The following is a 71,148-nucleotide window of genomic DNA, read 5'->3' on the forward strand; positions in this document are numbered from 1 at the left end:
ATCAGGGAGCCTTGACCTAATTGACAGCCTGATTATTCATTAACTTTATTTATCCACAGAGGGTGAGACAACAAACAGCAAAGCACATATAAGACAACGTAATACAGTAAGTAATTAAAACACGTAAAACATTAGAAACACATACCTTCTCATGAAAGAACTATAGATGAAACCAATCACCAGACACTCACTTTTACTGCATGCAACTAATGGAGGGATTTCTTTCTTGATTTTGTACCCATTTAATTGCTGGCATAAAATTTAAATTGGATTTAAACTGGGCTGATGTGAGTTGCTAAAATGTTAGTTTAAAATGCGGCATTTGTGTGGTTCGAGGTCGAATAGGTGCGTGAACAAAGAGAGACCCATCATCTTGGCCAGTGAGCCAATTATTTCCTCCCACCCATCAACCTTCCCAGTGGAGAGAAGCAGACAATACAGGACAGCCTATGTACCTTTCATTCTGAACTTGGTGGGTCATTGACTTGTTTTTAAATTCTTTGAGCTCATGCAACATCGTGAGCAAGGACATACTAACAGACACCCTGAAGCAGTGATATCACCATTACAGGATTGCTTATTTATTCATGAGGTCACCTTACTAGACGTGTTAAATAGGACTTTTTATTTTTATTTCGAGGTCTTGTAAAGATCCAAATGGGAAGAAAGAGTGTGATTCAAAATGAGATGGTGTTATTTGAAAAAAAAAGTGGCATTGACTCAAAATGTTGGGTCAAACTAAACTAAACTAAATTGTATGATTTAAAAAGAAACCTTAAATTCCTTGTTCACAAAATTTAACACAAACTGAAGAACTAAAAGTAATTGTATACTGAGGAAGAGATTAGAGCTCTGTAAAAAAAATACATATGCAGTATGAATTAATTTCAACAAAACCAAAATCAGGTTGAAGCACCCAAAATCAGGTTGAAGCACCTCAGCCCGAGTATCTGCTCAGGTGAAGACAAGTTCACAGTGATTTGTAAAATACAAAGTGATTCATGCATTGCAAATTTTTTTACCAAGTGATTAGAGGATCAAATGAGAAATAGGAACAACCTAACAATAAATGAATAACAACCCCCTGATAAGGACTAAGGTCACCGTTCTGCCCACAGAACAGCTTCAATCCTACTTGGAATGCTTTAATTCAAGTCATGAACCGTGTGTAGTTGGACATTGGACCTTTCTCCTTGAAGAAAAGCCTCCCGGTCTTTGGGAATAAAGTAAACTGAAGTCATATTGTTACTTTCCAAAAAGGGTAAGGTCTGGTGACTGCGGAGGCCATGGATGATGTTTAACTTCTTCCTGGTGTGCAATGACCCAGTCCTGCTTATGTATGGCAGCATGTTGGAAGGCCAGATAATCTTGGACTGTGGCAACAACATGTCCTGTAAAATGGCTCCATACTGTGTCATGACCATACAGAAATCATCTTACCTGAGGGCCTCTTTTGGCTCCCTGCAGATATAACCCGGGAACCTTGGGATAAAATGATGTCAGAGAACTAATCAGATCATGTTCCTTTATTTTCAGTGAGAGCAAAGGTTGTGTTTCAGGTTGTAAATCCTTGTGGCCTTGGATTCAAGTTGTTTCCATATAGCTCATACCACACGGTTTTGATACTGAGACACAGAGGTGGTAGGGCAGTGCTGTGGTTAATCTTTTGAGTACAGTCCATTGACTGTAGCTGTGTCTGTCAAATTACGACTTGTGATCATGCAGTTAGTTTGAGGAAGGTCATACACTGCAAAGAATCTACACTTTATAGACAAAATTTTAGTTGTCCTGCCAGAATGTCTTGTTTTTTTCTATTAAACAAATGAAAGAATCTGCCAGCTCTTCAACATTATCTAGAAATATATCATGTCAGTAGTTGACATGACAAAATAAAGCAGTTTGCTGCACTTGAATCAAGAGAAACGACACTTGGTCTTGTAAAATTCCTGAAACAAGTAGATTTTATTTAAAACGTGTTGAAAGTCACGCTGGCAGATCACGTGTCAAACACGTGTACACACATATACACATAGCACACACTTGACTTATGCAGAAGAGAAGAACGTCTTTCCAAGATTGACTTCATTACACATACAAAGTTCATCTTGAAACTGCTCCTCACCTCCACCCAGAGCTGTGACTCCCGCTTTCTGCGGACCATCAAACTTTCATAAGGGTAATCGAGATAAACCTGAAACTGCTCCTTCCATATAATCCCGGAGGAAAGGTGAAAAAAATGTTTTCAAGGTGTAACAAGGTGCCAGACAGCTTTTTGAATTAGCTTTTCCACCCAAATATGCAGCTTTGACGCCCATTGACTGGTATCAGGTGTAAGTGTTTTCCAATAGAATATTCTACGGGTGCTTGATGGAGCGTGTGGTGTGTGTGTGTGTGTTTCCTGTTGGGGTTTGTGGTTAAGTCTATCCGGCATAAACTTGAACATTTTGTACCAAAACATTGTGGAAGTTGTTCTTTTGTTATTTGTTGAGATTAAGAAAGTAAGTAGTTCAGATAAAGCAAAATTTCTCTTGCAGCAGTTGACATAAGAGAGAGAAAGAGAATGTGTGTGCGTGCGTAATAAGTTTGTACAGCCATGTAATTCCCTGCTAGTCTGTCGTACGAAAAAATTTTTCTCAGTCTTATATAATGTAGCTCAGATAAGGTGAATGGGTCACTCAAGGATCTGCCAGATTGGGATCCCTGTGTGTGTGTGTGTGTGTGTGTGTGTGTGTGTGTGTGTGTGTGTGTGTCAGTATACAAGATGAGACAGCATAAAGAGCAGAAAACAAGTAAACATCACTGCATGATGCAAGTACACAAAATTCAACATTGCCCACGGGTGTATATTCATGCATGCGTGCGTCTGTACAGTGTGTATACATCTGCATGCATTAAATAATGAGCAAACACGGCAGACACAGTGTACAGATGGGACACCATGTTTACCAACTAGAGAGCGCTCATCTTCAGTGAACCTTTGACCCCTGCTGCTGGGCATTCAGACAACATCACATCTGTTATTAGGTGATCTAGTTTTGATTAATTAGGCAGATACACTATATATACACTGTATACACTGGATCTATGACCGTCCCAGTGGGGACAGAGCCCAGGCCGGACGATTAAAGGGGAAAAGCAAACAGAGAGCGTGAAGTGATGCAAATTGACAAACTATGAAACAAGGGAGAACGAGTGAGATGGGAACGTCGTAGGTGGAGGAAGAGAGGAGCTGACAGCAGTGGTCATAGATGCAAGTGTGTTTTGCTCGTTGCAGTTCAACACTCAAAGACATGTTGCTCCGACTGTGTGGGTTAAAATACACAGCAGCTTTCAGTCTCTCACAGCAGACCCCAGTGTCCTGTACTACGAAGGGAGTTCAACCTACTCAGATTAAACTCAGGGTTATCAAGCAAACTCAGGGTTGATAAACTCTGACCGCCTACGCTGGTGTTAAACAGTACTACGATGGTGGATGAGATGTTAGTTAGCTGAGTCTGTGTTAATTTAATTGGAGTTGGTGCGAGTTCACCTAAAAAGGGTATTTTGTGATATGAGGACTTTAAAGACACATTAATGGCCAAATCTAATATCATGGCGGCCGACAAAGCCAGGGAGGCTCGTTGGCATCGCATTGAATAAATTTGTAAATATCTTCACAGTGTTCTTGTTGTAGGCTATTTTTTTATAATGTATTTAATGGACTCTTGTTTTATCTGTAATATTTGTAGCCAGGCCAGGAATGATGAGGCCAAACACACAATAAATTTTATGGGTTTTTATTCCCTGTTAGCGATGTAATGTCAAGGTTTTAAGGCAGTTGGAGGTTATACAAAACACAGGAATAGCTTTCTTCCTTGTCCTTTGCTTATTGCATCTGATCTCAACTATTTAGTTTAACAGTACATTATGGTACACATTAACCATACCACAATATGTGAACAGCTGCCATAAACTTGTTTACACTCACTCTGGGATACGTCAACAACAAAGTCTGCACAACACCAAAATCTAGTCATTAAATCTTGACAACAAAATCTAGTCAAGTCTAGACAACAGTCCATTCTAGATAACAGTAGTGGCCTTTTCTAAATATAGAAAATAAAAACCAATATAAATAAATACTTTCATTTAACCACACAACGCACAAGTTCTTAAACTCTAGGTAAAATATTTAAAATTTACCAGAAAACATGAAATACTCCATACACAAAAAACAATTAGCCCAACACTTTGTACAGGAACTCAGAATTAATATTTTATTAAAGAAATCAGTAAATCACTGTCTTCTGATGTGCAGTGTGCACCCTCAGGACACGTCCACAGACACAGACACACACACACACACCAGGAACTCCCCTCTAAGTCAGCAGAAAAGTACGAAATACACATTGTCAGTATACACTAATATAATGTGATTTTGTGTGTTAATACACTTTGTTGTCACTCACGCTGTTGCCGCTGGTCAGTCTCTTCCCCTTGTGGCAAAGATACACACACACACACACTCACTCGGCTATCAATTGTCAGAAATCAGCTGGGACATCCAGGTCTTCATGCGTCTACCTTAGTCCGCTAGTTAGTTCACTCGTTCGTCTGCCGATCGAAGTATTAGTACTTTATCATTGTTTATGGAGATATCCTCCATATAGATATAACCAAAATACATCCCTTTCTGTTTCTCTACTCCGCGGGGCCGACACTTGTTTTTTACCGTGTCCCGTCGGACACTCTACCCTCTCTAGTACTCTTAAAGTGACAGTGCCAATAAATAGAGAGGAACGTCATCGCTGAAATAATCCCACCTGCAATTGCATAACATTATAACCCACATAACTCTATTAAACTCTGTACCCCTGGTTGTTCACATTGCTACATATGATTAAGATTTAAAGATACAACTGTATATCATATCCATTGTAAAAAAAAAAGCGTGGAGCCGGGGGAGAGGGCAAAAGAATTGATGAATGTGGTAGATTTACGAGAAGTAAAAAATCACAAATCTACAAGTTAAAAACTTGAATATTCATATAGTCATACATTTATGAGAGAAACTCTCTGAAAAGATTTTTGTTCAAGGAACCACATCGCTTCACTTTGCAAGGCTGCAATATCACACATATTAGACTTCACAAACGGATTTAGCTGTGAGGAAATACTCGTGAGTTTAGCCCACAGTCACTATACTATCATGCACCTTAGACACTTTATAGCCTACAGATGGGCTACATCTCAGAAACTGTGCCGTTATTTAGCCTAATTAATATATCCTCCCTAAAATCCCAGAGGCTTCAGGGCTCGCTGTATGAACGTAATGCTGTTGTGTTAAGAAGAACTTACTTTCAGCTGCAACTGCTGTGGATCAAATCAGGATGAAATCTAAACATACTTTATCAAATGGTGTGTATTAATATCCTACTTCTCATCATTAACACTGAGTACAGATGTGGTGTGTAGTCAGCCTACAGGGTAACGTCGAGTTAACCACGAACAAAACCTGCTCGGAGCAGTTTAGAGATGCAGCGTATACAAAACAACCACAAAGATGCAAAACAGCCACAAACAGACGAAAAACAACGACAGACACAAAACAACTACAAACGATACAGCCATGTTATTTGTTGTTGTCTTTTCGTGTCTCTTTCAGTCTGGGCGTCTTTCTCCCATGTAGGAGGGCTCGCAGGCCTTTTACATGTCTGTGCCTTGGGACCAGTTGTCTCAATCTATCCATGCTTTCTACCCCACATTCTTCCCTGCCAGCCTGAAATCACATCTTTGATTTCCTCTTTTCCTCTCTTTGCCTCTTGGATGGAGCCATACCCTTTTCCTCCTCCTGCTGCTGCGCTCTTTTTCCTTCCGTTCTTCAGCCTTCAGGCATCTGCCACCATGAGCTGATCGAGGGAAGCTCACTTATGACCAGAGATGTTCATCATCCCCCCTTCTTGCATCCTGACCTTCAACTGAACTCGCTCCTCACAGCTCCTAGGAGGCCACTGAGACAGAGAAGCAAAATGTCAAAGATGGAGTGAAAAAGCAGCAGATTAGACTTTTTCACAACCTTTGCTGGACTGTAGTACTTTTCTAATATCTTGAACTTGTCCTGCCCTTTTTATCTTGTTGTCCTTTAGGCACTGAAAATGTGTATTTTGCAGACATAGTTTCCCTACTACGTATATACTTTCAGATATCCTTATTGGGTTTAGGCCGGCTTATCCCAGTCAAAGTGCAATAAAAAATATTTGTAGGACATTCCAGATGAGAGGTTCTCTCTTTTGCACATAGTAAAAAATACAATATTTTATTCATGTTGCATGACAAACAGCATGTCGCTTTCATTGTCAGAAGCCCTCCTCAGATATCTCACTGAATAAATAAAATCTATATGAATATATATTTTAGTGGAAGTAAGCCATCATACCTGGATGATTTCTTGCATTGTCTTGGTGTGTTTCAGTTCAACGGGAGCTTAAAACAGTAAATTACAGCCCTGAAAACAATTGTTTTAAAAATGTAAAAAAATAGAGAAATAAACCATTTTACCTCAGATACATAATCTGAAAAAATGTAAAGCAATCCTTCATCATCTGCACATATTGTCAAATCAAATTTCTGTTAAAGAGGTTCAAGAAGAAAGACAATTTGTCCACCTCCATCTTTTTCAACTCTTTGAAATGTTAGTTTGAGTGTACATTTCACTCCACTCATTTAGCTTCTTTACTGTGTGCCATGCTGAATATGAATACTGTGAGTTTGATTTGCAACACGCTCTGACAGCAGCTTGCACAGGACTCAGCCAATCGTCTCAGTCGCCGGCAGCCTCTCTACCAATAGGACGACACGGGGCCCTTCCGGGGGAGGTATGTCTCATTAGCTAGATTCCAGGACCTGGCTCTGGCCCACTGTATGCACTCAGCCAGAAAGGATGCAGTCCAGAGGGGGATTCATCATCTGCAGCATTGTCTCCTCTTCCTCGCTCTTTCTCCCCTCCCCTTTCAGGAAAGTAAAGTAGAAAGTAAAACACATACATGAAACTGCAAGAATCAGGCAACAAATCGTTGGTTTTGTTCCCATGGTTATTAAAAAAAATATGATTTCCTCATTTCACACATTACTGTAATAGTTGACGCCACTTTCAAGAGCAGCTGAAGTTTAAGTCTTTGTTCTGCTTTTAAGGATATATTAATTTTTGTTTTTTCAAAATACAGACTTAATATTTTTTCTTAGGATTTTTGCCTCATATGTAAACTCATCATTCTTTTCCACCGCTATCCACTTCAAGTCACACATTACCAGTTGATGTTTGTTTCAAGATCAGCATCTGGCCACCTCTTTACCCCAGCAGGAACATTTTGTGCTTTTGTGGCCCTCCTTTGCGCCACAACTATTTTGGATTTAAACTCCAGAGGGCCTCTGCGGGACCATTGGTGGTTTATGTAACTGTTCGGATCGGCCATTTCATTCGGAAAGGCTAACGTTATCTAAATGTACTGGGAGGTGGGGAAAGAGGGTTGGGGGTTTTAGAACTTTTCATGGCCCATCAGGTCCAATTTAAATCCTCGCCCTCAAGGGACCTGCATTGACCTTTATAGACACAAACAAGCAAATACCTACCTGTCCACCACACTGGACGCTATTTCGCCCTTTGCCACCAACTCTGACCAGTGACTTCTGCAAAACCACAAATATTTTGGGATGTCTAAATAACACGCATCAATAAAACAAAGAAGTTCTATTTTCTAATAAGGCACCTTTTATTAACTGTAACTAATGGCTTTATTAATTGTTAATGGACCATTTACTCAGACTTTATGATCAGTTATAAGGTTTTAATAAGAACACATTTGTTGACAGTTTGTGGAAAATCCTCCTCCAACACGACACTTGTTTTAACTTTTTAGTTAGCACTTTAATTCATCAAGACTTCTTAAATAGACTGTTAGACCACGTCTGAACGAAAATCCATTTATTGACACTGTCTTAACATTAACTTAAAAAGTGGTTGAATTAGTCCATTTGAGGGTACTTCCTGATAATGAAATGTCATGCTGAAAAAGTGTATGATTAACCTTTAATAAAGACATTAATTACAACTTCTAAACAGATTTTAAATAGTGCCGAACGCGTTAACAACACAGGAATTTATGGAGTTCAAGGCAAACTTGACAGAGTAGATTGGTATTTTGTCAAAAGCCATAAAAGACAAAAGAAAAAAAAATTCACAGCAACAGTAATGCAATAATGTATTAATAAAACATTTCATTCAAAGCGAGATACATTTTCATGGACACTCTAAACCATGCAAGAACATCTGATTTCATGTTACAGTGACTCAGACTTAAACGCAGAGAACAAAATAATTATGTATTTGATGACAAAATCATTTTGTTGGTCAAAATATTGACTGCTAAGTATTTTTCCCACACTATAGCTATGTATTTTTTTTTTATAATAAAACCCATAGTTTTTTCCACCACCATCCAAACGCACAATCAGAATATGATTTATCATCAACTACCACCAGACTGCCATGCTAATTACGGTAAGTCAGAAATAAACCTGGAGTATTAAAGCCACTTGAATATTAATGGAGGTGCTAAAGCGGAATCACATTTATTTCCCTCCTGGGTCAAGTACTGAAAAGAACAAACATTGTTGGAAAGACCATTATTCAAATGAGAGTGCACAGACCTTAATAGAAATCAGCCCAACCATTAACTTCTGTTTTAACACAGCCCAGTAATTTTGTATCCAACATTTGTAGACATGATTGACTGTGCTGTTCCTGTCTATTGTAGAGCATGTAAATGTGGCCCCATCCATATTTCCCAAAAAGCCTCATTCAGGACCTTAAAAGGCTCCAAATAAAGATAAATTAGGGTTACCATGTTGCCTTAATCTGAACTAATGCTAGCTAAAACCGAAATGAGTGCCCAAAAGTGGTTTCATCATTCACTGTTTGCACCATTCAGCGTGACAATGCTGATATGGAGCAAGGATTCACCTTTGAACTCACAGATATAGTGGTGATTTTTGTTTCCTGAATGGCCTTGAATGGACAAAAGAAATAGCGCAATGGCTGTTGGGATGAAAGTTCACTTAAAAAACACATTTTTACATGCTTGTAATTTTTAAATCCTCACGCCTAAACCTCTCCGACCTTGGTGTTAATAAACGTTTAGATCATCAGTTAATTTCTCTGAGGTTAAGGAATGTGCTTTTATAAAAAGAGATGTGGCAAACAACTTTTTCAATGTTCTGTAGCTTAAAAGCCTTAAAAACATCCACACAACCTGTAACTTCTTGTTCCAACACTTCACTGGAGCTACAAACTGCCGACACTGAGGAATATTCAAAGATTACGATCCTATGGATCTTTAGGCTACCTCAAATGAAATATACTGTATCATTTCAAAGCAATAATAGTTTGAGAAATATCTCAGCTTTCTTCCTGAGAGTTAGATGAAAACATTGATACGACTTGCATGTCTGTGCGTTAACTAAATATGAAGCCACAGCCAGTTTCTTAGCTTAACAACCTGAAAACCACAACATGACATTTTGTTCACTTATATAACGTGTCAATTAGTGTGTCTTAGAAGTTGCTGGTAGGGGGATTTTGTTGCTTTAAACAGAGTCAGGCTTGCTGTTTCCCGTTATCTAGCTAAATCTATAACTTAAGTCTGTGCGTTAGCTAAATATCAAGCTACTGCCAGCAGATGGTTATCTTAGCTAAGCACAAAGACTGGAAATTGACAGTCTGGCTCTGCTCAAAGGTTACAAAATCCGAGAGCAGTATTGTTGTTCTCATCTATCTATCTATCTATCTGTGTTTGGCTGTGCAACGTACATTTTTAATGATCTACTTTAAAGTTTTTGTCTTGCAGGGCAGACAAGGAGAAAACTTTAATCAGCCTAAAAGCATTTAAACTAAACCACTAATAACCATTTCTTTCAGTTTTGCAGAAAACCGTCTTGCACTCTGTAATCAATCCAAGCTTATAATCAATAAATCAAGTGTTGTGATACTATAAATGAGATGTGATGAAAAATCTGAGGATTAAAAAAATTAAAAAGGGCGTTGCCTATGACATATTTTGGCTGACTTTGTGTTGGATACCTGATATCTTTAAAACATTATGCTTAAATGTATGAAAATTATGTCTCCATTAACTGCAAGATGACAACTTTTTTCTCTTAATTTCTCCCCAGACGCTTTGAAAACAGTCACACCCTGCAGAGATGATCAAAGAAGCAGAGATCCATCTTGACACAACACCCTCTCATCTTCCCTCTAAAGGCAGCTCACATTGAATGGACAGATTAAAATACATTGCTGCCATGTTAGATACAGACCAGCACTCACACTCCATAATTTTTAGCCTGATGATTGCACACGAGTGTTGCATCTGGCTCTGCGGATGATGGAAGTTGTTGTATGTATCCACCCGCATTTTCCTGGCTGTCAAAAATTGCATTCTGAGAAAGCCGTACTCCTCTCATCAAGAGTCATAATTTACTTGTCAAAGCAGGAGTCCTCTCAGCGTGCGGGAGGCTCCCTGGGGTTATAATTGCGAGACGGTTTGGTTCTCCTGAAATGCCTCCAGTCAAGGAGCACATGCCTGCTAGTCAGCCTTTGTGTACTCTTCCTTTTAAAAGTAGCCATTTACACAGAAAATTGTAAAACACGGTTAAAAAATATATATTTGACTAGCTTCACTATACTTTCACCATCAACTCCTTGTCATGAGTGACTTTCATCACTGGTTACTTTAGTGCTCAGAGAGTAATCTCTACACTGACACAAGGTCCCCATCTTGTGGAGAGAAGTCTTTACTTCATAGGTGGTGACAGTTCGGGTCAACCAAAGGTCGCTCCAAAAATCAATTTGGATTTGCAGCTCCTTCAGAATTTGATATAATTGATGAGCTAATGAAGATTTATATGAATCATTCAGTAAGCAGAATATTAAATTCAGTGGTGCTGTAAAGTACAAATCTGAGGTACTTATACTCTGAGTACTCAGTATTTAATGCTGCCTTATGTGTCTACTCCATTACATTTCATTGTACATTTATTTGACAGCTATAATATCTAAATATTTCACATAAAAACACATGATACACCTATAAAATACAGTGCATTGTTCAAGATTAAAAAAGATTCTTCTCAATATTTTAAGTTTATGACCTTTAACAAAAACAGCAGTGTCTATTTGGGGCCTTTTGTTTGCATGTAGCAGTTCCTCTCTCGACTTGAGGCCCAAAGAGGCAACAATTATCAAATTCTTATTCTAAGATTAGAGAAAAGTCCCAAAAATTTACACATGTGCATTCTACATTGTACGTGTTTGTTTTTTCTTCTTGCTTCTGCCCCATTAATCATCTCACAAGTCCTCAGATTTGTCTTATGACCCTTTGGAGGGGGCCCTACCCCCAAGCTGGGAACTGATGGACTAAAATTCTTGCACTTTTACTTAAAATTCAGTATTTTACTTTGAACTACTGGTACTTTGACTTCAAAGTAAATAAAGGATCGGAGTACTTTTGCAACTATTGGTTAAATTTATTAAAAATATTCACATTACAAAATGAAAAACACTGTTTTTACATGATACATTTATACAGTTCTACTCCCAAAACTGCTCTTCGATGTTCAAAGCCACCATATCCTCCATTTTCTCAAATAATCCCTCTATCATACAGTTGCCTTTCTTGCTGCTCACTACATGATACCTGCCCCCACATCTCTCTACGAGCCCCATTAGCTCCCCGTTCCTCAGGATGTGCTGCTCTGTGCTCTCCCCTAAAATTTCCCCCCATGTGAACAGCACCAGTGTGCGTTGCCAAATTCCTTCCCCGAGCAATCGCATGTGCTCCTCTATCGCTCTCCTGTACTTCTGTGTGCAGTTCATGAAGGCCGGCATGAGCAGGAGGACGACGTGAGGCCCTGGATGACACCAGGAGATACTGTCAAGAATGCTTTTCCTTTGCACCGTGTTGTTTGGATCTGGGCCGTCTCGCCACCTCAGACCTAGCGGTTCCACGACGGCAAGGCGACGTCCAGCTATCTGACCTCTCCATGGCCTGAAGGTAGACCCGTCCAGTTTGGCTTCCTCTCCACACAGGATGGTGACTCCAGCTGGGGAGCGAGACGACCAGGTCTCCCCTAACACCACCACCCTCAAATCCGATCCAGGAGACTCTTTGTCATTTGAGCTTCTGTGAGCCCGACTCGCAGATAAAAACTCTAAATCTGGAACGACCGTTGCCCTTTCCAGGTCCTTGCTGCCGTGTTTCATCCTCATCTGTACTCCTCTTCCTCTCACCCCTTCCTTTTCCTCAGCCATATCTATCTCTTTTAGTGTTTCAAGGTGACAGTTATTGCTCTCTGCAGCTGACGGTGCTGTTTTCATCCTCTGAACCTCCCTATCCCTTTCTCCTCTATGTGACTCTCTTCCCTTGACCCTTCTCTCACTGACCTCTCGGTACATTAAATGCAAGTCATCTTCTGAGCACTCAACTGCAGCTGTCAGATCGAGAGAATCCCCCTCACAGACTCTCACATTATCATCAACCTCATGTTGTCCGTTCTCCAAATTTCTTTTTTGCAACCCTTCCTCGCGTTCCTTAAGATTCCGTTCCCATTTGCTCAATTTCTTAAATGACACCTTTAAAATTTTCTCTTTGTTGTTAAGTTCTTCCTTCAGCAAAGCCAAGTCTCTCCCCATCTCGTCTAGCTCCTGCGTTGTAGAGTTAACTTGCTCATTTCGCATCTGCAGCTCTGCCTTCCAGCTGAGCAACTCCTGCTCTTCATTTCTTAAGTAATGCTCCCTATCTTTCAGCTCTTTCCCTTGATCTTTCAGCCCTTTAACCTTCGTCTGTAGATCTTGACCGTGACATTTTAGCTCTTTCTGTTTGCCTTCCAGAGCTCTGAGTAAGTTTTCTAGCTCCCTCTCCTTTTTCTCCATAGTTTGTGCTCTCATGCTCACATCTTGCTCACATTTATCTCCCTGATCTTTTTGTTGTTTTTCTAGACTTGCTGCCCATTCACTAAGTTCTTGTTCCTTACTTTCTAACTTTGCCTCTTTTTCAACGAGCTCTTCCTCCTTTGCGTCAAGTTCACGTCCCCTTTTGTTCAGCTCTTCTTTGTTTCTACTCAGAACCTGTTCCCTTTCCCTTACTTCTTTTTCCCTTTTCAAGAATTCCTCTTCAATCTCCTCACCCTTCATTCTGAACTCACTTTGTTTCTCCTTCATCTCTTTCTGGAAATGCTCTTTCATTTCACTCATCAGTCTTTCTGCCTCACCTTCTCTCTCTTTCATCCTGTCCATCTCTACTTGCAGTTTGTCATTTGCCTCCTTTAACACCTTGACCTCAGCATCTTTCTCTTCAAGAATGCTTTGGATTTCTGCTTCTTTGCTCTTTACCTGCTGTTCATATCCACTGAGATGTTTTCTAACTTCTTCTTCACTCTCCTTCTTCAGCTCCTCACACTTTATTTTGAGATTGTCCGTCTCTTTTCTCATCTTCTCGTTCTGCTCTTGCAGCTCCTCAGCTCTCCTCCGACTTTCCGCGTATTTCTCTGTGATGTCCAAAATGCTTTGCTGACTCTCTTCCTCCAAACGACTTATAGTGCAATCCTTCTCCTTGGCAATGGATTCTATGTTCCCATTTTTTCTTGCAATCTCCTTTTCATATTCCTGAATCATGTTTGTCATCTCCTTTTCCATCTTGTTGTTGAGCTCCTTCAGCTCGGACTTTGTTTGCTCGATTGTTAGCCTCAGTTGGGTGATCTCTTTCTTGTTTTCTCTGTCTCTCTGCCTCAATTGGTCAAGTTCTTCTTCTTTCTCCTGAAGTTTTTCCATCATTTCAGCATCTTTTTTCTTTCCCTGCTCTGTGTGACACCGCTGTATCTCTATGATACTGGAGGTTTGGTTTTTACTGCTTTCTTTTAGCTTTTCAATTTCTTCCAAGTACTTTGCACATGTTATTTTTGCCTCATCGATCTCACGGTCTCTCTCCGCAAGATGACACTGTGCTTGTGTTAATTCTTTTGTTTTCTTCTCAATGATTTCTATCAGTTGGTTCATCTCGTTTTCTGCTTTCTCGTCCTTCTTCCTCTGCTCTTCCCTCCATCTCATCTCCCTGGAGTCGGCCTGTTGTTTAAAACTTTCAATCTCACTTTCCTTTTCTTTTAGTTTTCGCTCCATGTCGTTTAAAAGCTGTAGTTTCATCTCCTCCATCTCTCGTTCTCTGTCTTGCAGTCGTTGCTCTGCCTCTCTCTTTTGATTTAGGATAATTTCGCCTCTCTCTTCCTCGTTTTTCTGCAGGATTTCGTCAGTATCCTTTATGTGCTGATTCAGTTTCTCTATCATACTTTGTTTTTCTCCTAGTTTTTGCTCCATCTGTTTCTTGTGATTTAAATGATCTCTTTCTCTTTCCTCTTTGATCTGCTGCAGTTGTCGCTCAAGTTCTTTTAAACATCCTTTCACAGCTTCTATTTCTCTTTCTCTTTCCTCCAGTCTTTGCTCCATCTCTTTCTTATAATTCAAATAATAAATTTCTTTCTCTTCCTTTTGTTGCAGCTCTTCCTTCATTTTGTTGACATTCTGTTTTATCTCCTCTATCTCTTTTTCTTTTTCCTCCAATCTTTGCTCCATCTCTTTCTTGTGATTTAAATGAGCATTTTCTTTCTCTTCCTTTTGTTGCAGCTTTTCCTTCATTTCAGTGACATTCAGTTTTATCCCCTCTATCTCCTTTTCCTTTTCTTCTAGTCTTTGTTCCATCTCTTTCTTATAATTCAAATAATAAATTTCTTTCTCTTCCTTTTGTTGCAGCTCTTCCTTCATTTTGTTGACATTCTGTTTTATCTCCTCTATCTCTTTTTCTTTTTCCTCCAATCTTTGCTCCATCTCTTTCTTGTGATTTAAATGAGCATTTTCTTTCTCTTCCTTTTGTTGCAGCTTTTCCTTCACATCTTTGAAATTTAATTGCATCTCCTCAATTTCCCTTTCCTTTTCTTCCAGTCTTTGATCCATGTCTTTCATGTAATTCAAATGATCAATTTCTTTCTCTTCCTTTTGTTGCAGCTCTTCCTTCATTTCTTTGACATTCTGTTTTATCTCCTCTATCTCTTTTTCTTTTTGCTCCATCTCTGTCTTGAGATTTCTAACAAGCCTTTCTTTTTCCATGTCACTTTCTCGCATTTTTTCTTTGATTTCATTGGTGTGTTGATATTTTAACTCCTCTATTAGTCTGTCTTTCTCTTGCATTTTTTGCAAAATGTAATTTTCATGATTTTCATTCATTAATTCCTTCTCTTTTTCATTTCCTAGCACCTTTTCTTTTACTTGGGCGGCATACCTTTGCTCTAACTCTCTTATCTCTGTTTGTCTTTCCTGCAGTTGTTTCTCATTTTCTTCTGCAAACTGTTGTTTCAGCTCTTTAATCTCTCTTTGTCTTTCTTGCTCAATGTCCCTTATTTTATCATTGTACTGTTTGTGGACCCTTTCCACATCTTCCTCCTTTTCATTCACTTTTCGGTCCATTTCTTCTTGCTGTTCAACTCTCTTCTCTTCCATTAGTTTTTCAATTTTGTTAATTTTTCTTGACATTTCTTCCAGATGCTGCAATTTTAACACTTCTATCTCTATTTCATTCTCTTGCATTTTTTGTGCCATGTCTTTCTTGTGATTTAGATGAATCATTTCCTTCTCCTTTTCATTTTCTTGTATGTTTTCCTCTATTTGGATGAAAAACTTTTGTTCTAAGTCAGCTATCTCCCTCTTTTTTACTTGCATTTGTTCCTCTGTCTCTTTTGCAAACTTCTCTTTCAGCTCTGCAATCTCTCTTTGTTTTTCTTGATGCATGTCCCACATCTCTTTGTTATGCTGTTGTTTCAACCTTTGTAAATATTCTGTATTGTCTTTCAACTTCTGATCAATTTCTTCTTGGTGTTGAACCTTCATTGTCTCCATAATTTTTTCCATGTCACCGATTTTTCTGGCCATCTCGTCCTGATGCTGCAGTTTTATGCTGTGTATCTCTGTCTCTTTCTCGTGCATTTTTCTCTCTATCTCTTTCTTATGTTGTGATTTCATTTCTTCAACTTTCTTCTCCATAAGTTTTTCATTATCTAGAGTCATCTGCTTTTCCTGTACAGCTTTTTTTCTCAGTTCTTCCTGTTCTTTGTCTTTTTCAAGAAGTTTTCTTTCCATCTCGTTCTTTAGTTTTTCTTCCATCTCTGCCATCTCCCTGTCTTTTTCTTGTGCTTTTAACTCGAGCACATTATCATAGTGTCTTTTAGTCTCGTCAACTTCTTTTTTTAAAGAATCAACCTTTTCCATCCATTCTGCTTTCTCTTTCTTTTGCAGCTCTATGTTTTCTTCCATTTTCTTCACCTCACTCATCCACTCTTGTGTCTTTACTTTTATGGCATCCTCCCTCTGCTTCCTCTCATGTTCATTTTCTACACTGGCACGTTCAAGGTCGAGCAGCTTCAGTTGTTGCTCGTCAATTCTTTCTTTTAGCTCCTCAATCTCTCTCTCTTTTTGCTCCAAGTTGTGCATTGCATTGTCTTTTTCTTTCCTACTCTGGTTTAGTGCTATGCAGATCCTCTCCTTTTCTATGCTCAGATCCTGAATTTCTCTCTCTTTATCCTCTGTCAGCCATCGCATCCTCTCCTCTAGATCCCCAATATCATTCTTCCTTTCTACGCCAATCTTCCTGTCCTCATCCTCCTCTTCTTCCCTTTGAATGTCGGCCTTTCCGGGTGATTTCACCTTTTTCTTCCTGTCAAAAAACCACCTGATGCTTTTCATCTCCCTCTCCCTCATATTTTTCAACTCTGTCTCCTGACGAAGCATTTTATCTCCCATCTCCTTCAGACGCTGGTTGAACTTCTCGTTCCTTTGCCGGCTCAGATCCCTGACATCCTGAACCAGGCCAGAGAAAGCCTCACACCTGTTCATTGCGGCCATCTTTTCCACCTTCTGCAGGAGCTCCGTCACCTTGCTGGAGCCTCCATTTCCTCTTCCTCCTCCATCTACGCTGCTGATGACATGGTACCTGCCCCTGCACTTCTCCAGCAGCCACTGGAGGTCCCTGCCTCCACCTTGGATGTGCTGCTCAATATCCACCCCCTCTCGAAGCTGATCCCCATGGGTAAACAGCAATATCGTGTGCCTCCACACACCCTCGCCCAGGAGCTCCAGATGTTCCCTCACATGTCCCGCCCTCACAAGTGTATCCACCCTCAGAGTCAGCAGGAGCGCATGGGGCCCTGGTGGACACAAGGCCACACTGTTGGTAATCTCCCTCTTCACCCTCTCAGGTGTGGCACCTGCTACACCTGCCTCCCAGCCTGGAGTGTCCACCACCGTCACCAACCGAATGGCCACCTCTGCTTGCTGACGGATGCACTCTTCTGTTACCACCCCGGCCTCAAAGAAGCCCATTTTTCCCAGGATGGTGTTCCCAGCTGAACTCTTTCCTGTTTCACGCTCGCCCAGGAGAACCAGTCTGACCTCAGGTAAACGCCGGGGAGCCTTGGAGAATGACTGGTGGGCGTCTAGCTCGGAACCCTGAAGACCATCGCCTGGATGAAGAAAAGTAAATGAAGTTCATGTTAAAACTGCATAAATCCATTTCAGACACACAGCCACAACTAGCTTGTTTCATTTTTGTTGCTAATGTGTTAGCAAACAAGTTACCTACACATTCATTTCAATAAATTCATAGCCATCTGAATATTCACTCCACTGTTAGCTTTGTTTTGGACTCCACTAAATCCTGAGGGAAATATCTGGCTCTTTAGTTTCGTAAATGTTCAACGTTCATTATCCAACGAAAGTTAAAGTCAAGGGCAACTGGACTTGGTTGAAGATACTGGAACGTTCATTAGCATAAAGCATATGAGCTGGTAGCATACAGTGGGTTTATCACCTAGAAATTTTTGGCTAATGTTGACTGAATCATAGTAAGTGCATTAAACAGTAAATGTTTACACCATAAGACCAAAGCATTGCAAGGGGCTAAATGTGTGCTGTAGTAGTACTGCAGAGTTTGGTGTAAAAACATTAACAGTAAAACAAATCTAAACAAACAAATAAAAAGCCATTGCCTACAGTTTCAGCTAATTTTAGTGTTTGTGGCCAGTATTTACTCTCCTTTTAGCTCTGTTTTGGTCTCCACCAGCTCCACCACCTGAGGGAAATATCTGGCAAATATCTTCAGTAGTTTAATGTTTGACTTTCTTCACCATTTGTTAACTTGTTCTAACTGCCATTTGGTACTGGCCAGGTGGCATTCAGAGGGTTTTTCAAAGCTTGTTACTGGAAATGCCTAGACAACCCTCCAGGAAAAACCAAAACAGTGCACTACAAGAGGCTAAAAAGCTCTGTCAGCTGTGCAGTTAATACATCATGATTTTTAGCTCCATCAGCATTAGAGAGCCGTCATTCAGTGTAAAATATAAAAAAATATTGATTCATATATATATATACAGTTGGTTTTCTTTTGGACACTTGGAGGAAACGGAACAAGCTAAGACAACAGCATTGACATATTTAAGGTGAATGTGTTAGCAAACCATTGCCTATTAACAATACATAGAGCAGACATGCAAGGCCAATATTCACTAATTTAGCTCTCTGTTCTGGTCTTGACCAACTTCTGAAGAAAATATCTGGGTCTTTAAATGATAAATGCTTCACTATTTCACCAGCTAGTTTCTAACTTTGCTTGTCTTTTGATGGTGCTGGACAAGTTGTCTGGGTGTATCAGAGTTTGTTGGCTGCCTGCTGCGTCTGGAAATTACACTGACAGTGGTTTGCTTACCAGAAAACCAAAACAGTGAGGCAGTGTTAAAACAGCTTAACATGCTTTTGTGGAGCTCAGGGAACTTAAGAGTTGGATTTGACACTATGGGATACACATTTCACATTAAACAGTTATACAATACAAAAATATTGATTGGTGCAGCTTTAAGCATTAATTTGTATTTTCCAATGAGAACTCATTCAACGTGTTTTCTGTGCTGATTGTGATATTTCATATATTTGAGAGGACTTGTTTTACAAATTGAACAGACTGAAGGACTCACTCATTAAAGCAGCTTTGATGGTCCCTCTCTGCATCTGTGCCTCCATCTCCCTCTGTTTCTTCCTCCTCTCCCTCGCTCTCCTCTTCCCGTCTGCTTCCAGGCCCAACAGAACCGTACTGTCCATCTCTAAATGACTGCTTCCATCCTTCTTCCCCTCCACCATCTCCTCCACCTTCCTTATCAGCTCTTTAACCTGCATCCCATCCCCTTTGTTCCGGTTATCCACGACATGGTATCTGTTCCCGCACTTCTGGAGGAGTCTCTGGAGTGCTGGGCCACTCGTCAGAATTCGTTGCTCCATGGACACCATGCCTAGTTCGTCTCCCCTGGTGAACAGCAGCATGGTATGCTCCCAAACTCCTTTTCCCAGCGGCTCCAGGTGCTCCTCTATCTCACTGATGTACTTCTCTGTTACTGAGGCGCAGGATCGCACAACCAGAAGCACAGCGTGGGGTCCAGAAGGACAAAGTGACACACTCCGTAAAGTTTCTCTCCTCACCCAGTTGGGAGTGCTGTTCAGTGGGTAGTACCACTCCCACCCTGGAGTGTCCACCACCGTTACTTTTCTCCCTGCCACATCAGCTCGCCTTTTCACACACTCCTCTGTGGGCTTCCCGCTCTCAAACCCCCCTACTCCTCCCAGGATGGTGTTGCCTGCTGCGCTCTTCCCTGCTCCTTTTCTGCCCAGGAGGACCAGCCTAAGCTCTGGGAGAACAGGAGGGACGCTGTGGGAGGCAGGAGGGTGTTGTGAGTACATGGCGACCTGCAGACTCTCATCTGTGAAGAAAGGGAGAAGTGCTTCCTCAGTGCACCGTACCGGATAAGCTGAATGACACAAAACACAAAAATGAGACATTAATCAGTCATTTGGTCTTTGCATTACACTTAAAACTGCACTTGAAACCTTCTTTTTCATTGTTTTACCTCGAGAACCGTAATCAGATTGTACTTGCAAATTGATCTAATTATCATGATATACCTAAAAATGAAACTGCATTTACAATCAGAAAGTGCACACATATGTTTTTCACTTCACTCCCACACTGAAGTACCTCTGTACGAGCTTATTTTAAATGAATAATACCTGAGTAAACAAAGAATGTAAGAGCGCTACAATTAACTCACCACTGTTCGCGACGATGACTGGACTACAGTTCTCATCTGAGGTGTCCATCAGCTCTCTGTCCTCTTTCTTCCTTTTGTCCTTCCTCTTCCTCTTTTCGGTTCCGGTGTGTCTTTTACAGGAAGTGTTTCGTCAGCGTCGTTGTGAAAGCAATAGAAACACCCTGGTAGTTGATTGATCCAAAATGATTGAATTTGTGCTGCACAAACTGAACACAGACAGTGGAAACTTTGTGTGTCACATTACCTGTGGGTTTCTAACGTGCTTCATTCAAGATGACAGGAAGTGAGGAGATGGCATGGTGAGCTGTGGCGATACATTAACATGCACATGCTTGCAAAACACACGTACTGAACACACAGCAATGCACATATGCATGCTGCACACAATTGCAAGGGTTCAGTCATGTATGCACATTTTGTACATACAGAACATGCACTAGCCTATGTGTGCTGAGACACACATGCAGGCTTTAGGTTTAGGCAGCCTGTCAGATGCTGTCCTGTGGCAAATGTGTGGCACTTCTGTTTCCTTTACCCACAAGCAAAACGGAGCTAACTCTGCCTTGTGGTAACAAGTTCCTGCCTCGAACTATGTTGTCACAGTAAGTTGACAACAGTGAGTGAAAAGCAGAAGTTAATTTTATACAAAGTGCAAGTTATGAAATATTGCAGTAATCTAAAAGTTTTTTGACTATACATTTTTAATGCAGAGTTTCAACATGTAAAACTCACTTTGGGATCAAAATCTCAATCTCAAAGTTTACAAACTGAAAGTAACAGCAACAAATGAGGAATGAGTTTATCAGAGCATCAAAATATCTTCTGTATATTCCTCAAGTTATTCACTGTTTCATTTTAAAATAAAGCCAGTAACAAGTAATTCTATAAGCTATAACTATAAGCAAAGTTGTGGGATGCCATGACAGTTCATTATGTTTTGTGCTCAAGAATGAACTCAACGAAATTCAACTTTTAAGGCAACATGGATATCTGAATATCTACATTTCTATGACAGCCGGTCAAACTCCATCTACTAATTAAGATAAAGATGTGTCCAGTAACATGTTACTTTACCCCCCGAAATAGAGCCAATATAAATGGTTTATAACACACAGCAGATATAAGAATGTATTATTATAGATGTTAATATCTATAACTCCTTCTGCGGGAACTCACTGGAGGCTGCTTTATAAACAGACACTAAATGATAGTATAGCAACAAAGGGAAGGGAAGCAAGGGAAAAAATATTCAATATTTGCATGAAAACCCAAAGTCTGAGGGAGATAAAGAACTGAAACCAAAGGTGATTGGTAGAACTTTACTTTAAACCTAAATCAACAGAGGTGCAAATAAGAACAGAACAGCTAACGACTCAGCTGCATTTCATCATAATCTGAAAAAGTGATACATTTCCATCCATTACAGCGATTGTATTGTGTGAGGAGCCAGTATCCCTTCATTATGCCTGCCTGCTGTCACTGCACCCTGGCTACATGGCGTCCCTGGCTGCATACATGGTACAACATGTTCTTGTGTCCAGTCCAGTCAATCCTATGAAAACACACGAACACACACATTAGATCATGTCCTCTATGATTCACCCTTTCCTTCTGCACCAGTCAGGGTTAATGAAAACAAACCCTGTTTATGGAAATAACTGAATCAGCCGTATTGATTTGGCACAATTAACCCAGGCAGAGTTGTTTTGAGGTCTGTTAAGTGTTCTGTGAATATTAACATGATGGATGCCTTTTCACATGTGTGCTGCTTTTCGTAAATGTCAAATGAATTACTTTTTATTGGACTCCCTGCATCAGCCGCTCTTCCCTCCAAATATGACGCTGCCTGGCATCTGAAAGACTCCATATAATGAATAAAAAACAGCCCAAAAAATTATACCGTCAACACTGAAGCTCACAGTTGTTTCTTTTTAATGTAACATATAAATTTGCATTGGCATTTGCTGATTAGTTTGCCGCTGAAATTAACTGGTCAATCAAGAAGATAATTGCTAGTGGTGGAAATGGGAAACACAGAAACATACAGTACAATGTTTCCTCTGTAATTTATTTGCCGCTGGAGCTTGTGGGTATTTTAAGCTTTGCTTCCACATCTGCCGCTGACTTGGAATCAGTTTTAAATCAAAGGTTTTCCATCCAATAATGTTTCTTTTCTCAAACGTTTCAAAACATTGGAAGCTACCATGTTTTTGCTTTAAATGGAAATTCAACAATTTTTTATGTTCATGTTTTGGGTTGTACTGATGGAAATTCTTTCTCATGGTGGCAGCAGATGATTAACGAATGCATCAAAAGTATCTTGTGCACAAGCAATGTGGTGGCTCCACTGGCTCCTCAGTAGTTATGTCTTTTATTGTGTTTGGACTCATTTCTTGCACTTTATTATCCTTGAACACATAGTATCAGTTCCAATATGGAAAAGAGAACTGCATAAATACCGCAATGAATGCAGGAAGCGGTCTTAGTAGCAAACTATTAGTGTCAGAGGAAGTACTAGCACTTGTAGTAGTAAGACTAATAATAGCAACAGTGAAGGAGTAGCAGGAATAGTAGTAGCAACAGTGAGACGAATGACGGCGGTAATAGTAGTATTATTGGTTGTGTAAAAGCAGTATTATATGTAGTGATAATAGTAGTAATAGAAGTATTAACAAAAAGTAACAGCAACAGGAAGCAGTAGTTGTTGTAGTTTAACAACGTCAGCCATATTTGAGCTGATTGCCCATTCGCCTTTGTTCTGGCACCAGAAGACCAACTATGAGCCAACCGCCCCAAAATCCAAACATTTTGCTAGATTAGTTGGGTACCTTGCACAGCTTGTGAGCACTAGTACTGCTATTAAATCACTTAAATTTTTCATGGATGGGTTCACATTTTTTTAACACTGTTCCACTTATCAACAGTTGGCGACCAAGAAATGTAACAATGCGCAAACAAGGCCTGATCAACATGGATGTAAACTAAAAATTCTTTCACAAAATTAGCCATGCAAATGCTATGAGGGAGGAAATGTGTTCAACACCTTTATCAGGCCTCAATTAATGTGTTTCACCTGTTTGGTGAAGTGGAAACATTTGAAATTCAAAATATTGCAAAAATACTGTACACTAAGGTGAGTAAGGTAGTGAATTGATGAAAACAAATTGCAAGAAAATACAATGGAAACAGACTGACTAATAAATAAATAAATAATGACGTGCATGAAGCATGTCACTTAAAAGTCTCTCAAACGTCTTTGTTTATTAATGCATGCATACATTTGGATGAAAACTTGTCTGATGATGCACAGTGTGTGGGTGTGCATCATCCACTGAGTGGGCCAATTTCATTTGACAATCTTCAGTCTAGTTTGCCACATGCCAACTTTGGTCGATTCCAGTCATTCGTCACAAATTGGGCATGCGTCCAGTACTTATTCATGAAACTCCTGTAGTAAATAGCCTACCAGAAATTGCCAACTGAACTTAGACACAGTGGTTCAATAAAGAAATCACAACAGTCGATGTGGCTTAACTTCCATAACTCCTTATTTAGAACATGGACCAAAACCCAGAAAGAGAGGAAGAGGAGAGGACATACCACGCCTGGGAAGCCACTGGCGGAACAGTGGGATTAGCCTACCTGTGTAAAGATAACACAAACCAAAACCAACACGTCAAATAAGCATCACACTAGTAAACGTGCCGCCAAAAACCACACCCCCATCAAAAGTGAGTGGACTCCCAGCATATCGACCACAACCATGACTGGAGGCCACATAAATTATTATTCAGTTGTGGTGATACGTCCTCTGGACAATTAATGTCATGGCAATTCATCCAATACCTGTTGAGATATTTCAGTCTGGACCAAAGTGATTCATCTCTAGCATGGCTGATAAAAATACAGACAAACAGTGAAACAAAATAAAGATGTGTGTTGCTGCTCCTAAGTTGGACGGACCAGTTACACAACACTATTTCCAAGCAAAGGTCTCACACACACACACACACACACACATAGCTCTTCCTCTCCCCTGAAGGGTATATAAGCAGAAGCAGAAGTCTCCCAAGACGGAGCAGCAGCAGCAGCAGACCGACTCCAACCAACAGCAGCTTCTCTTTCCAACTTCTTCTGAGGTGCGTCCACTCTGCATCCAAACTTAAGATTACCGATAGTTGCATTTGTAAGTATGCGCTCTGCTACGGTGCAACACTTTTACTGCACCAAAATTCCTCAGCAGCTTGGCAGCTTTGTTTCATTTATACTTTCCAGATGTTAAGATGGAAATGAATTTGATGACACATCTGAGTGTCTTTAAAACATTCTGAGGTTGTTGAGTAATCTTTTAAGCTCTTAAGCTTTAGTGAAACAAACAGGCTCTGAAAACCCTATACCAATCCTGTTGTACATCACCATATGTCATATACATTTTCACTCATCCTAATAATGCAGGGGCTGCTACCTGAGTATTAGTAACAGTACCAGTGGACTTAAAAATGCAGGGGTTTTTCTTGAATATAGTTGCTGTAAATGCAACAATACCAACAGAACAAATAATTGTGGATTCTACTCTTAAAAATGGAGTAGTTGTGCAGCAGATGCTGCTTCAGTTAAGGTTTTCTAAACTATATAAATGTCATTTAACTTTTTACTGGGAAGTATATGGCCATGGCAGAAAGTTTTATTGGGAGCACAAAACCTCCCCCGAACACAAAAAGGCTCAGTTCTGCTGGTAAACCTGTGTGGAGGTTTTTCTCCTGTGTCAGCATTTGGCAAAGTTGTGAAATGCTTTAGGTCAGCAATATGCAGGAGTGTGAAGGAAATGCATTTACTTAAACCCTGGACATAAGTAGAGGTTTAACATACTTTTTCTTTTGTATTTCCATTTAATCCGTCTCAGTACTTCTACTGCTCAAGATTTCAGGGAAATATTGTCTCCACTGTATTTATCTTACAGTTACAGTTACCAGTTACTTTGGTGAATTAATATATTACAAAAATATGACCTCACATTAGCTCAATCTTGACCAGGTGATCTGGTTTAATCTTTAACAGTATATTATGTTTTAGTGTAAACTTATATTTTTATATATTTTTGATCTTAGTCTGAAAAGTACCTAGATGTCAAATAAATGCAGTGTAGTTAAAACCACAGTATTTTCCACTGAAATGTGGCCTAGTGGAGTTAAAGAGGTGGTATTATGGTTTTTGGCTTTTCCCCTCTCCTTTATTGAGTTATATATCTTTTTTGTGCACGTAATAGGTTGGCAAAGTGAAAAAGCCCAAAGTCCAGCCCAAAGGGAGTTCCCATCTCCCACAGAAAATACTGCTCTGAACTGCCTGAAAACAGCTCGTTTGTAGTCCAGCCTTTACTTCCCTTTCTTGTGACATCACAATGAAAATATGTGTCATAATGCTCGTGACTAGTCCGACATCCCCTCAAAAATCACTGGTGGAAAAACACTGAGCTGTAGCACACATCTCCTCTCCCTTCCAAACACTACCTACCCTCCAAGCAGTCTTTAACTTCCTTTTTGTTGTTAGAGCAAGAGATCAGATTAATATAATGTACAACTTCATGGATAAAAAGTACAAAATTAGTTTTTTTTAGCGCTGAATTTACATTTTTGATTGAGAGATTTTAAAGAATTAATAAATTTAAGTAAATTAGGTAAATCTTTTGTTTACTTTGACTTCTATAAAAGCAAAATACAACATTCTTCCACAATAAGGCAAAGTCTTTATAAAGATGGTCAATGATGAATCTGCTGAGATTTTGCCAAAATGTTCTGGTGTGTGAGCAATACAAAAAGAGGTGCAAAACAGTTTCTGGGTGGTCTTCGATCCCCCAAGCAGTCAATGGACATGAAGTTGTTACTGTGATGTAGAGACAGAGCTCAGTTAAAACTTTATGGATGAAAGATACTTTTGTTACAGATTAATAACTCACCACTCTGAAACTCTTGCTCCAGTCCATGTTGCCAACCTGGTCGGCAACATGTAACCTACAGCTGAATTGAAGCTGTACCGTGTTTTTGCTGACCTGCCTTTCTCTGCTTCTGATTGGCTAGTAGTCCTTAACTAGGAACTGTGCACGTGCAACTCCCAACAAAGATCACGTAGAGGCTAGATGTATCACTCCAGAGCTAAAACGAAGCCTTCAACACAGGGTGAAAAGAGGAGCTGCAGCAATGTGAAGTATGACAAATAATATGGTGTTTTTTTTAAAACCATGTAAACCTGTTCTGGTACAACCCCTAAATAAGATTTTGAACCTGAAAATGAGCATAATACCACCTCTTTAAGGTAAAATAGAACAGAAATATTCAGGCAAAGTAGCTAAAAATTGTACTTAAGTACAGTGCTTGAGTAAATTGTTACTTTCCACCACTGTGCTCCCACCCGTCTGTCTGCCAGTCTGCAGGAGGTAATCATGTCTATCTGTGCCACCAGTGGTTAAGATGAAAACAGAGCTTTCACTGTACTAAATGATGACTCATGCAGCCAAACATCGTCTCAAACCGCTCTCCTCATCCAGCATACACCCATATTATGCAACACACCTGTTGTACCACAAACCTGCATCTTATGAAAACAACTGCTGTGTATTTAATGGTTAAGTCAGCCTTACCACATACTTATGTAATCATAATGGCAGTAACTTCACACACCCCCTTAAACTAGAGCGGCAGTCTGCTCTGTGTCTTGGCAACAGGTTTTAGGTAGACCCCATGTGGGCTGCGGGGTTGTTGTAATATCTCATGTTGCCATTCTGAGTACACTGAGGGTCTTTGTTTACATCAGTTTGATGTATTCACACACGGGGCTAAGTTTGAACATGCTAGTGGTGAGTTGTGCTTTTTTGGGTTTATTGTTTTTAAGAGTATTTTTAATTACTTTGGTTAGAATGGAAATAACTTGTTTGGGAGACTTAAACAAAGTCTTATTCTTCTATAAGGACAACTCCAAGAAGTATTGCAGAAGTACTATTAGTATGCTCACCACCACCTGCACTACCATGCTTCTGTAATTTTAATTATTATTACATTATCACATCTAATGCTGCACATAACATTTATTTTCTTTATTAATCAGTTTGTTTCTCAACTTATTGATGCATTGTTTGGTCTATTAAATGTCAGAAAATTATGAAATGTTTGAGGTGAAGTCTTTGATTTCCTTGTTTTGTAATTTTTCTTTTCATACTATAAATATTAAACTTTTAGTACTTTTTCTACTGATAGTTATACTATATCAATAATTTTATTCCAAAAGTGTCATTATTAATTCTTCAATAGGCTGGTCTTAATTTGACTGTATACGAAATGATGTAATACATGAATAAGTAATAATGGATATTTGTATTTTATGTTTTTAAGTAAATTGAATCTGTAAATTGGCTGTTATTTCTCCATCTCACGCGAAAGAAGACCACAGTAAGACTCAGTGTGGTTTCCCTCCATGACCAGGAATTACTTAATTATTTGCCAATTCTAACTGCAGTCAATTCGTCTTTGAATAGACTTGATTAATGTTCAGTGTTAAAGCTTATATTTGTCTCTCTGTGACCACAGAAACGCAATATTTGTGAAGTGAAAATAAATCACCAGACACTAAAAGTGTCTTTCTTTATCCTAATCTTACAGGAAGGGGAGTGGCTGTAAACTCCCCTCCACCCCACCCTTAAGCACACATGGAAACCACTTCTTTGTGTGTGTGCTTCAAAAGCTATTCCAATTTGAAAATCTTTCCCTCATGAATAAAATGGACAAGGACACACTCCCTGACATACACACAAACACTCACACCAGATGTTTCCATTTTTTTCACAGCTGTGAAGCAGATGGGTTTGAAAACAACTTGCCCACTATGCAGGAATGAAGGGAGCATGATGGGAATTCAGCCTTAAGAAACGGCACAAATTTTAAATATCCAAAGTCAGATTTGTAGAGATTGCTGCTACCTCTACTGAAAATGCACCAGTTTAATTCACTTTTGTGTTTGCTGTACAAAATATCTGAGATATTTTAACTGTATTATGCTAATGCAGAAATAAACAACTGAAATGAAACAAATAAACAATAACTGTTTAACATCTACTTTGCTCTTCCAGTCCTCATCCACCCTGAACTATCACCACCATGTCTGATCAAGACGCCACACCGACTCCCTCCCCTGCGCCCCCTATTCCCACTGGACCCCCTCCGAAGGTGACGAACCGTGGCCGCAGCGCAGTTCCCATCGCCAGCTCCAACTCTGACACAACAGAGATACCTGAGTTTGAGCCCTTTGTTGCACCGGGCCCGAGAGGATTTCCACCTCTGACTGGTGAGGGATTAAACGGTGGAACATCATAAAGGAATTTAGTGGAGTCAGATAATCAAGTTTTAATAATTTCAACTTAATATTGACTTAAAATTTCTAGTTTGTATTTTTAGACCACTTCAGAGCTCGAGCTTCCTCTGACATGAAGTCTCTTGATTTGAGTTCACTCAACTTACCATTAACTTAAGTTTAAAAGAAACATTAGCAGACTTCCCAGCATGCATTACTTTAAACTTAAAACTACCCAGAGCCCTTGAGGAAAATTTAAATGATGGAACCTTGCATTCTTCTTGTTGTAATGAAAGCAATCTTAATTAAACATAGTCCCTACCACCGCATGCATCACCATAATACCTTATGTTTATTGAACTTGTTATCTTGTGTTCAGTGAGCTTAAATCATTTGGTTTTACAGTACCAAACTAACTAATTTACCACTAACTAATTTAAATTATCTTAACTTACATTTTTAAGGCAGCAGATGTGAGATTTTTAAGTTCAACAAAAATGTTTAGTGTATTGTGTAAAAAGGTCATGAATGAAATCACATGCAATCAAATGTGAAGTGGAAAGTCACCATGTGGAAAAGTAATTTTTAAAGTTCAAGCATAAAGGTGGAAGCCTGTTAAACCAGCCAAACAGTAGTCTACACTTTATACACTGTTTTCTATTTATACAGAAAGGGGGGAAAGCTCTGTGACATCTGCCACAGTGCTTTGAGAAGATAAAGTATTTTTCTCGACAATGACACATATTCCAGGAAATTTTGGACATGACTGACACATGAATGATAAACAGGGTAGATTCTGCTGACTTCCTGCAGCTTGTCACTACACTTCACCCTATATTATTGTCAAAGAGCTGCACAGTGAGAGATACCCACATGTGACAGGAATTTATGAATGTAGTGACCGCAATCATTGTGGTACATTAGAGTAGAAGATCAAACAGCCAATGAGTGGTTGTAGGAGTGACTTACTGCACATACACAAAACTGTTGACACATTCAGAGACGACTGAATAATTCTTCGACTCAGTTTTTCATATAATTAGCTTTTTGATTGCCGACACCTGATAGGATTTAATGTCGTGTCTTAATCTACTGGAAAACTAAAAATTTATTAATAAGGAGGTGGTGTGCACAGATTCTAGAGGTTCAAATGTGCACAGGGTTAGGGTTTGTTTTTGCCTTACAGGTCAAAACAGAATAGCTCTTGAACTAACCAGAGGGGTATTTCATCTACTTATGTGCCCCTTCAATGTAACATATGCCAGTTAATGATTAAAATGAGCCTAAGTTACTTTTTGCAACAGTTACAAGATTGTGAGTGAATGCTAAAAGTTAGTGTAACAGTGGCACAATTCATAGGTCATAAAGTCAGCAACCTGTCTCAGTTATTTCTGTCCAATCGTATGGTTCCACTGACGTAAGGGTCTGTTTTACTTCTACTGCGCATGCGTGGTAGTAGTGACGCGTGCGTAGTAGAGGTATAACCGGTCGGGAAAAACACTTTTAAAATCTTATTTTGGGACAAAATTGTCAATTTTTCTGCTGATTCTGTTCCTGTAGTTTTTATGTCCCGGTTACCAGTAAAAGTGCAGTTCTGGCTCTCTCCCCATTCATTCAGATAGGAGCCTGGTCTCGTTAGTCCGAAATAGGTGTCCGGAGGCGTTGCCAAGATGGCTGCCGAGTGGCAGGACTTGCCTATAACGACTTTGTTATTAGCCACCCTAGCCAGTGTTCATTCCCACTGTAGCAGAAAAACCTCTAAGTGTACTGAATTGATCAACCGTGTTTTTTTAATTGCCATTGAAGTCAAGTTTTCATTTGTAGGCGGATGATTGTGTTATTTAAGGTTTCAAACAAATGGATGTTTACGCACACAAAGTCAGATCACCGCCAAAATCATGTCATTTGTTCTGGTGCTCAGGTTTTTGAGACGTCCTGCTCTCTGTCTCTCTTTCTTCATTTCTCTTTCCATTCAGAGTATCTTGACATCTATAATGTGGACATGATGAGTGGTCCAGATGAGATCAACAAGCAGCAACACCACACCACGTTGTACTTCACTAATTATCTTGTGGTCCGTCGAGGACAAGAGTTCCAGGTCAAGATCACTTTCAGTCGTCCCTACAAACCTGCTGAAGACAAGTTCGCTGTGGAGTTTACTATTGGTGAGCTGAGCATACTGTGGTCTTAATGGTCTTAAGCTAATAAACCTTTTAAAATCTTCCTCTTATAAAATAATTCAATTTGTTGAATACAAATAATCTAATACACCACACTTGTATACACGTAATTTGTTGTTATATATTTACAATATAATGTTTATAATGTACAGTTCTATTTCCCCATCTGTCTCACTTTTAGGGTTATCCTCTTATATCCACTAATTTGCTATTGCAGTGATTGCTTATCAATTATCCCTGATGCTATGTGTTGCCATTTGCATAAATGTGCCTCCCTGTTCACCCAGGCTCCAGCCCTCAGTACAGCAAGGGCACCTATGTTCCTGTCTTTCCCACCAAGGGTCGTCAGAGCTCCTGGGAAGGCCGCATCACAGAAACCTCTGACAAAACCGTCACCATGGGCATCACTCCTGCGGCAAACTGCATTGTGGGGAAGTACAACTTATACGTCGCTGTGCAGACGCCCTACGGCCTCCGCAGGACAAGACGGGACGACAGCCGTGACCTCTACGTCCTCTTCAATCCCTGGGCGGCAGGTCGGTTCAGGCTTCTTAACCACAACTTCTTTTTTGTTGTTTTATTGAACCACCGAGCTGGAACATGATGTTTTGGCTTTTGTGTTATTTTCATGTCCATAAACATCCACATGACCTTTTCTTTGCTCAGCTGATGCTGTATTTCTGGATGATGAGAAAGAGAGGGAGGAGTGCGTGATGAATGAGAACGGGATCATCTACCACGGTGCATTCGATGACATTAGTGAGAGAAACTGGAACTATGGGCAGGTAGTAGCAAAACCCACTCAGGAGGACTTCAAGACTGATTTCCCTAATCATTGTTTTGACTTCAGCTTTTTTCCCCCTTAGTTTAACAATGGAATCCTGGATGCCTGTCTGTACATCATGGACAGGTCTGAGATGCCAATCACCAACAGAGGAGACCCCATCAAGGTGACCAGGAAGGCCTCTGCTATGGTGAGAAGATATTTATCTTACTTTTAGGATTCTACTGAATTTCAGAGATAATGATAGCTGCACCCCCACCCTGATATATTGCATCAGAACAATAAATGTCTAAAATCTGCTCTTTGTCGTACTCAGCTGAACTCTCATGATGATGAAGGTGTGCTGGTGGGGAACTGGAGCGGCGACTACACCTACGGAGTGGCGCCCACCTCCTGGACTGGCAGCACAGACATCCTACTCATGTACACCAAGAGCAAGATGCCCGTATGCTACGCTCAGTGCTGGGTCTATGCCGCTGTCTTCAACACCTGTGAGCTCTTGACTGGATTCAAGTAGAAGAAAAAAAGGATTTTTCCTATCAAAAGCCCTTGTTGTCTTGACCTCAGTGGAACAGGTCATAATTTTAAGAAAAGCTTAGCAAGAGAAGTCATTAGGTGATGGGAAAAGGCAATAGCCGCTCTAACTAAACTTACAAATTTAGGCATCCCCCACTTCCTTTCATTCCTAGGATCAAGGAGATAGGAAAGGAAGCATAGAGGCAGCTTTTCTCTGCTTTCAACTCTTATCATGCCTGATACTACTACTTTAGGTCAGTTCTTTCAGTTGAGAACCGTCTATTCTTCGTCTAGTCACGCCTTGATTTCTGTGTTTGCTTGTCTGTTTAGTCCTGCGCTGTCTGGGCATCCCATCCCGGGTCGTCACCAATTACTACTCCGCTCATGACAACGATGGAAACCTGAAGACTGATATCATCCTGGACGAGAACGGCAGGGTCGACCGCAGTCGCACCAGAGACTCTATCTGGTAACACATCTTCTATGTAGCTTATCATTAAACAGAGATCTTGACATTTTAATTTTTGGCTTGTTGGTGGGGTGGCCTAGAAACTGATACACAGAAAAATATCTCGGCTACTAGTGGTGAGATTGCCATCGTGTTTGGTATAAACATTAATGGTCCCCATCGGACTCCTCCTAATGAATTTTTGGTGACTCCCAGACCTTTTCTTTAGCGTCACCATCAGACCACCATTACCACCAGTTTACAGGAATTATAGAAATATGGACATCTACTCGGCAGTTCGCCATGACATTTATTGAGCACTTTCATGCTCTTCAGAGGATGAAACATTTTGATTTTGAACCCTCCAGAATACTAGACACTTCAGATATCTCATAATCAATCAAATTTGGTGGACACTTTCAGGCTTCCATAGAACAGCCTTTTTGATTTTAATGACCTCATGGCCTTTACTACAGAGCACCACACCTAAGGACAAACTTATGACATTTAACGCCCAAACCACACAAGTTTGAAGAAATAACAAAAAGGTCGCTAATGATATTTAAAAGAATGTTTGTCATTGTCAGGAACTATCACTGCTGGAATGAGTGCTACATGTCCAGACCAGACCTGCCAGCTGGCTTTGGAGGCTGGCAGGTTGTGGATGCAACACCACAGGAGACCAGTGATGGTAAATTATAATTATATGGAATAACTGGTGCTTTTATAATAGCAGGTTCTTGAAAATAAACAAATGTAAATAAAATAACTTTCTCATTGGGTTGTACTAAATATCCTTTAAATAAATGCATAGCAATGAATGGATCATATAATAGGGTCTCATGGCCCATCACCCATCTCTTCCTCCATTATCCATAAAGGCATGTACAGATGTGGTCCTGCATCAGTCCAAGCCATTAAACATGGGGAGATATGCTTCCCATTTGATGCAGCCTTTGTGTTTGCTGAGGTGAGTCTTTAAACAACATTATTTCAGTGTAATCTTCTGTAAAAAGTCTTGTGTAACTCACTTGTTACTCATTTCTCAGTCAGGACAATCATTTTTTGTATTAATATAATTTAAAATGATTATTTATGCACTATTTAATCATTTCTGTTGAAGCTGATCACTTCAGTTTACCCAGTGTTTTATTTTTGGATATCTCTGTCTACAGGTCAACAGTGATGTGGTGTTTTATTCCCGGAGAAAAGATGGGACCCTGGAGCCCGTCAGAGTGAACCGGGCTCATGTAGGCCGCATGGTTTTGACCAAAGCTGCAGGAGACATGACCCGCCGGGACATAACCAGTCACTACAAGTTTCCTGAAGGTCAGTGACTGCTTCCAACACAAATCACAGTGATTTAAAAGGCGGCAGAGCCATTGTCTCCATGACTATAGGTTTAAATGTGTGTTCACTTACATGAATATGTTTATCCTGAACACAGGGTCATAATGAAAACAAAACACTTTGTTAGAAGCACAGTCTTTAAGCTTACTGAGCAGTCTCTAAGTTAGTGCTAAGTCATTTTGTTCCTGATACAGGTACCAAGTTAATTCAGGATGATGATGGCTGAGTGTTGGCACCAAAGGACCAGCCATGTGCCCCTATGTGGCTGCCAGATTTGACAAGGTTTATGGGGTGTGGTCTGGAAATCAGCTCTAGCTGGCATCATTCTGGCTTGGTGTGAGCCAGAGTTGGCACAAAAAAAAGGCCAGAGTACTGCATAGGCTGATTTTGGTGCTGTGTTGCAAATATGGCATGAATTTGGCAACAATGATTTGGACGTCTTTACGACAAAGTCATTTTGTTACTGGGGGCCTGAAATTAGTTTACTCTCAAGCTAAGAAAAGTCCTGATATTTGCAAATATACTGACTTTATGCAGAAAACCTTCAGTACCTTCTGACTAAAACAAATATTAACATTATACTTTTAAATGAAATGTACAAACAAACTAATATATTTTAAGCAAATCCCTTGTATATGTAACCTACCTAAAGCTGTTTTTGATTCTGATCATCCAATCCAGGCAGTACAGAGGAGAGGACTGTCCTGGAAAAAGCAGAGGAGTACGGCTGTAAACAAGAGAAGTCTAATCCTCCGCTGGCTGACGTGGAGCTGGTCCTGCCCACCCTGGAGATCAGCATGGGTGACAACTTCGAGCTAAACCTGGAACTTATAAACCGCAGTGACGAGAACCGCATCGTGAACACCTACATCAGCGGGACTGTGGTGTATTACACCGGAGTCACCAGCACCGAGTTCCTGTTCAGGAATCCCACAGTGACGATTGACCCCAACAAAAGTGAGTAAGGTGTTTATAAATTTATTTTTGTCATAATGAAATAAAACCCAAATGACCTACAAAAACACACTAATACTCGGAAGTATTTCTGACACTTGTATCCATTCAGCAACCATCAATATCAATTATATGATCAAGAACATGTAAGCACAGTTAGAAATCATTAGACATCAGTAAAACATCATTATCATTTAATCATAATACTATCATTTAGCACAAGACAACACTCAATAAAGTTCAGTCCTCTACCTTAGTAGTTTTACATCTCAGAAACATTTGTGCTTTGAATCATAGATATTGTTGCTCTAAAAGAAAAAACACAAAGTAATGTGTAAAGGTCAATGCAGAGAGAGCAGTGTTGTATTTTTGTTCTGCAGGTGTGAAGGAGTTGGTGATGGTTGAGTCAAAGAACTACATGAAGCATCTGGTGGAACAGGCCAACCTCCACTTTATTGCTACTGGGAAGGTCAAGGAGACCGGCCAGATCATCACCGCCATGAAAGTCGTCACCCTGCACACTCCCAAACTCAACATCATGGTCTGTAATGCTTTTATTCTGGCCATACTTAAAACTTTCTACACTGGTTGGCATCAACGTTTTGTTACACATCCTGCATTGTGTACGATGCAAAAATGTATTTCTACTACTTTCTTTTTCCAAAATTACTTTTTCTAGAATTTAATAACAATGGTTCTGCCAATTGAATTAAAAACTTGACTTTAATTCACTATCAAATCCTGTTTTGTTGAATAACTTTTTCCAAGTGGATTATCAAGTATTCTTTTTATGATGTATGTTTGTTGTGTATTTCAGCTGTCTGGAGTGCAGAAAGTGAATGAAGAGATGACGGTGACTGTGGAGTTCACAAACCCCTTCAGTTTCAGCCTGGAGGGTGTCTACATTCGCATGGAAGGACTTGGGATCATGCAGACCAAGTCCAAATATTACAGGTGAGCTCAGCACAGAAGAAATAGGTGTGTGGGTGTCATCTTTTACTCAACTATGTTAGTGTTTCAGTTGGATGTTGGGCTGTTCGTAAAATCTGTCAGCAAATTAAAAGCAAATCTAGATTTCAGTTCAACCACCAGATATTCCATCTGTACAGGTTAGAAATGAATTTATAAACGAGCTGGTGCCCTTTTCATAACCACACAAACCTTCAGCTGAAAATATCTCAAGTTATTACAAAAAACAAATTTCATATCTCACTTCATATCTGTGCGTAGGTTGTGTAGCACAAAATTGTCATGATAGGCTGCAGAGATCTTTACAAATTTGCAATTTAAAAGAAATCCACTCTGAATTTTAAATTTCAGAGTGAGGCATGCCATTACTGTTCTGATATCCAAATTACATAAACCTCTAATACTGTATTTTCAATACTTAACTATTTTCTGTACAAAATTTAACCATGCCGGGTGCTTTTTATTCCTAACCAACCATGTCCATTTGATATCTGACAAAAGCCCCAAAGAAGAAAAGTTAGGTTATTGGGTAATACTTTATAATAATGGTACAAAAGACATGCTCAACCAGTACATACCTTTCGCCTGACTCTTGATGATTTAATGCATCAATTAACAAAGTATGGTCAGAAATTCCTGTTGTTTAATACATTTACATTTACTGTTGTTTTTTATTAAGAAATGTTCTGTTGCATGTGTCTGAAATGCTCTTTTCTATGTCCAGCTAATATTAGTTAAAGCAGCTACAATCCAACTATTAATAAAAGAATATGTCAAATGACAATGTAAAAACAACTTTGTGTTAACAACTTCTTCCTGCTGCCCCCAAAAATGCCGGAAGCACATTTAAGTATGTGTTTTGCAGCTTATTATAAACTGTTACCTCTTCTTGACACACATTTGAAATCACACCAAAAATCAGCCCAGTCCTTCTGGCATGTAACTCTAACTCTGCTGGTTTCAGTCTGATCACAGGAGGCTCCTCCCTGACCTGGACCGAGTTTTTCACCCCGCAGAGGGCCGGCAGTACCCGGGTGTTCGCTACTCTGGACTGTCCTGCTCTCAGGCAGGTCTCCGGCCAGGTGTTTGTCACCATCGAGCCCTGAGGATGACAGGGATGAGGATCCCTGAGCCCCAACGTCATTCATCTAATTTACACTTCAGCCCAAATATAGGTCGATAGCATTTAACTGTAGGTTTATAATAAACAGTTGTGGCTTCAGCATGTATGATAACAATGGTGATAGTTTTAGTCACAAGCAAATAGAGAAAAGATCTGTTAGATCTAAAAAATACAGTGCTTAAAAGTTGTCAATGCAAGTTTTAAAAGAGGCTTATAAATACGTTCTGCCATATGAAATATTTTGACAGTTAAAGGGCAACTTTTTTACAAGAGCAATCGATCCAAGTCGAAAATCTTCTGTGGATATGAGCTATGACCGACCCATTTCATGCTGTTTCATTTGATTAATGCAGCTTAAACTTACTATGCAACAATTAAACTAAAGATCAATATTTCTGCTTGAGCACTGTAGCACTCTTTCCACCTCTTTATATCTGTAAAATCTGTTTCTTCGCGTTTTTTCATTGTACCAGAACAAATGCAAATATCAACCAAAATAAAAGATTCCCTATGTGTATGTAAGTGTGCATTCATGTGAGTCAGTGGTGATTAGTAGTTGTCTTATCTTTACTTTATGAGCAACAATGTCTAAAACCTCACAAGACACCATCAATGATTCAACACATTTTATTACAGTTTTTCTTGATTACTTAAACACATTTCTTGAAATGATGCCTCCTTTTCTCAAAACTCTAAACACAAATCCATAACTTCTCCCCCAATTCACCAAACTTCCTGTTTGCAGGTCAAAATTAAGCTCTTAACCCCTAGTTGCTCCAGATGCATGCGACCTCTGACATAGCAATTGTAAGTTGCTTTGGATAAAAGCATTAAATGAAATGAGTAAAAGTAGATTTTTGGCTAACAGCTGACTTGAACAACATAAGGTCTGGTGACACTGACCTTCAGCGCAGTTGCAGTAACACAGTAACACAGTAACACATAGTTACTTGGATAAGTAACTGTAATAATATTACTGTATTGGAAATAGTGATCTGTTACACTACTAGTTGCTGGGAAAAGTAATATTATTACAGCAACAATGGACATAACACACAAGCCCTCAAAAACACACACACACTACAACACAGTCTTACACAATGGTGAGATCATTTCAAAACAATACTACAAACAAACGGTTATAAGTAATGTTGCTTGTGGTTCTTTCCCTCAGACACCCTTTCATATGCTGAACACAACAATGGAAACAAGAAATGTATAAATTTACACATTTTTTATTCCTTAATATACTGTTCAGTACAATACACCAAACAACAACAAAAAATCTTTCTGCCCCAGCATCCCGTCTTTGGTCTGGGACAAGCCAGTCAGAAAATGAAGCATTAACGGTCTGAAAATCCAGAAACAGTACATGGTTTAATCTAAATAACAAACATGCAACAATAAAACATCCTAGAGGAATTACCCAAGCAGCTAAAGTTATGTTTGTGCAGAAAACTTTCTGGACCCAGTACATTCATACAGTGAACAACAACTCAGCAAGTAATGTAACTAACATTAGCTAAGTTGTTGGTTAGCAAACTGTCACTACAGTTGATGCTGCAAAGCTAACATGCAGAGAGACTGTCCCAGAGCCAGCACACCAGCTCCAGACAACGATGCTCACAACCCTCCGGCTACTTTAGCTAACATCCCAACAAACGGCATGTTTAGGTGAACTAGAAAGTCAACTGAATGTCTGTTGGCAAGTCATTTAATGTTACCTGACACAGAACTCGTGGCTGGAATAGTGTTTGGCAGAGTGTGGGCCACTTTGTTTGTTTCCTATTTACAGAGCCCGGGCAGAGTACACACAGAACCAACAGTTAGCGCACCATGAGGAGATATTTGCTGAATTTGACAAAAAGACCTGTATTGGATCAGAATTGCTTACTCCACCTTGAAACAGTAAACACTAAAGATTTACATGTATATTTATTTGCAACTTTCACAGATTTTATTTTGATTTTACATATTGCTAAATGCAACTACAGAGTAATGTAAATACATACCCGAAAATAGCTACATACCCCAAAAACATATCTAAGAAGAAAGAAAAGCTTATCTTTTACTTTATTCTTAAGACCAGCGGTGGAACTGGTGGGTTACATTTACTCTCACTAATGGAACAAAGTTGTTTTTTGTGTACTTGTTTTTTTTTTTAAATTATACTTGATTACATTATGCATTACAAAGAAAAATTTACAAGAAAACATCCTGAAAAAACCATTAGAGAGGATGAGAAAAAAAGAAAGGAGCCAAATTAGCAACTGCAGCAGACAGGTTGCTGGTGTGTCTGCGGCATCACTGCTGGCTAACGTGCTGAATGCTAAGCCTCTAGCAGTGACTTCTCAGTTAGATGTGTGACGTCTTGTGACAATATCCCTGATGTGACTGCAGAGATCTTTCAGTACAAAGCCTACGTTCAGACTGCAGGCCATAAGTAACTCAGATCTGATCTTTTTATGACAGTGTGAACAGGCCAAGTCACATGGAATCTGATCTTTTCCAGTTCGGACTTTGGCCACTTTCATATGTGGTCCAAATCGATTGGATCTTTTTAAATGCGACCTGAGTCGGGACACTCAGGTGACACCGTGAGCTCTCTTCTAAGTTATGTGCATGCTACTTACAGAGAGAGAGAGAGAGAGAGAGAGAGAGAGAGAGAGAGAGAGAGTTGTGGGGCAGATGCGTATAGTGCCAGTGACAAAAAAATCAGATCTGGGAGACAAAAATCGGAATCGAGTATTAAGGCCTGCAGTCTGAACGTAGCCAAAGAGGATGAGTTGGTTTAGTTGTATGAAAATGAAACTGAGGAGAAGTTGTCTTCATGGTTCTCAAGACTCACAAAATGACAACAAACTCGTTGATGTTAGTCACTCTCCAGAGGAGAATGTGTGTGTGTGCACACCACAAATTGTGCAACAACTGCCCTCATTTTGCTTTAATACGTGTGTTTGTGGCTGCTGCAGGATATTTAATGTGTTTATTCAATTTACTGTTGGTTTGGAGATCAGAGAAACTGTGGAGAGTATACAATGACATGTTCATGCAGTTAATTTTATAGCCTTAATGTGTTTCATTATATACTATGATTACCATGTACAACATTTTCTGCACCCACCTTGTATTACATCACTTTTCCCTCACTTGAAGGTGATGAGGTAGTCTGGGTACGCTTGGTTATCATGGAACACAACATACATGCTGGGATTGACTATGTTATCCACCACACTGTCGTAGAGGTCATGGGGCCGCTGGTCACTGCGAGGTGGAAGAACCTTCATGTTGCTTTGGCCCTGCGTGTAGATCCCAGTCAGGACTCGAGCCACAAACATTAACTGAGAAACATCAGCAGCTGGCTTGGAGTAGGTAGGGTGGGCTGAGTAGCTGGCGTTTACAGCAAAGTAGGTTCCATGACCGTATGCAGTTGCTGAGAAAAAGAGAAAATAGGGAATTAACAAGTCCTCATACCTTAATAACAGTGCCTTTCAAAATTATCCAATATAGTTGTTGTAAAAACAATTCCTCTTATCTCATCTGCTACTTCTGTAGTTAAAGGTTTGTTTAAGTTTAGGCAGCTAAAACTACTACTAAAGGAAACAATGTTTTTGTCCTTTAAAAGTAATAATCTACAAGTTTTTTCACTGAAATAAATATCGGTACAGTTGCTTTGAATCAGGACTCAGTATTAGAAATAATGAGGTCAAGATCCCATCAGTGCAACCACACCCCCCTTAGAAACTTTTGACCAAAAGGAAAGTCTGGAAAGCTTTCTAATTAAATGTTCAGTCACAGGATGGGATGCTTTCTAAAAGAGAGGCAACAACAATGATTCATTCTGAATAAATATAAGTATGTGGATGAAATCAGTTGCATTAGTTTGGGCAGAACTACGAGGGAGCCCGGGGGAGCTTGGCTCTTCTAACGTGCTCCCCTGAAAACACGATATGTTAAATTTTGAGGGGTCTCTAAAATATTGACAATATGCTATTTTTGCCATTGATTTCTATTTTTCTGTATCATCATGGATGATGAGTAAACTGACTTAGAACTGAAAAATGTATTTTCTAAAAAAGAAAAAGGATTAGGATAAGGATTAGGCTGGAAACCGGAGGGTTGCGGGGTGTGGACTGGTAGCTGGAGAGGTGGCAGTGGGTGGAAAAGCATAGTCTGTATGGGAGACGCCCTGGGGCGACCGGAAACGCAAGTAGCGCTTTCAGTCAGCTAGCATAGTTTGTGTTAAAAGCATTGACAGCACCCCGAAGCCTCTTACTCTAACCCAGGGCTTTATGCTTAAACCAAAGGCCTAGTCCACACAGACAAGGATATTTTTATAACCGGAGTTTTTCCTCCTTTGTTTTAAAAAAAAATCTCTGTCTACATGAAAACGCAAAAACACACTATTGATCTCTGTCAAGAGCATGCCAAACCACCAGGCGGCGATATGACCTTAACCGTAAAGCCATATTGGCCAGTTGGAGTTTAATAAAATCGTAAACAAAGCAGGCAGTGGCACACAATCTGACATCAAACACAGCAGATAACTACGCGCACTCTGACGACACAAGGCAAAAACTCCGGTTTCATTGTCTACACAACAACACTGCAACCGGAGTTTCTTAAAATCTTTACCCTGGCAGGAGTTTCAGTGACCTGATACTGCGTTTCCGTGTGTACGAACGGCCAAACCGCGTAGAAAAAGTCACGGTTTAGAAAATACCCATGTTCGTGTAGACAGGGCCTAAGTCATTGAATGTATGCGTGACGGCCGGCTCACCCTACAGCTGTGCTAGCTGGTAGGGTGAGCCTCCTTTGTGTTGCAACGCACTAGCAAACTGCTGCGTTTCATTCGGACGCGGATGAGTACCATCTGCATAAGTATGCTTTGTCACGCTGTCTCAAAGCTTCCGTAATTGACACACTGAGATGAGAATGTGACGTGTTGCTTGTTGCTATTGGTCCTGTTTGTGCATGTGTGTATTTCAGACCTATGTGTGTCTAATACTAACATTAATAAAAGAGTGAAAAAACATTGAATTTCCCCTTCCAGTATGAATAAAGTATGTCTTCTTCTAAAATCAGGAGCATTGGGGTTCATCATTCATTAGCTATTTCTCAGCAAGAACAGGTGCTCTGTGGAACTCATTAGGAGTGAGCTTTTTCTGTTCATAGTTTTACTGTGGCAGTGTGAAAGACAAACAGATACTCAGTGCTGCATGAGTACTGTGCTTCTGACAAGAAAACATTTATAAAAGGAAGTAGGCCTACCATGCTCCATAACTGCCCACAATGACTGCTACATCTGGTCCACCTATGTTCATGATGTTCATGGAAAATCCTTTGCTTTTCAATCGAATAATATCAAGGCATTTGTTTTAGCCTGTTTATAGTTATGAGTGATTTAATAAGTTAATAAAATACAGTTCACATCCAATTTTTTTGTGGTCTCACTGTCACACATCGTTGGCCTATGTCTATTATTGTCATAGCTGTGTATTAGTAAGACCACTAGTCTGTTGAGTTGTGATTGAGAGAGACTGAGTGCATCTGTTCACACTGATTTCAATAGCAGATAGCTTATTATAATGTCCACTGGTATCAATCTTAATACTTTCCACATGTTTTAAGTTATGATATGGGCTACCACCACTGGCACACCATCGGGCCTGTTGTTGGGTGTGGCCTCCCGCTCCGACAGCGCCAGCTCCCAACATAGGCCTAAGGGTTTTGTTGCTAGTAGGACCCAGCGTGCTGCGGACAGTGAATGACGCACGATGCACCTGACTTTATGCATGATCCATGATAATACAGAAAAATAGAAATTAATGGCTGCAGTGCTATTGCAGCTGGAGATTTTCCGCTGCGCCATGCAACTTTAACTCTAAATTCTTCCATCTTGCAGAGAAAAGAAAGATCAAATTGAAACAGTGTAGAGAGGCTGTTGCAGCCTTCGTGTGAAGCCAAATTGAAGCAAAAGGGCTATAATAATAGTAGAATAAACAATGTCTGATATTTTCACATTCTATGAGTATTTTTTTGGAAACAATTTTCACAGTCAGTCCTGTCTTTGAAGCATACCCCCCGCCCCCCGATAAAAGATTAAACTCCCTCGAAAGCTATGGTTTTGTTCGCAAGCTGCCAATGACTATGTATTACTGTGAACTGGTGCAAAAGATCTTTACCATGTTGCCCCGCAAAACTCCTGTTGAACCCAGTTTTCATGATGGAGTCACAGTTCTCCTGGGTCGTCCCATGGTAGAGAAGCTTTTCACCTGCTCCACCCTCCTGTATGTTCTTATCAGAAATGTTCTTCTTCTGCACTTCATAGGCGCGTCGAAGACGAACATTCTGCAGGCGCTCGATCTATTGAGAAATCAACAAAACCAGACTATAGTGAGCTGACAGACAAAGTAAAATGTAAAGGAAACCCCCTCATAAAAAATATTGTTATCTAGATGAAAGTTAGCCTATCTGGAAGGTGCCAAAAAAAACTTTTTGTCTACAGACAATGAAATGTCTTTTTCAATGAGAGCTGCCCACCTTCATTACAGTCTTGGAGACAGTTTGTTTGAAGGCCTCCTTCACTGTCCGGTACTCTGCGGAGGAAGGCTGCAGTTCAACCTTCCTAAAATTTTCACTGGCAGCTATGTTATCCCAGTACAGGGGGAGAGTGAAGTCTGAAAAAAATTAATGGAAACAGATATTCACAGTAAATGTGTTTAAAGGTGTTTTATAACATTACAAGTAATATGTTCATGAATGTGAGTTTTAATCCACGGCATTACTTGTGGTAATACATTTCCTTGTCTTGATGTTGCTGTGATGTGAGCTAGAGTAGCAGAACAGTTGTATCGCTGTCTGAAGCTGGTGTGATGACTCTGGGACCGTCGTCTAGTGTTGTGTCGTTCAATGACCTAATCGTGTGTATGACTCGGAAGGAACGGGTTGTCTCAGTGAGTAATTCGTTGATTTTCACGCATGTGTGAAGGATCTTGGACTCTTACGTTCACTCGTCACACGGCAGCTGCATGGGCTCCGTCCACACAGGAAACAGAATTGATTAGTTCACGACTCACAGCAACTGTGGGTCTTCATGTTTGAGTCGTTCATTTGTCACATGACAGCTCCTACTGTGGAGCAGGAATGAACTACTCGTTCACCGCTCACATGGGTCCTCCTCAGTCTTTCGTTCTCTCGGCAGACTGAGTGACTGCCAGCCCCGGAGAATGAGAGGCAGGTCGGCTGTCAGGTAACAGTCACTGGACTGACATTATATAGCTATTTTGTTAATTATGTGACATTTAATAAAGCATAACATTATTACAGCGCAGTGATGTTGTGCTAAGTTATAGTTTTAACACAGCCGTACCGTAACTTTAGTCCTGCTAGTGTTAAAGCTGATGAGAGTTGTTCTGGGTCCACTTCAGAGCCCTGACAGGGTTCTACCGGGAGACGAATTACCTCCGAGGTCGTCGCCTCTCCAAAACAAACAGACCCGATCATTAAAACATTAAAACACAGCCACATAGCAACGTTAGCGTTAGCCCTGTGGTGTGTTACAGATTACAGCTGATCCAGGTCCGCCAGAGAACGCAACTTAACTTTTCCTTTTTATTTATGTGCTCATGTTTGTTTCTCTGTCTGCAGAATCCGGACCTGATGTGGCCCATTCTGCGTCCAGACCTGCCAAACTGCTGCGTTTATATAATGTGTTAATATTTCTTTGTTCCTCTCTCTGTGCTGGAGTTCTTTAAAAACTTCGTGGCTTGATCCAGATTATTATTAAATTGGTTGAAGAGTGTGTTTATTCATATAGTGTATCAAGCTTATTACTTCAGTATATTTACTGCAAATCTGATATTAATATTTTACTCATGGATAGGGACGTTAGGCTAACGTTACTGTATGAATGAGCACTTCAGAAATAAAGATAGTAATTATATACATAAGGCTTTATATGGCTGATCTGGTTGAATACTCAGGAAAGGTTGTGAAAATAGAAGGATTTAGGTGGAGTAGTGGATTGCATATAGACAACATATTTCTGTGTTTTTTACATGGTTTGAATTTGTTTTTTTAATCGCCCACTAGAGGGCTGCAGTGCCACAATAACCAGCTTAGTTTAAATGAACGAAATGACTCAAAAAAAGATTTGTTCATTTTAATTAATGAGATTTGAATGAACGAGTCTGTCAAAAGACTCGAACTTGCCATCACTACAATGTGTTGGTTTAGTGGTGTACGATGTATGTATTAAACTCCACATTGTATGTAATTGTTGCGTTTAGGATTGTGGAAGAAACCTTGCCTGTAGGCCATGAGAGCTCGTTATCCGTGAGTTAGGTATGAAATGGAAGTTACCTGATGACGGTGTTTCTATTTGTATAACTATTGTATTTATCTGTGTATGGAAACATTGTTTTGTTTGTTACACGAATGAGCTAAAAAGTTAGCACAACTGATATGTAGTGATTTTTGTGCAGTGTTGTGAATATTTTTCTGTCCTCTCTTAATAGAGGTGCCACTGCCGTATTTTTGTACTGTGTTCATGCTGCTTTTGTGCCGTGTTTGGGCTGCATTTCTGTTGTGTTTGTAATAATTGCTGCATCATTGCCCCGTGTTTCTAGTTTCTATTTTCGACTCAAAGAAGACCAGTTTATTGAAATTTTTTGTTTTGTACATTCAACTTTTGTACATTCAACTGTGACTTCAGCGGAGCAACTGTATTTTATTTTCCATAAAATGACCAGCCCTGAAGGTGGGAAAACAATAAAAGAAACCCCACAAATCGCATTTCAAGTTGTGTGTGTAACTTGTAAAGATTTTTTTAATGAAAACAAGTGACTGAAGTGGAAATCATTTTAAAGACAGAACATGTTGTACATTATACTTTTTTTTTTATTTTTTACATTTTACTGAATAGCGTTATAATAAACGTTTGTGCAGAGAAGATGACTAAGAGATTCTTTAGTGTAACCAGCTACCTAGCAACATATTTCTACATAAATTTACATGCAGAACATGTTTTACTATATGAAATCATGAATTATTTTAATTTAAATAAATGAAAATATACTTTATGTTGCCTTTTAGTTTGTGTTATATGTGTGCTTTCATGGGAGCTGCCATTGCTGTGTGATGTCATTTTGCTGCTACTCGTGAAGTTGGTGTACATATTTTAAGTTCACAAGTAGGAAATACGACTTCAGGTGGCGTTCCATGGTACCACAGTACTAGTTGGAGTCGGAAATTTCCGAGTTGCCTGGAGTGCAGCATAAGAGCCTACATAAAGTTCATTCTTTTCATCCTGACATTTGGGTCTTTGAAAGCATCGTTGGTATGTAAAAATAACTTAAGAGTTCATCATTTGTTGATGTGTATGGATATTTTCACAGACCAGAGATATTTGAAAAGTTTGTGTGTAGGTTACATACAGATAATGTATGAATGTATGTGTATGTGTGCATACCATAGTGGCAATTTGGACACCTTTGACTTATGTTTGTTTTTCTTTCTGTCAGTTTTACCCTACTGCCAATTGCTACATTATAGAAAGTCAACTTGGAATGTCTTTGTCAGTGTAGTAATTGGGAATGGAGTTCAACTGCCTGTCAATTCATGCAAGGCGTGTGAAGAGGACAGAACACAGCCAATATCTTTTTATAACATCACTTATTATCTAGAACCAGCTTCTCACCTGTCAGATTCATGAGTCGTTTCAGCTTTGCCTTCAGTCCACTTACTCGGCTTGTTGCCTCCGACTTCTGTGCATTCACACTCCACCGGATGCCCTGTGCGTCCACTATCCCTCCTGCTACATCATTTTTTTCCAGGCTGTGATTGGCTGTTTTAGGGAGTCTCTCCCAGGTGCCGTTAGGTCCCAGGATGCACCAAGCCACACGGGTGTACAATTCCTCCTCCTCCCTGACTCTCACCTCTCTTCTGAGGGAGCCGTGCACAGAGGCATTAATCATGTGCACAACCTTGTTGACCCCGTCCTTTAAACCACTCACTGTTAAGCTGCCCTGGCCGGACTGGTCCTCCTGCATGTACAGACCCTCAGTCTCAACCAGCTGCTTCAGATCCTCCATGTCCTCCTGGGTGAGGCATGCCAGCTCCTCCTTTTTGAAGGACTGAGTGGAGCACTGAGACTGATACAGATTCTTCAGCTTAGTCTTGGCATCATCAACATCCTTTCTGGAGAGACCCAGGAACAGGAAGACAGACTGTTCATTTGAGGAGCTGGTATGGAAGATGTTAAGGTCTGGACTCACAGGTGAAGGGAGTTGTTGTTGTTGTACATAAGAAAACTGAGGTACTGACACTGTAAGGTAGATCACATGATAACGATCAGTCACAATTCCCAATGAAATTAGAGAATTCTGATTTTTTTTAAAAACATGTCACCTCTATTGATTCCAGCAGTGGGAAACATTTGCATTGCTTCCTCTTTAAACTTCAAGAAAACTTTGATCTTAATCAAGACGAGGCGGATGTTGGTGAGACAGTAGAGGAGAGTGGACGATGTGGCGGTCTTGACACCTCGGAGGATGGCACCTGCTACGACACCAGGGTCCAACCCGCCAATTCCTGCACAAACAGTTTGTATTTTTACAGGCAGATTTAAAACAAGCTGAAAGAGGTTCTGCACGACTACCAGATGAACCAAGTCAGAACACATGAAGTACTGAACCTACCACATCCTGAACTGGTTGACTGTTTTGATAAAGTCTTAGCACTGGTTGGCATGAAACAGACCAAGGTGACCTTAAAAGCCTTGCATTTCCAATATCCATGTGTGCTTGTGTCTGGCCCCCGTTGTTGAGATGAACTACATGTTCATGTCATTTACACTGTATGTGTGTGAGATTATTGAACATCTTGAAAGTCTTACAAAAATCTTACCAGCACAGATGGCAGGAATGGCCACAGACTTGAATCCAGATGTTTCACAATGTTCAATAATGCGACGCACCAGTTGTTCAATAATACCAGCATCTCTTTGTCCACACACATGTAAAATGGCTTCACAAGGGAATGATCCAGACTGAGATACAAAAACTTCTCCCTTGGTTCACTTTTGCTACATAAACATAACAAAGACAAGACGAGTAAGAAACTGTTAAGTGTGTTTTGCGTGAACATTTCTTTCTGGTCCTCTTTTCTCACCTGCTTTTAGTTCAGCCTCCACCTGTGGTCCAGCTACAGTTAAGATGTCTTTGCACACACCATCTGTAGAATAAAGGGTCTCTGAAGCTGTACTTTGGCACAGTAGTGCACTGAGCTAAATGCTGAAATTAGCATGCTGTCATTGGCAATGCTAACATTTGCTCTTAGTACACACTAAAGTACACCGACAGCACAGAGACTGATGGGAATGTCAGTAAGAGACTGGAGTGCAGAGAAACAGAAAAAATGAAGTGATCACCAACATTTTAACAGTTCCAGTACCAAATTTCATGGCAATCAATTCAAACATTTTAGGAAATAAAACACATATGTCAAACAATCCATCAATTGATCAAGAATAGAATAAGTGAAAACTATGATCTGCTGGTGACTGTAGATTATATGTAAGGGGATCACAAAAGTCATCATGATTAACCCCTTTGGGTGACATGAATTTCTGTAACAAATGACAGGGCAAGCCATCAGATAGTTGATGAGATATTTCGGTCTAGAACAAAGTCATGAACCTACTGACCGACGTTGCCGTCCCTAGAGTCACGTCGCTGACGTGGCTAAAAATAACTTCACAGTTACAATGTGGTTTTCTGCTCACTAGGACATCCTCAGCTACAGCAGCTCTCACCCACCGTCATGAAAATTTGTGAAGTCGGTCGTGTTCACCACAGCATCTGTAGTCTCATTAGTGATGTCACCAAACACCAGCTGTAGTTTAACCCCGCCTCCTACTGTCATTGTGATGTCATCAAGATCACTAGTGAGAGACCTGAAGATCGCTAAGTAGAAGAAAACCACAACATGTCTAATGTTTAATCATATAATTTAGAATGTCAGTGGAAATGGTGAAACATTACTAACAAATAAATATATATAATTATTTGAGATTCTTCCCTGTTTTTGCAATTTTGTAACAGTCAACAGTCAAAGTAGTCTGAGCAGCTGTCTAGTTTACCTTGGCCTCCCTGGTTCATATTTGAGCTGAGGTGTCTATGAACATCATGGTAGCACTGTAAATAAAATCATCACCATTAATTACTTTTTCTTCAATAAAGCCTATATTAATGCGTCTAAACCAGTTACTACAGTTGTCTGAGTGTTGATAGTCACCTGCTCAGAGTCTGGATAGTCTGGTTTAATGACGATGTGGATGGTGGAGAGAGACCCAGAGGATGCAGATAATCCAAACTGGCGAATGTTCTCAGTCAGCACTTGAATGGCTTCACTCAGCGGGAATTTTAAAACAATTCCAGGTCCGATAACTGGAAAGGCCACTGAGCTAAAGCGCTGCTGTACACAGAGGTCCAAACACTTCTTCAGCCCATTGGCAAGCGCCTACAAAACAACAAAAATCCCCTGCATTGCACATTGCTTTCAAAAATGTGTGGGTTAAAATTTGTGCAACTGTGACACAGGAATTTCATCTCGGGGATCAATAAAGTATTTTGATTGTGATTGTGATTCAGAAATTGACATAGAGTAGATTTATGCAGCATTTGGCCAGGCATGTAGAGGAAGGGTTTGAACTTCTCTCTTAAGCTTATTGTGCCATTCTTCTTCTAAATATTTCAGTTATTATTTATCCATACGAATGAATGTCTTTGCGGAGAAACTTGAATTTGAACTAATCCTTTGCCCTCACCCGTAATGTTTTCTCTCCAATATTTTTGAATCCACCAAGTATTTCACTTTACCTGAACACTCTGCCCTCTGACTCCATCCCACGGTGAGCATTCAATGAAGAAGATCTTGGAGCAGCCCAGAGATGGAGGCCCATCAATCTGCAGAACATCACCAGGGGCGAGAGAACAATTCGCTGCCACAGAGTCAAACTTGGACTGGATCACGTTCCCTGCTCTTTTCAACAGACATTTACCAATTTTCGTAGAAGTCAGCTGCCTGTTTAGCATGGGGACCACCAACACATTCACCTGTGGAAATAATGTAAAATAATATCAACTTGAGTGTTGCATTGCTGCTGGACTAGTTTATATAAATTAGAACATAAATTGTCAAACCTGCTCTTCCTCTAAACTGCCCAGCTTGATCTCCAGGCTTGTCTTGTTGACCACAACGCTCCCAACAGTGCTGCTGCGACGTCTGGTGATGGACGGTCTGGGTGTGAGGCTGCTCGGGCTTCTGATACTTCGTGATTTCTGTTCCCTGATCAGGACCTGACAGGAGCTCTCTACCAGCTCCTTGCTTTCTTTGCCCTCTGTTTGGAAGTAACGCTGAGCCCCCGGTCCATCTAGAACCAAAGTGTCTGATGTCAGACTGGCTAGAGCTGAGATTAGGGCCTGCTGGGCCTCCTGGACCAGACAACGGGGGCCAGACACAAGCACACATGGATATTGGAAATGCAAGGCTTTTAAGGTCACCTTGGTCTGTTTCATGCCAACCAGTGCTAAGACTTTATCAAAACAGTCAACCAGTTCAGGATGTGGTAGGTTCAGTACTTCATGTGTTCTGACTTGGTTCATCTGGTAGTCGTGCAGAACCTCTTTCAGCTTGTTCACATTTTGATTGTAGCCCACAAGTCGTACTTTGGTGACTGTTGTTCCACTGGGTCCTGGTATGAAGCTGACGTCCACTCTGAGCTCCCCACTGTTTTCCTTGTTCTTGGCTCTGATCATGATTTCTTTCACTCTGTCTAGATCTGGAGGTACAGCTGCAGCTCCCTGCAGCTGCACAGTGGCCAGACTCAGGTCTCTCACCACTGCTGTCTTAGCCTCATCCAGAGCATCAGAGGACAAACTGGACAGGACCAGGTCTGACCCCACCTCTAGGGAAACAGGATTTCTGAGCCTCTGCTGGAAGCGAGTTTGGTACTTGGAGATTGCACTGCTGAATGTTATGAACTTTATTAAATCTGTGGGGAGCATAACTCTCTTTTCCTTCACCTTTTTGATCAGTTCATCATGTTTTGTCACTCCTGACTGCACCTCCTTGTCAGGGCCTACCAAGATGATCATGGCGTTACCTCTGTGGATTTTGACCTCTGGGCAATGCGCACGCATTTCTCGACTAAACTCTTCTTCCACCAGTTTGAACTGCTTCTCCACAATTGGCAGTTCCTTCCGGGTTGGCAGGCTCTTTTCTAGGAATGCAATCCTTTCCTTCACAGCCTGAACTGTGTACACTTTGATATCACCAGTCACAATAGAGTGGTCCTGCTGTAGGATTTTCACTTGTTTTGGGACGGACATTGTGTGAAACCTTCTCTGCAAAACCGTTTCCTGGTCTGTAAAAGTCCAAGGTGCAAATAAATACCACATTACATCCAAAAGTGCAAAGTATATTCGACCTATAACTCATTTAAACCCAATGGGATTCCTTACCTCCTTTTTCTTTGAAACTGATTTTATAGTTGTTGCCTCCAGTCCTTTCAGACGTCCCACAGTCACCTCCCCCAGAATCTTGTCTTTTCTGAAAGTATCTCCTGATCTTATCCTTTGTCTCTGTCTGCCAGATCTTTAGCAGTGGATGTTGGTATTCACCCATTTTTGGCAAGTGTGGCACTTTTAGGTTTGCCGGAGTGCCCTGAACTGCTTATTTTCACTTTCACTTACTATGGTGTTTTCTGTTCACTTCCTTGTGATTACATGGACACATCCGGTTACATCAGACTTTTCACCAGAGTTCAACTGGGACATTTCCCTGGTTAGTCTTTTACAGGTGCCCTGATAAGAGTTATTGTAGTATAATGATGTTGATAACTCATGATGTTTTGATAAATAATGTTGATATAAGCAACTATGATGATGACACATTTCACACATTTGTGTTTCAGATTATAAAAATAAAAACATCCAAACACTATCACACAGGAATTAATAGAAAACTAATATTCAACAGTTTGAAGACACAAAGAAAACAGCTGCCTGCTGCTGCTTAGAGACTAAAGCAAAACAGTAAATAAAAATAAGAGCCATAAAAATAAATGAATGAGCTGAAAGAGGCTAAAAAGCTCTACAGTTTGGTGATATTTCTCTGTGTTCATCATTAGACCCATAACTTTCACATGCCATGTAGTCATTTGATTTAGTGTTAAAATTTAATTATACAAAATTAATGTAGCTTTAACATTTCTTCGAAGGGGCAAAAACTGGTTAATGTTGCAATTATCTTTATATGTGGCCTACATATACATACAGCATTGGGGTGTGTGGGACCCCTAACAATGACCAGTAAAACCAGTGTCAACAAAACGCAAGGGTTAACTAACCTGCAAGTGACTGGTGGATGGATATTAAGTGGATTTAGTGTTGTGAGGAGAAGTGGTTCGGCTCATCGTCAGATGTAGCTCTCCACAAGAAACAGGGGTGTGTACTTTCCTTTCCAAAACCCCTTCCTGGACTAAAAACAAGAAAAAAACACAATGTTTATTCATAACTCATTTGAATCTAGTGGGATTTTTAACCTTCTTTTCTTCTCAAAGCAGATTTGACCGGTGTTTTCTCCAATATTTTTTATCATTCCACAATCAAATCCTCCCCCCAGAGTCTCTGATCTTCAGAAAGTGATGCCTGATCTACTTGTCTTTGCCCTTAAGCTCTTTTGCTTCGAAGTATAATGGGTGTTGACATTTATCCATTATACCTCAAATTCTGAACTATGTTGTAATTCCCAGTATGGCATGAGTTCTTAAGTGTATTCATTTAGTTTAAATTTCAAGTAGTATAAGCATATTTTTTTTTCATTGACTTCCCCAAATTTACTATGTACACACTCAAAAAGGGTGGATGGACGACACCAGATATTTTTATTTTATTTTAGGCATTTTATGCCCTGACATCAATAGTTTCTGCAAGTTCCCCAGCTTCATGTGTCGCAATTTCCATAGAAAAATAAAAGCAAAATAAAATGGGGTATTACCACACCAAACCACTAGATGTCCTACTGAGACTAAAAACTCTCCTGAAGCACTGACAACAAAGAAAGAAGCAGCTTTTGGGCCCTGTTTTACGATATTAGGGCATTGCATTAAGCGTGTGGCACAGTTGCGTTTGGGACGTGTCCAACTCCAATTTTGCTAGTTTAACAGCGGGAAAAAAATGGTCGGTTCAAAAGGGTTGTACTTAAGGTGCTTCTCAAGTCTTTTATTTGTCTTTTCCTCTATTTCACTATTAAAAGACTTCCAATTAAATTATCCCCGTTTCACCAGCAGGTTGTGTTATATTGGAAACTCTTATATAATCATAACTTTACCTCTGATAACTCCCCATTTTGAAATAATAGATATATCACAGTCAAAAACAAATCACTGTACAACAAGACTGGATGGATAAAGGTATTTGGTCTGTGATTCACTCAGACAGTGACGGTTATCTCATGTCATATGAGAACTTCTGTCTAAGACAGGACCTCACTGCCAATCGTAATCATTTTAACTCATAATAACTCACATAACTAATGCTATTCCCAACTCTTTTATGTATTTATTTAGGGGAATGTTAATGAACTCCACTCCTGTCACCCCTTCTCTCCCTCTACTTTTAGTTGGAGGCGTTGTCTTTAATTAGGTAAAAATCCCTAACAAAACAATTAGAAATTTGATTGATAGCATCTCATACCCTACAATATCCTTTAGAAACTCAATTTCTCAATTTTTCTCAAAATGTACTATTCACTAGTTACGAACCAAATATTTAAAATTCCCTATATTCCCCAAAGCTAAAGAAATCCATTTTAAAATTCTATCCATGTATCCATCCAGCGACTTCATATGACAGCGTTTTGGAATAGAAACCAATAATTGTGTGTGACAATAAAACTAACTACTGATCATTTATTCTTCCATTGTATGTAGACCTATTCAGAAGCGTTGTGGCTTGATATAGCCTACATGACTGTCTTCACCCATCTCAAGAACTTTTCTCTGAAGGACATTATCTATAGTTGTGTCATGGACAAGAACAAAGACGACTTTCTGATTAATAACATTGTCATTCTTGGGATATTTTATATCCACAAGTCAAAGTTTTTGAAAGTGAATCCTAAGTTTTGTGTATTTCATAATGAGCTTCTTTCCTTTACAAAAGCCCTTAATGTTATGAAAGTAAAGAATGCAATGAGACTTTTTAGTATGATAGCAGAATATGATTTGGGGAAAAACCATAGCCTTTTTCCTTTTATTTAAATTCCTTTGATCTTCTTTTCTTTTTTGTTTTTCCCTGTCTTTTGATATGCACTTGATCCTTTCTGCAGTATGTGACAACTCAGTGCCATGTTTTTGTATATGGAATGTTTGTCAATAAATAAAAAATAAACGATTGTCTTTTCCTCTGAGGAGCTATGAGCAGACGATAAGCTACACCAGTACATCCTTCGTGGAAGTGTTTTAAAGACCGACCATTATATTGATTGGACGCTGCGGCTGATCAGACTGATATGATACATCAGGACAGATAACATTAAACTCAAGTGTATCACTGCAAAGTCTTATATTTGTGTTGTTTTATGATTCACTGTCTCGTTAAAATCTGTGTTCATTGTAGGTCTGAACTACGGAAGCCCTAAGCGGCCATCGATTCATATCTTTATTTTACTCCGTTTTCCTGTGATAGCGGGATGATGACTGTTGTTTTCTCGTGATAACGAGATCATTTTTCTTATTATGGAGACAATTAAAGTCAGAGAGATTCGGAGAGTCTGTCAGCATGTTTTACATAATTTATCGTCATTTCTATTCAGTCATGTGAGGCTGGTCATTCCTGTGTTTAGTCCAAATAGATAACAATAAACCATAGCTACACATAAGGAGTCGGACAAGAAGAAACTGCACCAAAGTATTTAATGAAGCTAGCAAATTATTTGATGAAAGTATGAATGAAAAGCAGCGATCGATCAGTCACGATGTGATTTGCAAATAACCTGTATGCAGTAGTGTTAAAGGACATCAGAAGAGGAAATAAACAGAAAGCCTAAAACTGAGCGTCGACTTTGATACGAGTTACATCATTTCAATTTCCCTGAAACATTTAACCTAATAAATCTCAAGACACCACGATCATATTCTGGGTTATTCAATAATGAATTTACAATCAGTATCAATAATATGTCAGTATCAATCAATAAAGAAACCTATAATTGGAAAGTGTAAAGCCGTGTTATTTGTACGCACATTGATAAGAACGGGTTGAATTATTCATGTGTAGGTATTTGTTAAACACGTAACAGCTACATTGAGAATCATGCTGCTATGCACTGATAACTGTGAGACTTTATTAGTACCAACACAGTGCACATGAGTGCAGACACAAACTCCATCAAAAGTCTCTATAGCTGTTAGAGCCCACTGACCGCTGATCCAGCAGTGATCAGCTGCCGCCATCAGCAGAAATGGACGTCAATTTACGTGACGCTTTGGAAGAAAGGACGTCTCATGTCTCTAATGCTGCGTTCCATGCAACTTGGAACTGGGAGATTTCCGACCTTCAACTAGAAAAACTATCCTGAAACGCCACTTGAAGTCGGATTTCCTACTTGTGTCCTCACGAGTAGCAGCTGAATTAAGTCACTAAACAATGTCAGAGCCCATTGAAACACAAATTGTAAATGATAAACCATAAACTAAAAGGCAACAAAAAGTATATTTGCATGATGTAGAAATATGTTAGGCCTATTACGTAGCTGGCTACAGTAAAGAATCCCATAAAGTCATCTTCATTTACTGACTTGAGGGTTACCAACTGATGTAGCTTGGGGGTACACAGTTAACTAGTAACGTATAAGTTATTTATGTCAGTTGTTTGCATTTAAACTGCCATATTTTTAATTAACACCTAAAGCACTACTGAGGGTGCAACTGTGTACACTTTGTCACGGTCAGCCATGGTTTTCGTTCACTTTCGGCGTCATGCACCACCATGCACCTGGAACGCTTTGAGGTCGGAAGTCGGATATTTCAACTTGGAAATTTCCCAGTTCCGACTGGTCTGGAAAGCGGCATAAAAACACATTTCCTCCTTCCTTCTCTCCTGGCTTGGTTCTCTTGCGTCTCTCCATGCATCCACAGTGGGAATAACTAATGCTGCATTCCAGGCAACTCCATGGAATGTAAAGAATCTCATAAAGTCATTGCATTTGCATTTAAACTGCCATCCTTTTAATTAACACCTAAAGCACTACTGAGGGTGCAACTGTGTACACTTTGTCATGGTCAGCCATGGCTTTCATTCACTTCTGGTGTCATGCACCACCATGCACCTGGAACGCTTTGAGGTCGGAAGTTGGATTTTTCCAACTTGGAAATTTCCCAGTTATGATTTATGTTTTTTAAACATGTCTGCTTAGAATAGTGTTTTTGTTGGTAATTGTCATTCTTGTGGTGGTTTCTCATTGAAACCGGGACTGTTTAATTTAATAAGAACAGCTGAATTTAGTTAGGAAAGTTGGAATTGAATTGTATGCATCCATCTTGTCTGACCCTTCTACAATAAACTTACAGAAATTTCACCTCCCACGTAGGGGGTCCCCCTCCTAACCGGGACCAAGGGTTGGCCGCCCCCATGTTACCTTCGCTTATGCCCAATAGTCGTTAAACTTTACCTGACTAACTAAACATGGCTGGAACAGCTGGAATAGTGTTGTTTACCGGGGTGCGAGCCACTATGTTTCAAGACATGTATTGGATTAAAATCACTCACCCTGCCTTTGAAGATTAAAAACTGGAGATGTTCATATATATTTATTATACAAATTGAATTTCTCTCTCAAACATATTGCTACATACAACTAGAGCTTTAAGTAAACATACCAAAAAACAGGTGCTTTTGCTTCATGGCATTGTCTCTTTTTCTCTCCCCTGCCTTTCCTGTCTCTCTCTACCGTGTCTATCCAAAATAAAGCAGAAACACCAAAAACACAACTATACTAAAGAAAAGCTTATATTTTACTTTATTCTTAAAACCAGCTGTGGAACAAACTAATTATATTCACTACAAATTATATTATTTTATTAATGGAACACATTTTGTGTGTATGTGCCCTTGTACTTTTTGAGTGTTTTTAAAAAAGATTTTTTCTTTTTTTCAACTTATTTTCACTTGTCCCTACTATTCTTTATCTCAAGCATTGTTAACTTCACTACGATTCAAGTTGCATCCATTACAGAGTAAAAGCAAAAGTGAAAAGGTCCATGTGAGAGGATGAGAACAAACAAAAGAAGCCAAATCGGCAGCTCCAGCAGAGAAGAAGCTGCTGGTGTGTCTGAGAATCTGTGGAGAGTATACGTGACATGTTCATGCAGCTAACTTTATAGCTTCAATGGTTCAGTAGTTTCATCATGTACTATCATTATCATGTACATTCACTCATTCTGCACCCACCCTGTCATACACCATGTTTCCCTCACTTGAAGGTGATGAGGTAGTCTGGGTACGCTTGGTTATCATGGAACACAACATACATGCTGGGATTGACTATGTTATCCACCACACTGTCGTAGAGGTCATGGGGCCGCTGGTCACTGCGAGGTGGAGGAACCTTCATGTTGCTTTGGCCCTGCGTGTAGATCCCAGTCAGGACTCGAGCCACAAACATTAACTGAGAACCATCAACAGCTGGCTTGGAGTAGGTAGGGTGGGCTGAGTAGCTGGCGTTTACAGCAAAGTAGGTTCCATGACCGTATGCAGTTGCTGAGAAAAAGAGAAAATAGGGAATTAACAAGTCCTCATACCTTAATAACAGTGCCTTTCAAAATTATCCAATATAGTTGTTGTAAAAACAATTCCTCTTATCTCATCTGCTACTTCTGTAGTTAAAGGTTTGTTTAAGTTTAGGCAGCTAAAACTACTTGGTATGGGTTCCAGTAAAGATTGTCGTGCTTATAGGAAACAAAGTTGACTGTTTTTAGTAGATGGAGGTACACACTGTATTTGGCACTTTTCAAAACCCGAAGACATTGCTAGTCAAGAAAACGTAAACATAAGTAATTTTAAGCCTTTGAACAAATAACAGATACTGTCCCTTTTCTAGTGAAGACGGTCTCTCAATGAAAGGAAACAGCAGAGAGAGAAGACATGACGTGAAGGAAGGAAACAACATTAGTAATAGTAGTAATCTATATGTTTTTTCACTGATAAATATCAGTCCAGTTGCTTTATTAGGAATACTGAGGTCCAAATCCTATCAATGCAACCTCCCCCCCCGAAAACTTTTGACCACACACATAAAGGAACATCTGTAAATGTTCTGTCACAGCAAGTGATGCATTCTAAAACAGAAGTAACAAAAAAAAATGCATGCTCAGAGTTGCATTAGTTTGGGCCAGACGCTACACTGCAGAACCAATGACTCCTTATTATTGTGCAAAAGATCTTTACCATTTTGTCCAGCGAAGCGCCGGTTGAACCCAGTTTTCATGATGGAGTCACAGTTCTCCTGGGTCGTCCCATGGTAGAGAAGCTTTTCACCTGCTCCACCCACCTGTACGTTCTTATCAGAAATGTTCTTCTTCTGCACTTCATAGGCGCGTCGGAGATGAACATTCTGCAGACGCTCGATCTATCAAGAAAACCAGGAAATAGTGAGCTGCCAGATTTTCTATTTACATCCTTGGAAATATCACCACACTATAATATACTGTTTATAAAGTAAAATATAAGTAATAAGTAAAATATAAGTAATAGTCATTAAGGTGAAAGTTATTAAGCTAACTGGAATGTGCCATGAATAAATTTTATGTACTCAATGTCTACAGACAATGAAATGTCTTTTCCAGTGAGAGCTGCCCACCTTCATTACAGTCTTGGAGACAGTTCGTTTGAAGGCCTCCTTCACTGTCCGGTACTCTGCAGAGGAAGGCTGCAGCTCAACCTTCTTAAAAGTTTCACTGTGACCCATATTATCCCAGCACAGGGGGAGAGTGAAGTCTGAAAAAAGTTGGAGGGCAAAATGAGTGGAAACAGATCAGATATCACAATAAATGTGTTTAAAGGTGTTTGTATGACAAAGAGTGAGTATTTATCCACAGCATTACTTGTGGTACTGCATTTCCTTGTATTGTTGTTGTGATGTTAGCCGTAGTAGCAGAACATTTGTATCACTGTCTGGAGATGATGTGTTGGCTCTGCAACTGTCTCCTCATCTCTGCATGTTACCTTCACAGCTCCACGTAGCATCGGTTCGCTAACCCAAAGCTCAGCTAACGTTAGTTACATTACTTGCTCTATTGTCGTTTGCTCTATATCACGGTATTTGTCATTGCTGGATTCCTCCTGAATCACATATCCCACCTTTAACACAGCGTGTTAGCAATATGCCTGACAATCTCATGGAGTGTTTTGAAATGCTGCGCTTGCGTAAAAGTGAGAGAAATGTGCGTGTGTTTACAATTATTTGAGTTTAAGAAACAGGTAGTCATAGTAATATCACGCCTGATTATTGTTTATATTTGGTTTGGTAATGTTATGTATATTACTGCATATATGGTTCAAATTTAAACATTTGTTATTCTTTCTCTGTATAGAAATCACAACCAGCCATAAACACCCAGCTATTGCATGGCGACTGGAATACCTGAACAGGTGTAACTGCAAAGGGAAGAAGTAAACAGCATAACAACCATCTCTCAGCTCTTAGAATTAGGCCTCAAGTGTTGTTCTGGCTGACACACCGGTGAACCTAGTAACAAGCAGAGAACTAGAGCCCAGACTGGGCGTATTCCTCTTAACTCCACTGCACAGATCTGTCAGTAGCAATTTGCATGTTGGCTGAAATGCAAAAAAAAGTTGCAAAGCACAACACTGCAGAGGTTAATGTTGTATTGGCTGCATTTGTCTTCATATTTGATGTTATAGCTGTCTCAGTTTAAATACAATACCTGCACAATTTTTGTGCATAAACTTTGTTTATTTATTTTTTTACTTAATTTGAAGCCAACATGGACAAAAAGTCCTAAACGTGCAGAGATTTTCCAGAAGTTCCATGACAACTAGATAAAGTCCATCTGCTGATGATGATCAAGTGTTATGTTTGAAGACTCGAGAGCAGAGCTGAATGGTCCATGTGGTGAAACTGTTTTGTCGACTACTGTGTCCATGGATAAAGTGAATAGTTATTTATATTATTATATGTAAATGTTTGTTTGTGTTTGTGTTGTAATACAAAATTAGAACATATGTTATTAAGATTTTAATTATTTTAGTATCTAGATATGAATCAGTATTGATTGTGGTCTCAAACTCCAGTACCAGTCAGACTCTTTTTGTTACATCACTTCTCATCTAGAACCAGCTTCTCACCTCTCAGATTCACAAGTCGTTTCAGATTCGCATTCAGTCCAGTTACTCGGCTTGTTGCCTTCAACTTCTGTGCATTCACACTCCACCGGATGCCCTGTGCGTCCACTATCCCTCCTGCTACATCATTTTTTTCCAGGCTGTGATTGGCTGTTTTAGGGAGTCTCTCCCAGGTGCCGTTAGGTCCCAGGATGCACCAAGCCACACGGGTGTACAATTCCTCCTCCTCCCTGACTCTCACCTCTCTTCTGAGGGAGGCATTAATCATGTGCACAACCTTGTTGACCCCGTCCTTTAAACCACTCACTGTTAAGCTGCCCTGGCCGGACTGGTCCTCCTGCATGTACAGACCCTCAGTCTCAACCAGCTGCTTCAGATCCTCCATGTCCTCCTGGGTGAGGCATGCCAGCTCCTCCTTTTTGAAGGACTGAGTGGAGCACTGAGACTGATACAGATTCTTCAGCTTAGTCTTGGCATCATCAACATCCTTTCTGGAGAGACCCAGGAACAGGAAGACGGACTGTTCATTTCTGGAGCTGGTATGGAAGATGTTAAGGTCTGGACTCATAGATGAAGGGAGTTGTTGTTGTTGTACATAAGAAAACTGAGGTACTGACACTGTAAGGTAGATCACATGATAACGATCAGTCACAATTCCCAATGAAATAAGAGAATTCTGATATTTTCAAAAAGACATATTTCTAAGCAACCGCAAAAGAAGAAGGCTGTGAAAATTCCTGTCACCTCTATTGATTCCAGCAGTGGGAAACATTTGCATTGCTTCCTCTTTAAACTTCAAGAAAACTTTGATCTTAATCAAGACGAGGTGGATGTTGGTGAGACAGTAGAGGGGAGTGGACGACGTAGCGGTCTTGACACCTCGGAGGATGGCACCTGCTACGACACCAGGGTCCAACCCGCCAATTCCTGCACAAACAGTTTGTATTTTTACAGGCAGATTTAAAACTGACACTGAGATGAACTACATGTTCATGTCATTTACACTGTATGTGTTTGAGATTATTGAACATCTTGAAAGTCTTACAAAAATCTTACCAGCACAGATGGCAGGAATGGCCACAGACTTGAATCCAAATGTTTCACAATGTTCAATGATGCGACGCACAAGTTGTTCAATAATACCAGCATCTCTTTGTCCACACACATGTAAAATGGCTTCACAAGGAAATGATCCAGACTGAGATACAAAAACTTCTCCTTGGTTCACTTTTGCTACATAAACATAACAAAGACAAGACGAGTAAGAAACTGTTAAGTGTGTTTTGCGTGAACATTTCTTTCTGGTCCTCTTTTCTCACCTGCTTTTAGTTCAGCCTCCACCTGTGGTCCAGCTACAGTTAAGATGTCTTTGCACACACCATCTGTAGAATAAAGGTGATTAGGTCTCTGAAGCTGTACTTTGGCACAGTAGTGCACTGAGCTAAATGCTGATATTAGCATGCTGTCATTGGCAATGCTAACATTTGCTCTTAGTACGTAACACTAAAGTACACCGACAGCACAGAGACTGATGGGAATGTCAGTAAGAGACTGGAGTGCAGAGAAACAGAAAAAATGAAGGGATCACCAACATTTTAACAGTTCCAGTACCAAATTTCATGGCAATCAATTCAAACATTTTAGGAAATAAAACACATATGTCAAACAATCCATCAATTGATCAAGAATAGAATAAGTGAAAACTATGATCTGCTGGTGACTGTAGATTATATGTAAGGGGATCACAAAAGTCATCATACTTTGGGTGACATGAATTTCTGTAACAAATGACAGGGCAAGCCATCTGATAGTTGATGAGATATTTCGGTCTAGAACAAAGTCATGAACCTACTGACCGACGTTGCCGTCCCTAGAGTCACGTCGCTGACGTGGCTAAAAATAACTTCACAGTTACAATGTGGTTTTCTGCTCACTAGGACATCCTCAGCTACAGCAGCTCTCACCCACCGTCATGAAAATTTGTGAAGTCGGTCGTGTTCACCACAGCATCTGTAGTCTCATTAGTGATGTCACCAAACACCAGCTGTAGTTTAACCCCGCCTCCTACTGTCATTGTGATGTCATCAAGATCACTAGTGAGAGACCTGAAGATCGCTAAGTAGAAGAAAACCACAACATGTCTAATGTTTAATCATATAATTTAGAATGTCAGTGGAAATGGTGAAACATTACTAACAAATAAATATATAATTATTTGAGATTCTTCCCTGTTTTTGTAATTTTGTAACAGTCAACAGTCAAAGTAGTCTGAGCAGCTGTCTAGTTTACCTTGGCCTCCCTGGTTCATATTTGAGCTGAGGTGTCTATGAACATCATGGTAGCACTGTAAATAAAAACATCACCATTAATTACTTTTTCTTCAATAAAGCCTATATTAATGCGTCTAAACCAGTTACTACAGTTGTCTGAGTGTTGATAGTCACCTGCTCAGAGTCTGGATAGTCTGGTTTAATGACGATGTGGATGGTGGAGAGAGACCCAGAGGATGCAGATAATCCAAACTGGCGAATGTTCTCAGTCAGCACTTGAATGGCTTCACTCAGCGGGAATTTTAAAACAATTCCAGGTCCGATAACTGGAAAGGCCACTGAGCTAAAGCGCTGCTGTACACAGAGGTCCAAACACTTCTTCAGCCCATTGGCAAGCGCCTACAAAACAACAAAAATCCCCTGCATTGCACATTGCTTTCAAAAATGTGTGGGTTAAAATTTGTGCAACTGTGACACAGGAATTTCATCTCGGGGATCAATAAAGTATTCTGATTGAGATTGTGATTCAGAAATTGACATAGAGTAGATTTATGCAGCATTTGGCCAGGCATGTAGAGGAAGGGTTTGAACTTCTCTCTTAAGCTTATTGTGCCATTCTTCTTCTAAATATTTCAGTTATTATTTATCCATACGAATGAATGTCTTTGCGGAGAAACTTGAATTTGAACTAATCCTTTGCCCTCACCCGTAATGTTTTCTCTCCAATATTTTTGAATCCACCAAGTATTTCACTTTACCTGCACACTCTGCCCTCTGACTCCATCCCACGGTGAGCATTCAATGAAGAAGAGCTTGGAGCAGCCCAGAGATGGAGGCCCATCAATCTGCAGAACATCACCAGGGGCAAGAGAACAATTCGCTGCCACAGAGTCAAACTTGGACTGGATCACGTTCCCTGCTCTTTTCAACAGACATTTTCCAATTTTCGTAGAAGTCAGCTGCCTGTTTAGCATGGGGACCACCAACACATTCACCTGTGGAAATAATGTAAAATAATATCAACTTGAGTGTTGCATTGCTGCTGGACTAGTTTATATAAATTAGAACATAAATTGTCAAACCTGCTCTTCCTCTAAACTGCCCAGCTTGATCTCCAGGCTTGTCTTGTTGACCACAACGCTTCCAACAGTGCTGCTGCGACGTCTGGTGATGGACGGTCTGGGTGTGAGGCTTCTCGGGCTTCTGATACTTCGTGTTTTCTGTTCCCTGATCAGGATCTGACAGGAGCTCTCTACCAGCTCCTTGCTTTCTTTGCCCTCTGTTTGGAAGTAACGCTGAGCCCCCGGTCCATCTAGAACCAAAGTGTCTGATGTCAGACTGGCTAGAGCTGAGATTAGGGCCTGCTGGGCCTCCTGGACCAGACAACGGGGGCCAGACACAAGCACACAAGGATATGGGGAATGTGAGACTTTTAAGGTCACCTTGGTCTGTTTCATGCCAATCAGTGCTAAGAATTTATCAAAACAGTCAACCAGCTCAGGATGTGGTAGGTTCAGTACTTCCTGTGTCCCGACTTGGTTCATCTGGTAGTCGTGCAGAACCTCTTTCAGCTTGTTCACATTTTGATTGTAGCCCACAAGTTGTACTTTGGTGACTGTGGTTCCACTGGGTCCTGGTATGAAGCTGACGTCCACTCTGAGCTCCCCACTGTTTTCCTTGTTCTTGGCTCTGATCATGATTTCTTTCACTCTGTCTAGATCTGGAGGTACAGCTGCAGCTCCCTGCAGCTGCACAGTGGCCACACTCAGGTCTCTCTGCACTGCTGCCTCAGCCTCATCCAGAGCATCAGAGGACAAACTGGACAGGACCAGGTCTGACCCCACCTCTAGGGAAACAGGATTTCTGAGCCTCTGCTGGAAGCGAGTTTGGTACTTGGAGATTGCACCACTGAATGTTATGAAGTTTATTAAATCTGTGGGGAGCATAACTCTCTTTTCCTTCACCTTTTTGATCAGTTCATCAAGTTTTGTCGCTCCTGACAGCACCTCCTTGTCAGGGCCTTCAAAGATAATCATGGCGTTACCTCTGTGGATTTTGACCTCTGGCCAATGTGCACGCATTTCTCGAATAAACTCTTCTTCTACCAGTTTGAACTGCTTCTCCACAACTGGCAGTTCCTTCCGGGTTGGCAGGCTCTTTTCTAGGAATGCAATCTTTTCCTTCACAGCCTGAACTTCTCCCACAACCACAGCATAACCGTTCTCTGTGTACACTTTGATATCATCAGTCGAGACGTCCTGCAGTAGAATCTTTAGTTGTTTCGTCTCAATCACATGATAGCAGAGGTAGCTCTCAGTAAGGCTGATAAAGACCCGATCCACCTGTAACTCCCATTTCTCTGCAGCACTGCTAGAGGCCCCTCCAGGCCCCTTCTCTATATCCCCCCTAACCACTGCCTCCTCTTCATCAAAGTTTAGCTCCGCTGTGCAGCCGATAGAAGAGAGTTGCTTCTGAAGGACTTTTGATGCCTTAGGGCTGTCTCTCAGGTAATACAGGATGTAAATATCTATCTTGAAAATCTTCTCAAGGCCTTTTGTGTTTGCTTTTGTCTAAAGAATAAAAACAATATCAAATCAACTTATTTATAACAATGTATACGTCTAATAAGAATACTACATTTCATTATCTATAAACTCACCCAGTACTACAACACATAACATTTTTATTATCAGATGTTACTTCTACTCAGAAATCCCCCATACGGTTGGGCCAGATCAATTGGCTCTGACGTTTGTGTTTACCATAATCATGAAAGCACCAACCAAGGTTTCTAAAAGACAATACTCTCACCTGTAACTGACTCGTGGAGGGCTGATCAGGGTTCTGTGGCAAATTGGTTCGGCTCACAGTCAGACGTACTTCTCCAGAAGGGAGGGAGATGGTGTGAAACTTCCTCTGTAAAACTCTTTCCTGGTCTGTAAAAAATACAACAAAGTTCAAGGTCCCCCAAAAAACTAGATTTAGACAAACTGCAAAGTGTATTCAACCTATAATTCACTTTAACCCCATTGGATCTCTTACCTTCTTTTTCCTTGAAACTGATTTTATAGATGTTGACCCCAGCCTTTTCAATCATCCCGCAATCACCTCCCCCAGAATCTCGTCTTTTCTGAAAGTATCTCCTGATCTTGTCCTTCTCTCTGTCTGACAGATCTTTAGCTTCGAAGAACAAAGGATGTTGGTATTCACCCATTTTTCCTGCAATTCGGAACTTGCAGAAGTGTGGCACTTCTATTTGCCGGAGTGCACTACAGTTACGGGTGTGCCCTGAACTACTTATTTTCACTTTCATTTACTAATGCTGCGTTCAAGGCAACTCGAAACTGGGAACTTTCTGACTGATAAAAAGTAGGCTACCATGGAACGCCACTTGGGAGAAAAATACCCAGACTTCAGGAGTAGCAGCCAAATGACGTCACACAACAATGGCAGCTCCCATGGAAGCACACATTGCAAATGGTAAACAATAAACTAAAAAGCAAATTACAGTAGGCTATTAAATTAAAAGAATAGGCTACATACTAGTATTAAATAGTGATACTTGTTCGGCATGTAAATTGATGTCAAAATATTTTGTCAATGTTATTACAGTAAACAATCTCTGAAAGTCATCTTCTCTGCCTAAAAGTTATTCAGGAAGATGTTAAAAATGACCTGAAATGTGAAAAGGTCAGAAGTCGGATATTTCAACGTGGAAATTTCCCAGTTCCGACCGGTCTGGAATGCAACATAAGCGGTGCATTTCCTCTTCACTTCCCCCTTTTTACAGTCAACACATTCTCACTCCCGACTCGTCACATAGGCTACTTTCAGACTGCAGGCCTTAATACGCAATTCCGATTTTTTGCCAAGATCCGATTTTCACATTACTGTTTAAATGTGGCCAGTGTGTTCTGTCCGCGACCTGAAAGTGACCCGCATGCGCAGAAGAATAACACGACGTCACACGCACCACGCTGTTGCAGGCTACAGAAGTAAACAAGGAGCAACAGAGGTTAGCTCCGGTTAGCTCACGGGAGACTCTCGTTTTTTATTGTCCTCTCTCGGGTCACATTTATTCCGAATCATGACAAGTGTTTACAACTTTCTGTTCTTTTCATTACGGTTTCTGGCGCTGGACAACGCAACTGCCCCACAACTCACTCCCTCCGTCTCTCTCTCTCTCCGCACTGTGTCTGCATGCACATACTCAGAAGAGAGCTCGCCCCGGTCCGGTGGATTTCAGGTGTAGTAGAAAGGGAATTTGTGAGTAGATGATAGCGAGGTAGAGAAGGACGAGAGCCACGTGTTTGATAAAGGCTTTTTGTGGAGCTTTTTCGTTCAGCGCGGCTCCGTTTACAGCAGAAAAGCTGCTCTACAGTGATGTGAAAGTCCCATCAGATGCGACCTGAGTGTCCAGACTCAGGCAGGTTAGCGTCGCTTTTAGACTTTTAAGGCTCAAGTTAGCAACGCTTAGCAACAACAAAATGCAACGTCCGGTTAGACTTTCAAAATGCTAGTGTTGTGTCATTCAAAGAACGTTTTGTTCATTGGACCTAATCTTGTATGTGACTCAGGAGGAAAGGGTTGTCTCAGTAAGTAGGCCTAATAATTCGTTCATTTTCACGTATGCGTGAATAGTCTTGGCGTCCTCGTTTACTCGTCTCACTGCAGCTGCATGGGCTCCGTCAGCACAGGAAAAAGTATTGATTAGTTCACAACTCTCAACTGTGGGTGTCTGGGTTTGAGTCGTTCATTTGCGTTCCAGTTAACAAGTCGGAAAACCTCGCTCAGCCAGCTGTTTGTTTACAACTAGTCAGGTTAGCTATTGATTCGCTGGTTGATTAAAAAAACGCATTGTGTGGTATTTACTCACACTAAACACTGTAGCAACACGTCCACAGACAGCTGTTGGACAGCACTTTGTGTACGAACATTTATATGAGTCACAAGTACACAGAAGTGCTAATAAGCAGTATAAACTACAGCTTTCACCAACTGTTGATACCCCGACAGCCATCTTGGATCACGAAGTCGGGGTAGTGCGGTTCTCCTGACTTCCCGAGTCGGAAATCCGACTTCAGGGGGCGTTCCAGTTGAAAGTTCCGACTGGGAACTCGGAAATTCCGACTTCCCATGTCAAATGGAACGCACCATAATTAACTAATCGTTCACCGCTGGGTCCTCAGAGTCTGTCTTCACTCGGCAGGCTGAGTAATTGCCAGTACCGGGGAATGAGAGTCAAGTCGGTTGTCAGGTAACAGTCACTGGACTGATATCTATTTTGATAATTTTGTGACATTTAATAAAGCATAACATTATTACAGAGCAGTGATGTTGTGCCATAGTTTTAACACAGCCGTCCCGAAACTTTAGTCCTGCTAGTGTTTACAGCTAACAGCTGATGAGAGTTGTTCTGGGTCCACTCCACTTCAGAGCCCTGACAGAGTTCTACCGGGAGCTGAATTATCACAGAGGTCGTCGCCTCTCCAAAACAAACGGACCCGGTCAATAAAACATTAAAAGACAGCCACATAGCAACGTTAGCGTTAGCCCTGTGGTTTGTTTACAGCTAACAGCTGATCCGGTCGGCCAGAGAACGCAACCTATGACCCTGTACGCAGGATAAGCGGTTGACAATGGATGGATGGATGGATAGGGACGTTAGGCTGCTGTATGAATGAGCACTATAGAGATATGAAGATAGTAATTATATACATATACATATACAGGTGCTGGTCATATAATTAGAATTAATAATCATCAAAAAGTTATTTCAGTAATGCCATCCATTCAAAAAGTGAAACTTGTATAATGTATACATTCATCCCACACAGACTGATATATTTCAAGTGTTCATTCCTTTTAATTTTGATGATTATAACTGACAACTAATGAAAACCCCCAAATCAGTATCTCAGAAAGAATATTAGAATATTGTGAAAAGGTTAAATATTGAAGACACCTGGTGCCACACTCTAATCAGCTAATCAACTCAAAACCCCTTCAAAGGCCTTTAAGTGGTCTCTCAGTCTAGTTCTGTAGGCTACACAATCATGGGGAAGACTGCTGACTTGACAGCTGTCCAAAAGACGACCATTGACACCTTGCACAAGGAGGGCAAGACACAAAACGTCATTGCTAAAGAGGCTGGCTGTTCACAGAGTTCTGTGTCCAAGCATATTAATAGAGAGGCGAAGGGAAGGAAAAGAGTAGAAAAAGTGTACAAGCAATAGGGATAACTGCACCCTGGAGAGGATTGTGAAACAAAACCCATTCAAAAATGTGGGGGAGATTCACAAAGAGTGGACTGCAGCTGGAGTCAGTGCTTCAAGAACCACCACGCACAGACGTATGCAAGACATGGGTTTCAGCTGTCGCATTCTTTGTGTCAAGCCACTCTTGAACAAGACACAGCGTCAGAAGCGTCTCGCCTGGGCTAAAGACAAAAAGGACTGGACTGCTGCTGAGTGGTCCAAAGTTATGTTCTCTGATGAAAGTAAATTTTGCATTTCCTTTGGAAATCAAGGTCCCAGAGTCTGGAGGAAGAGAGGAGAGGCACAAAAACCATGTTGCTTGAAGTCCAGTGTAAAGTTTCCACAGTCAGTGATGGTTTGGGGTGCCATGTCATCTGCTGGTGTTGGTCCACTGTGTTTTCTGAGGTCCAAGGTCAACTCAGCCGTCTAACAGGAAGTTTTAGAGCATTTCATGCTTCCTGCTGCTGACCAACTTTATGGAGATGCAGATTTCATTTTCCAACAGGACTTGGCACCTGCACACAGTGCCAAAGCTCCCAGTACCTGGTTTAAGGACCATGGTATCCCTGTTCTTAATTGGCCGGCAAACTCGCCTGAACTGAACCCTATAGAAAATCTATGGAGTATTGTGAAGAGGAAGATGCGATACGCCAGACCCAACAATGCAGAAGAGCTGAAGGCCACTATCAGAGCAACCTGGGCTCTCATAACACCTGAGTTGTGCCACAGACTGATCGACTCCATGCCACGCCACATTGCTGCAGTAATTCAGGCAAAAGGAGCCCTAACTAAGTATTGAGTGCTGTACATGCTCGTACTTTTCATGTTCATACTTTTCAGTTGGCCAACATTTCTAAAAATCCTTTTTTTGTATTGGTCTTAAGTAATATTCTAATTTTCGGAGATACTGATTTTGGGATTTTCATTAGTTGTCAGTTTTAATCATCACAATTAAATGAATCATCACATTTGAAATATATCAGTCTGTGTGTAATGGATGAATATAATATCCAAGTTTCACTTTTTGAATGGAATTACTGAAAAAAATCATCTTTTTGATGATATTCTAATTATATGACCAGCACCTGTAAATGGCTGGTCTGCTAGTATACTCAGGAAAGATTGTGAAAATAGACGGATTTAGCCGGAGTAGTGGCTTAATTGAATATTGACAACATATTTCTGTGGTTTTTCCATGGTTTGAATTTGTTTGTGGCTCTATGGGGCTTTATAGAACCATGATAGAGAGTGATCAAGAGGTGAATTTGTGCATTATACTTTGTCAATTAGAGCAAGCCAGGCAACCTTCTGTTTGAGAACTGTGCTGTTTTAAAATTGCCCACTAGAGGGCTGCAGCGCCGTAATAACCAGTCAAGTTAAAATGAAAGAAATGACTAGTTCATTTAATGAACAATATTTGATGACTCGAGTCTGTCAAAAGACTGACTTTTCCCATCACTACAAAATACATCACCATTTTGAAACGGCACGTTATTAAAGTTGTGAAATGCTGCAATTTGGTTAGATTTAGGCACAAAAACTACTAGATTAAGGTTAGGAAAAGATCATGGTTTGGGTTAAAATAACTACGTACGTCAGTTAACACATAAGTTAACTAACGTCTCTTGCGTAACTTACGCACTTTACATAACTCACGTAACTTAAATAAAAATATTTAATGTTTACTTTTTGTTTTATGAGGGACACGAACCAGGGACTCCTGGTTCAAAGTCGGGGTTCTGGCCCCTCCATCCACACATGATAACACATTTTGGTTTCACAAGATAAAAATCCAAACACTATCACACAGGGATTAATAGAAAACTAAAATTCAACAGTGGGTTTATCAGAGCTTGTGTGCCAGTCCTATCTTGCCGTACTGTAAATAAATAATAAACATTTCTATTTCATACATTACAGGGCTGTACAGACAGGGAGCAAATGTGCAAGAGTGCATAGTGCAAAAGTCCAACCGTGTTAGTCCACATGGGACTTTACTCTGTGCAGACATGTGTGATGATGTTCTGTGCGTGTGAGTCCTCCCTTGGTGCACTTTTTCTCTGACTATCGCACCAGAGAAGACAAAGGAAGACTACTTTTTAAACAAATCCCAAATAATTGTGTAAACTCACACACAGTTGTAAAAAAAACAGTGTAACTGCCGCAAAACAAACATACAGTAGGCTGCATTAGGACAGCTTTGTCTGTGAATTACTTTATGGCAAACAAATTAATGCATTTAATATATGATGTGACTTTTCAATGTTTAGCCTATAAAACATTTTTCCTAATGTGGTGTAATAATAAT

At 40.3% G+C, this 71,148-nt stretch overlaps 4 protein-coding genes across 7 annotated transcripts; 1 reads left to right on the forward strand and 3 right to left on the reverse strand.

Moving 5' to 3' along the window:
- Nucleotides 1–11,535: 11,535 nt before the first annotated feature.
- si:dkey-185m8.2 (trichohyalin) lies at nt 11,536–20,449 on the reverse strand. Its single transcript, XM_038732112.1, has 3 exons — nt 20,224–20,449; nt 19,099–19,923; nt 11,536–17,592 (listed from the first exon to the last, which is right to left on the reverse strand). Exons 1-3 carry the CDS (start codon nt 20,270–20,272, stop codon nt 11,624–11,626), a joined length of 6,843 nt encoding a protein of 2,280 aa, XP_038588040.1. The 5' UTR covers nt 20,273–20,449; the 3' UTR covers nt 11,536–11,623.
- Nucleotides 20,450–24,274: 3,825 nt separating this feature from the next.
- On the forward strand, nt 24,275–37,406 carry f13a1b (coagulation factor XIII, A1 polypeptide b). Of its 2 annotated transcripts, none has more exons than XM_038732388.1 (15): nt 24,275–24,362; nt 28,340–28,554; nt 30,537–30,725; nt 31,028–31,276; nt 31,407–31,525; nt 31,607–31,714; nt 31,841–32,015; nt 32,371–32,509; nt 33,076–33,179; nt 33,370–33,458; nt 33,664–33,817; nt 34,520–34,795; nt 35,173–35,333; nt 35,610–35,746; nt 36,726–37,406. In XM_038732388.1, the coding sequence occupies exons 2-15, from the start codon at nt 28,368–28,370 to the stop codon at nt 36,865–36,867; spliced, it is 2,229 nt and encodes a 742-aa protein (XP_038588316.1). In that variant the 5' UTR covers nt 24,275–24,362; nt 28,340–28,367; the 3' UTR covers nt 36,868–37,406. The 2 variants fall into 2 exon arrangements, with proteins under 2 accessions (XP_038588316.1, XP_038588315.1); XM_038732387.1 differs by having other exon boundaries at nt 24,288–24,409.
- A 697-nt stretch (nt 37,407–38,103) lies between these two features.
- Nucleotides 38,104–51,671, reverse strand: LOC119912264 (protein mono-ADP-ribosyltransferase PARP14-like). Of its 2 annotated transcripts, XM_038731376.1 has the most exons (13): nt 51,410–51,671; nt 50,090–51,312; nt 49,766–50,002; nt 49,182–49,406; nt 49,027–49,081; nt 48,704–48,850; nt 48,057–48,119; nt 47,295–47,477; nt 46,585–47,211; nt 43,428–43,564; nt 43,070–43,250; nt 40,009–40,317; nt 38,104–38,235 (listed from the first exon to the last, which is right to left on the reverse strand). In XM_038731376.1, exons 1-12 carry the CDS (start codon nt 51,570–51,572, stop codon nt 40,031–40,033), a joined length of 3,528 nt encoding a protein of 1,175 aa, XP_038587304.1. In that variant the 5' UTR covers nt 51,573–51,671; the 3' UTR covers nt 38,104–38,235; nt 40,009–40,030. The 2 variants fall into 2 exon arrangements, with proteins under 2 accessions (XP_038587304.1, XP_038587302.1); XM_038731374.1 differs by having other exon boundaries at nt 38,104–40,317.
- Nucleotides 51,672–56,745: 5,074 nt separating this feature from the next.
- On the reverse strand, nt 56,746–65,884 carry parp142.2 (poly(ADP-ribose) polymerase family member 14-related sequence 2.2). 2 transcript variants are annotated; one of them, XM_038731377.1, is made up of 14 exons: nt 65,626–65,883; nt 65,395–65,519; nt 63,666–65,153; nt 63,342–63,578; nt 62,758–62,982; nt 62,603–62,657; nt 62,282–62,428; nt 61,633–61,695; nt 61,370–61,546; nt 61,058–61,240; nt 60,317–60,931; nt 58,809–58,945; nt 58,397–58,577; nt 56,746–57,709 (listed from the first exon to the last, which is right to left on the reverse strand). In XM_038731377.1, exons 1-14 carry the CDS (start codon nt 65,795–65,797, stop codon nt 57,423–57,425), a joined length of 4,092 nt encoding a protein of 1,363 aa, XP_038587305.1. In that variant the 5' UTR covers nt 65,798–65,883; the 3' UTR covers nt 56,746–57,422. The 2 variants fall into 2 exon arrangements, with proteins under 2 accessions (XP_038587305.1, XP_038587306.1); XM_038731378.1 differs by lacking the exon at nt 61,370–61,546 and having other exon boundaries at nt 65,626–65,884.
- Nucleotides 65,885–71,148: the final 5,264 nt, after the last annotated feature.

Source organism: Micropterus salmoides, unplaced genomic scaffold (genome assembly GCF_014851395.1).
Source record: "Micropterus salmoides isolate LMB-PRFRI ecotype aquatic unplaced genomic scaffold, ASM1485139v1 Ms_hic_scaffold_2, whole genome shotgun sequence".
Lineage (NCBI taxonomy): Eukaryota > Metazoa > Chordata > Actinopteri > Centrarchiformes > Centrarchidae > Micropterus > Micropterus salmoides.

Bases quoted from the DNA above. Each gene is read 5' to 3' on its own strand.
- si:dkey-185m8.2 (XM_038732112.1), bottom strand. From the start codon at position 20,272: ATGGACACCTCAGATGAGAACTGTAGTCCAGTCATCGTCGCGAACAGT. The intron at 19,924-20,223 runs GTGAGTTAATTG...TGTGTCATTCAG, and splicing joins AGTCATCGTCGCGAACAGTG to CTTATCCGGTACGGTGCACT. The intron at 17,593-19,098 runs GTGAGTCCTTCA...TTCTTCATCCAG, and splicing joins CATCAAAGCTGCTTTAATGA to GCGATGGTCTTCAGGGTTCC.
- f13a1b (XM_038732388.1), top strand. From the start codon at position 28,368: ATGTCTGATCAAGACGCCACACCGACTCCCTCCCCTGCGCCCCCTATT. The intron at 30,726-31,027 runs GTGAGCTGAGCA...CTGTTCACCCAG, and splicing joins CGCTGTGGAGTTTACTATTG to GCTCCAGCCCTCAGTACAGC. The intron at 32,016-32,370 runs GTGAGCTCTTGA...TTGTCTGTTTAG, and splicing joins TGCCGCTGTCTTCAACACCT to TCCTGCGCTGTCTGGGCATC.
- LOC119912264 (XM_038731376.1), bottom strand. From the start codon at position 51,572: ATGGGTGAATACCAACATCCACTGCTAAAGATCTGGCAGACAGAGACA. The intron at 48,851-49,026 runs GTAAACTAGACA...TCTTCTACTTAG, and splicing joins TATGAACCAGGGAGGCCAAG to CGATCTTCAGGTCTCTCACT. The intron at 43,251-43,427 runs GTGGGCAGCTCT...ATTTCTCAATAG, and splicing joins TCTCCAAGACTGTAATGAAG to ATCGAGCGCCTGCAGAATGT.
- parp142.2 (XM_038731377.1), bottom strand. From the start codon at position 65,797: ATGGGTGAATACCAACATCCTTTGTTCTTCGAAGCTAAAGATCTGTCA. The intron at 62,429-62,602 runs GTAAACTAGACA...TCTTCTACTTAG, and splicing joins TATGAACCAGGGAGGCCAAG to CGATCTTCAGGTCTCTCACT. The intron at 60,932-61,057 runs GTGACAGGAATT...TCTACCTTACAG, and splicing joins CACTGCTGGAATCAATAGAG to TGTCAGTACCTCAGTTTTCT.